The sequence below is a fragment of the Neodiprion fabricii genome, chromosome 1 (assembly GCF_021155785.1).
Source record: "Neodiprion fabricii isolate iyNeoFabr1 chromosome 1, iyNeoFabr1.1, whole genome shotgun sequence".
NCBI lineage: Eukaryota > Metazoa > Arthropoda > Insecta > Hymenoptera > Diprionidae > Neodiprion > Neodiprion fabricii.
The window spans coordinates 26545626-26617159 of NC_060239.1; the positions used below are offsets into that span (position 1 = coordinate 26545626).

Below are 71534 nucleotides of genomic sequence, written 5' to 3' on the forward strand. Positions count from 1 at the left end.
TTAAAGCGCAATTGGTTTTCCAGTGTCGGTGTTTCTAGAAATGGATTCCCTCTCGCTGATCGAGCGTTTTATTGCGTTAAACCGTTTCGTCCTGAATTTAGAATTTTGCTTTTATTATCGGAATAAATTACGGCGTAATCCGCGGTCCATATGTGCTTCGCTGAAACGTTTCACGTATTGTTTCACGTAGCGCGAGCTGTTTCAAGTGGAGCTATTCAAATACGAGTATATTTTACCGCGAAGAGATTTGCGATAGCAGAGCAAGACACACGCTGCGTGTTTCGGCTCGCTAATCTCCGTTGCACCATTGAACACGCATTTTTCTTATTATTCGTATCGGCCAGAGGTCGAGTAGAACCACACTATTATTGTCACATTCAAACTGAATAACCGACTCCTTCAATCTTACACACAGCGACTTAAACTTATCTACATTCAGCTGATAAAAAAATCGCGAAATTTGCGTGCCCCAGAACAGTTTGTATAATCAAGACTAATTTGTTGTCACGCACTTCATCGATTATTCACAATGTAGATTTTGCCGATACGCATCGTCATCTCCGCGATTATTTAGTTGCAAGCCGCTAAACTACTCGAAATCCTTCGATCCGCGATAAACTGTGAGTTTCTTTTTGAACGACTACCGTCAGACTCCGATATAGCTAACCACAATACCTTAAAAAAATATTGTGCAAAAAGTGCATTATTGTTACAGCAGAATCTAGTTTGCGGCTCTTCTGTAAGGAGCACCATTATTTTTTATCACCTCCACATCGCCGTGCTCATTTGGCTTTATTCCCGATTCCACCGAAGTTCGGGTGACTCAGGGCTGACCAGAACGAGAATTACTACTGCGCTCGCATCGCACGTACATTTCTACTTTAGGACGGTTAAAATGTGTCTTACAGGTCTCAAGGTGCTTTGAGTGATCGAAAACTAAGCACGGCTATAAGATCAGATAAGGATATAAGCGTTTCTCAACCACTGCTTGACAGTGTACCGAAGGTCGGATCGATCGTTTTTAAAATTTATATCATTATACGTCCAGAGACATCCAGTCCGATAACTCGAAAACGGTGGTAAGATGATTAGTACGGGTTGAACGTGACAGCAGATTTTATTGTAATTAGCGTGCTGCCGTCTGTCGACTCGAGTCTTGAGTATTAGCAGCGCCCCCATGCTTGTCAGTAATTACAATATCGACTGGCTCGAGAATAGCCAGATATTATGACATCGCGATCAGTATCTCGTTACAACGAGCACCAAGGTATTCAAATTTATCCAGACGAGGATGAGGTGTGTTGAAAGGAACAGCAAAAAAAAGAAAAAAAAAAAAAAGAAAAAATGGGAACTCCAGTTATTAAATTGGATTACATACGTCCAGTAGCAATTGTCATTTGGAGATCTTTCACGGCGTTCTAAGCTGAGAAAATATCGATGTGCATGAATGCGAGTTGAATATAATTCCCGGAATCTCACTAGTCACTATTTCAATTTGCCAATTAGATGGCCAGTGAGGTGTGGTGTCACAAAGGTGGTGTCTATGAGATACGTATACGTGTTTAATAATAGACAAAAATCAAAGTGCATCGTGCAGGCGAAAGGCATTCCCCGAAACGGAATCGCTGCTAAAGGCTGACTGCACAGTGGAGTTTACTACTAGCAGATGTTAACCGTTGTAGAAAACTCTGAAAAAGAAACCAGTTTCGGATGGTGGGTACAAGAGATTTTGGAGTAGGTAAGTTAAAGGACGGGAAATCATAATAATCATAACAATTACATGAATGTACATGTTTGAAATAATTTTTTAATCATAATTCAGTAAATACAAAAATGATGCGGAATTTCGAACATTCCGTTGCACAAGATTTCGGAAGCCAGTGCGAAGAAACGTGCAAAAAATGATTTTTTGATCCATCTTATACTCCAGCGTGATGTAGGTAGCTTATAGCTTTAAACGAGGCGTCGTATAGCTCGAAGTTGATCATTGCCCGATGAACGTTGTCTGCGATGCGATGGTATTGTCCAGGTGCAATGTCCATACGTAGTCTAGACCCACGAAGTATACGCCGTTACCCATTGATTTCCCCGAGTCAATTACTTAGTGTAGGGGCCTAGTAGACGACTACTTTATACGGGCGATGATAAACCTTCACCTCTCAATATAGTCTTGGTTTATGGTTTTTTTTTCCTGTGCAGACCAGATGGTACTATACAACGGCATCAAGATCGCTCTTTGAAACAGTCACGATCGATGTTCATCGTATCGCTGGATTGAATTCTTGTGTGTTTGTTCCAGGTTTTATATTTCTCATTGACAAGGATCTCAACGACTTCATTAAACTTCTGTGATTGAAGCCTCAATGAATTTCAAACGTAGGGTTGATGTGTCACTTTTGGTAATCTTAGAAGGATGTGACTATCGTTTTATGCAGTTGTCGCCACATTTATTAAGTCTTATCTGAGGTTAGGGCGAAACAAATAGTACAGAGGTGCTTTTGATGTACGCGAGTACTGATTTTAAAATAACCAAGTGTTACAAGTATAAAAATTATTCCTGTCCACAACTTGCTCAACAACGTATTTTAGTCATGAATTTTGTAATTGTAGAGACTTACAGTAAAATCAGGAATAATACATGAGAATCTTAGAAAAACCCCTGACTACAAATGGCGCCTCGGCCGTATTCGGAGAGAAGCCAAATTGCGCGAAGCTGCATTTTGAAGAACAAAAATAAGAATAATACAGGAATTAATCCGCGACGGTTTTCCCGGCTGGGTAAATACGAATTGCGAGTAGGCTAAGTTGGGAGGAAAGTTTAAAGTAGCTTCGGGGATACGCCTCCGTGTTCGGGGAGTTTAAAAAGCCAGGATCTTGTGTGCAGTCCACGACGTCGAGGAAGAGCGGCACCCCGTCTCGACGTCGACCGGGTGGCGAAACGGGGAGAAGCGAGCATGGAATAAGGGTGCGGAGCAAACGGCGGGCGAGCAGTGCTGCCACCTGCGCGGAGGGCGTGTCGCTAGCTCCGAAGGAGCCTCAGTCCAACGCAGACTTCAGCCCGTGGCACAAGCCGCCTGCCCCGAAGGGTGAAAATCCCCCGAAAGTTCGACGCAAGCTCTTTACGCAACGAAGGAGATCAGGAGGGAAACAAAAACAGAGGGAGAGAGAGAAGGAGGAAGAGGGAGAGGGTCGGGAAGGATGAATGAATGAGGAATCGTGATTCTGTGCCTTAAAATGTCTTCGCTCGAAGAAGTGATTCGGGGTGCATTCAACGAGGAGAGTGAGAGAGGCGCGTGGCGAGCCCCTCGAATCGACTTTCAGAACTCCGTCGGAAGACCCAAAACCGAGACGAGACGAATCTCGAGTAACCATGGCGTCCGGCAGATGTAAACAGAGATCGCAAAGCCCGAGATTCTCCAAATCGAGACTCTGTTGACAATGAGACGATGGACATTCGGATAGCGTTGAAGTCATGAGCGCCCCTCGTCAAAACACGTTTAATACTTATAGCAACCCATGCATATCAAGGTGGACCCGAGCTGATCCCCTCACAACTAATAATCTTCCCAGAAACTGCCAAAATTTTCGCCATGGAGGTTCACACGTTCGCATCGGAACTGCAGCGACGATCCTCTGCGTTTTTATCCTCACCGGCATCATCTCTTCCAGTCTTCTTTCAAGGTGAACGAACGATTCGCGGACGTTTTATTGTGTACGTGAGATTTTAAACGCAAACTCCCTGCACTTGAACTCTCGTCAATCTCGATTCTCCCCCTTTCCCCGTTCTTGTTTCTGTTCGTAGTTTCTTTTTCAACTGCGATAAACCTTCTCGACCCTCGTTCGTTATCTCTTATATACTCTCACTGTTGTTGTTATCGTCGTTGTTATTGTTGTTATTGTTGTTGTTGTAAAAGTATCAGCCGTCTAGAAACCAGTGTGTGAAACCTGTTAGCTGTGCATAGGAGTCTTCGTTATTACATTTTTTGATTTCACTTTGAAGAAATTCCCGGGACCGTCGCTTTGCTGATTTGCAATCCTTTGTTCCCGTCATTGCTTCGGTGTGTCACGTTGCAGCCTCTTAGGCCAAACCATATTTGATACAGTCTGTTTTTCGAATTATAATTGTAAGTTCGTATCGGCTGAGTAAAAGGGTCAAGTGTTCAGATGGCACCTAGAGCCAAAGTGAGTTTGTCCGGTTTTCTTTACCCGTATTTCAAATCTGTGAGTATTTTTTCAGACGAAAGCTTTTTCACTCCGCAAGTTTAAATCTACAGGGATCGTGTACATATGACAAAACCTTAAAACGTTATGCTTGTATAAATAAAAAAACGATAAACGGACGGTATAATAGTGATTGAGGGAAACATTTATAAAATCAACGAATTTTATCGATGTCTTTTAAATATCCTACTACGCTAAAAGAACGCTTTGGTATAAAACGAAAAAATCTGCTATACTAAAAATCCTATATAATCGAATACTAAATATATTAACTACCGATCAACACGATTCACTGATAAAAGTAATAGTAAAATGTAAATTTGTAAATACGTGTAAAAAACCGCAAACAAACTAAATAATATAAATACATTGTGAAACAAATTTATTGAAATGGTGTACAACGTTGTGTGTTTTTTAAATGAGTGCGACAGAAGAAGGATAAAATTTGTCACGATTCACTCAACCATCTTAACGTTGTTTACATCGGGGAACGAAATGTGCAAAGCATTAACATCAAGAACAACATATTGCTAATCAACCACACACATAAGGTAAGCAGCGGTTCATACAATCTATAATCAACCCCAATATTTACCCTTTTGTCTTCTCCTTCTCACATTTATCGTCACAATGAGTTCACGTCTGGTAAAGAGAAGGCTAACGCGCAAACAGACTCGGCTCTTACAGCCGCATCCCAGTGTCTGACGTAACTCAGTTTATTGTAACGACCAGCTTAACTGTTTGTATTTTACATTCGTAACTGTCACTCCGCGTACCTGCTGCATGCCACAAAGTTACCTTGGTGCTAACCAAGCCATCAACTTCAACATACCGGTAGAGTACAACGATATAGTAGTTGGGACAAGTTTTAAACTTTGTTTTGTCGACTTGATTTGAATCGCATGTTTATAATTGCTTTTCACTGGTAACCGCTTGGTTATTGGACATTGTTTCCCACGTTATAATCACCGGCAGTTATGCGTGTCAAGTGGACGCGCACAATTCAATGCTCTATATTTATATTAAACTGTATCACAATTCTCGTTAAGACAGTTCCCGACTGTGAAAAGAGAAACTTTCTTATATCTGTCACTAAATCGAACAAAGAACTCACGGCGATTGACCGGACTAACTCTCTCTCTCTCATTCTCCCGCCCTTCGTTCAACTTTCTTTATCGTCCCTCTTAATCACGACGCTACCAAATCGGATCACTATTGACTGTACCTATCATTCGGCGGTTCGAATACCGATATGCGATACTTAGGACACCTGGCTTTCTTACTTACTTACATACTTACTTACTGGAGAACTTTTTCTACCACAAGGCGATTCCCGAATCAGTATTATCTAATTGTCTCTAACATCGATCGAACGGGATAACGAAAATCGAACAACTGATTCGGCGCAATTTTATACATCCCGTTTGTTATTTTGAATACTGTATGAAGTGGAACTATGGCACCTAACGATAGCGTTGTTTGGTATAGCAGTAACTGATATTCGATTGCTCCGATGAAATATTGTGAGTTTGGAATTCGCCTCACAATCAGAGAAACTCTAGAAAATTGAGTATTTCCTCGTTGTTTGTGGATATCTTCTCATGCCTTGAATTACAATATAGCAAGTACCGATAAATATACCATCCAGAACACGACGAAAGAGAAGTGAAAGTGAGGTTTGGGCATTCGGAAAAACAGGGTATTCCAACAATGAAATGCAATTAGATTGATGGGGAATTCCCACTTGAACGGGAAACAAAGGGGCGTCCAATAACGCGCGATATAGGTACGTATGTGTGAGTGTGCGTGTGTGGATGGATGTGTTAGCGAGACCGCGTGCCGGAGCTGCTTCAAGTTATTGCCTGATATCTTTTAATCTCGTCGCGCAAGTTCGTTTTGCCAATAGTAAGCAAGCCCCGTTTTAACTCAAGTATAATCGAGGAATTCGGTTATTTGCGATCGCAAGCTAAATGGTATGCATACCGGTGCTTCCGCCCTTGCAGGGACCACTCCAGTCAATTTACCAGATCTGAATTTTAACCCTACGAATTATGTTTAGCATGATGCAAAGTCACGCTAGCTGATTGCGCCTCGAACGAGACTGGAATTCAGAACGACCCTCCAACTTCACGGAACTCTCGAGGTTAACTGTAAAACCCGTCCAAGGCGAGAATTCCTTTCTTTTCGTTTCAATCCAGTCTCACCAGCTCTATCTTGCAATAATTGGGCTACATTAATCGAATCAGATGCACGTAATACGTCTCACAAGTTCTTACTCGCGACGTAGCCCCTGCAGGTTGAATCCACGATTCCAAATTGCGTTACTTTGGTCGTGTGCGGTCTTCTCGAGTTCCCTGATCCATCATACCTACGCACTCTAGGGTATGCAGAGGGCATAAAATCTTAAACGGCTACGGAGGAATTCACTTTTCATCATTCGTTTCTTCAACGTACTCCGAGCTTTTTAAAATTTACGATGGAAAGCTGCAGATCGGGCGGGCAGCAGGCATCACCTATATCGTAACTCGACCATCCAGCCGGACTCGTAAACCAAAAAGCATGGAATTTATAGCCACGGTGCAGACGATTCCGTGTTCTAAATCACGGCTTTATTTTGGTAGTGAAAATCAAGAAATTCTACTTCGGATTCACGTGAACGTTCCGCGAATTTTTACAAACAAACTAAAGATCAAAGTAATGCCCAAATTCGATTTGCAGTCTTTTTGTGCTCAACGTGAATTTCTCTATGATATTCGTTTTCATCTCCTCAATTGTGAATGGAATTTTTTAAATCGACTTGACAGTGATCAAGTATCGGTGAAAAATCAACAAGAGTCCACGACGCGGTGCCTTTTGAGATCAAACTGTCCTCGCCTGCAACGTTGCGACTACGAACGACGTCGACGATATTGAATCACGTCAAACAGGAAACGCTATTTTCACAATGAATCTGCTAACCTGACCACACCGTAAACGAAATGCGTAATCCAGTTTTTTATGTGGAAAGAGTGTCTCGAGCAAATCAGAATACAAAAGACGGCAAGGAATTCCAATTCAAAGAGTCCGAAGAAACTCGATACCTAACTTTGTTTGGAACAAAGAAACTGAGAGAATACGGCGAGACTGCCGATTCTTTGAGGAACCAGGTTGTGTTTGCGCATTTAGTTTGTTCACCTCACACTGCGTAGCGCCCCGTCAACCCGGACTGACTTCTTACGTTTCAGGGAGTCAAAGTGTTAATCACTCGCGTCAATTGGCCTCACTGTCTATTGATTCTTCGAACCGTAGGTCCGACGGACCCAGAAGAGGGTGATCCTCTTCTTGAACGCGTCGAAGGCTGACGCAGTTGCAAGTTCTCTACAACCCTACCAATGCGTTGGATCAGAAGGACAATCGAAGAGATCCTCGTGCACCTCTTGATCCGGGGGGAAGCATGGATGTCTGAGGTCGCAGGGTACCTCCAGACCTAATCCTAGACGCGCCGAAAAAGGAACACGCGCCCACGCAGCCACGCAGCCACGCACGCACCCCGGAGGGTGGAGGAGGTGCAGACGGGCAGAGCAGACCGCACGATTCCAGCTACGTCGAGGGTCGATAGACCGACGGCATCGCGCCCGCGCGTCCCGCCGCAGCCTCGAGCGGGACGCAACCCCGTGGCGAACCAAACCTACCCTTAACTCATACACCCTTCGAAAGTCTTGCGCGCTTATCGCACGTCTCGAATTTCGTCGCCAGGTGTGAGTCTCGCCCAAGCTGCAGCCTCGAGTCCGCCGCTCACCTGGCTGCCCATGATAGGTTCGCCTCTCGGATTTCACCATTAAAACACGAGAGGCGATAGAGCAGCCTGAAGGGTAGGGATTTTTATTCGATCAGTAGGAGCATGGGAACCGATCCTAGCTCTCGGGGTGTAGGTACACGTAATCGACGCGAAGGTTGGCCTGCAGGTGACAACCTGTAATTCGACAACCACTGAATCGATTAGGTCAAATCTGATGATGTTATCCTCAGATTTGACGAGCCTCATCAAGCATACCTGACGTGCCCCTGGTCAGATTGTCGTCAGGCATCTCTCACTGAGGCGCGCCTGATCTGACCCTGACTAAACCTGAGACATTGCGAGTACCGCGAGCAGCCACCAGGCGTCATGGAAGTCCTTGGCGTTCGCAACATAAAAGTATCAGATGACTTGTAAAACAGTTGGACATCTACTTACAAAATGGTACGAAATAACGTTTCGCAATTTGATATTTTTATAGATATCTCTCGTATACTCATTTCTAGTAACCGTCGCTTTGCATCTATATAAGATTAAAATATTCGTAACCTTAATTCAAAAACCAATAAATCTGAACAATCGTAGCCCTAGTCTAATCGGGTAGTGCCTCAACCTGCCCTGATAAACGCCTGATGATGTCCTGATCCAGTTCTGAATAACGATTGACCAATTGTTCATTTATCTTTGAATCTCTTGAATTACTGTACTTTTATCACAAAAATCGGACATTGAGCAAGTTTTGAAGAGTACTTGTTAATACTTGATATAGAATTTATCGTTTAAAATCATTTTTCACGTAGATCAAAGTACCTTCGTAATATTTGTGACAATAACTTGATTCGGATTGCACGTAATGAATGTGGCCAAAACTGGTAACTTACATCAGATAACCAAAAAGGGTACATCTACCCCATTCGGATATCTGAATCCAACAGATCGGATAATCTTTCGTTCCAAAGTGACATCTGATCCAAAAATTTTTCGGATAACCGATGACGTGTTGTGTTTTGGGACACAAAGAGGCACCGAATCAATTTTTCATAAAACACGTGTACTTGAAAGTCAAATCATCTTCTCCTTTATCACAAACCATCACATCGGTAAGAATCGGCGATTGTTTCTTTCGATATTTTTTAGTCTCACATACTCGTCTTGAAGCTGCGGGATGCAGACATTCTCCGTCCGGGACGGACTGGCTTCGTCGAGCATGATCGTTTCTATAGACGGATCGATTCGAGCGTCCAACTTCCATGGCTAGCACGGAAGCTGGTGAAGGCGCCGTGGGCGTGTGTAGGCTGATCACCGTTAATTAACCATCGCTACATCGCCGTCGGTTCATCGTGGAGTACACGTTGCGATTCGCCGTCGGGTAGAGCACTGATATCTGCTTCTTGAAGAACAAACAATGCGTGGAACTCGAGACTGTCTTCAGCCAGACCAGATTTGATTGAATCGTGTTTGCTTATTGTACCTCCAGGCATTAGGGGCTGAAGGTCGAATGGATATTCTTGGCTCCATAGAATTGGCCTAATAATTACATCCCGGTTTTACCGCATGTGTTCACCGGTAATGCGAAAAATTTCACTTGTCTTGCTGTAGTTATCAGAGAATCTTAGTAAAGTAGGTATCGCTGCAATAATTTTTTGAATGTTGTGAAAATTTCAAGAAACCGTGGTAATATTAAACTTTTTGGTTTACTTCGTTACATTTCTCGAGTTAAATAAGTCCTTGACTCTTTCACTGATATAAAATTATCGCAATAGTTACAAGAATGTATAAAACGAGTGGCCATAATCAAAAGTTATATTAACACATGATAGATTTTCTGCTCACAGCTAAAAAATCCGATTTCATTATACACCCAGAACTTCATAGCAAAAAATGAAAATGGTTAAGGAGTGTATAACGGTAGACGGCTGAACTCGAAATTTCTAATGGTGAAAGGATTCGAGCTCGCCCGCTTCCCGTATGTTTATTATATCACAGTTTCTGTACCGGAGAGAAACGCGGCTACCAAGAAACATTAGGAGAGTGGAAGAAAATAAGTGTGTCGCTTTAACAATATAAAGTTTCAAGATGCTTCGTAGCGCGGATCCGGCATCCCGGCTTGGTATCTGTACCAGCAGTTGCAAAACAATTTGTTGCAGACTCGGCGCGTCGGGAGCATATTTTATTTCACCCTCTCTTCCTCCCTGTTCGAAGTTTGTTTTCAACCATAGACACGCTGGTCCAGGCAATAGGTCGCTCAGAAACGAAAGATATGCATTTTATAACAAATTCACTAACAAGAAATAAGTTAATTATAATTTGAAATCAATCAGATGAGGTGGCTGGATGAGATTCATCTATGGTATTTTTCTTCGACGATACCGCGGAGTTCCATCGAAAAACTATGTAATAACTACAAAAGTGTTGTTGGTAGAAAAAATTTTTTGTACAAAAGGTGTAGATAATTGAATAATCTATAAGTTTGATAAAAGCTGAGATTCAATAAAATCAAACGGTTAGGGAGGTAAAGCCGAAAAAACCACGAAAATTGGGAAGTTTGTGCATTTCGAACGAATTAACTCGGAAAATATTGATGCTTGAAAAGAAAGTTTCGAACAAAAAAGGTCACTATAGTTTTTTGTGTAAAATCAACCGTTTTCGAGATATCGAATAAAACGCGTTATTCGCGATTGTGGCGCCACTGACACTCGGGGAACCCCGCAAATCTGGAATTATGTTCAGGATACACTCTTTTAACGAATCAAACTATCCCGCAAATGATGTTATAAAATATAGATCGATTCACCTATTCCCTGGACTTCTGGGGATAAACAGAAATTTAAGTGTCTTGTCTCTCTCAGGTTCCTAATACACTGACGAGAACCTACGCGACGAGTGTGCGAAACTCCTTGTAATCTGGCAGCAATTAGCAGCTTCATCCGATTATCGAGCGAATTCCTAATTGCGTTCTCTACGCTTTTCAACCACTCGTGAAACTTTCCAATTATAAACAATAAGGGGAGTGACGAAAGAGTCATAAAAAAATGTTGTAATCGATGCAAAGCGTATGCGAAAACACGACATAAGCGTGTTTTGCTGAGTGGGACTCGAAGGAAATTGAAAAAATTGGGGGTTGTTTTGTCTTTGTTGTATATCATTTGTTCCATCGCGTGTTTGGCAATAGTCGTCTTTACATTACCACCGCATCTGGTGAGACGATGCAGCTTAATGCTAATCCGAAATACAGGCAGGGAATGGCGAAAGAGGGACCGAAATGAATTGGCCAACGAATGAAATACAGTACAAAGAAAATTTCGAAGTCTGTGTGCTCGTACTGCTCACGATGTATAAGTATAAATTTTATTCGTGGCAGGAGTTTCGACTAATTTGGTTCGTGGCTGTAAATTTTAAAGAGGCACTCGAGCTTCCATCGCAGGGTATAAACGGAACTCGAAGAATGCCCAATATTATATACCCCCCGTCGTATATCCACTGGTACGCAAATGTCCGCGGGAATTTTTATCGCGTTATAAATCTTTTCTTCATGAGGATTTGTCAAAAGGACGTATTAATCAAGAGCATGTATCCGGCACCGTTTCTCTCGCTGTACGCGCGTGATAAATGGGAATTTTTTCACCAGCAACGATCGTTTTCGATCGGTGCAAAATAACGAGTTCTGCCGATTGATGTAAAAAGAGACTTCCTGAAAAGCTTGGACACGTGACAGCTGCAGACGCCGCACTTCCGGGTTCAATCGAACTTTATGCTTAGCAGGAAACCAAAGTTGGAATCACGTTATAAGGCGATCCACTGCAAATGTCACGTTGCATTTGCGGCACGATGCGCGTTTTGGATCCTCGACAGCAGCCGGCTTATGCTTGACGACTAATGCTCTCCGACGACGCCACCCGCCGACGCTGGTCTACCACCACTACTCGACGGACACTTGTGGCTTGAAACGTCCCGCAACCCCGCGTCTGAGCGCAAAGGAATTTCCGCCGTGCGATAAAACGCGCCGGGAGAAACACAGAGCAGTGAAAAAAAAAGAAACGAAAGTAAACATTTGCGTTCGGCGTGTACGCGTACGAAAAGCAGTCGCAGACGTTATCCGTGCGCATTGAGTAAACCTTAAGCCAATAAATCACATAGTAAATATTATAAATCGGGTGCAAAACCGATATATATTTTGGTCGAGTGAATTTTCTCTGGTTAAAGTCTCGAGACTAATTGTTTTTCTAGTAATCAGTGTTGGTTGAGTAACCGTATAAGATGAGACGAATGATTAAAGGGTTGATAAAGAATAAAGATCGGTAACGGTATCAGCCGTGACAGGGTGTACAAGATGTTACAGTATGATACGCGTATACTTTTATTTTACATTGTATAAAGTATCAGCTTTTTCAAAGCTTGCCACGACTCCCGAAGTGTTCCGGGTGTTTCTGTAGTTTGTCAATTTTTTTATTTATTTTTTTTTTTATTCTTTCTTACTTTCTTTTCCATTTCACACCCAACTCTCGAGGGTGTTCCGAGACTTTGAAACTGGCGAGAAGAGAAACGAGAAAAGAATGCAAAGAAAAATTCTCACCCTTGTGGAGGAGGGGCGAGACATGTATTTTCATAACTTTCTACGAGGCAGAGTAAAGCCTCTTTATCTTTCAGGCAATATTGATGTACGCGTAATGGCCACATAACGTTCCTTCGCTAAAACGTTATAGTTCCAGTCTCTCTCGGAGAGCAACGCGAGTCTGTTATACATATATATATTGGAGCTTACAGGACGACTTTGAATGCGAAATATATGCGATTCGGAATAATTTTTCAATAACAGTTCGAGGGAGACGGAACTTCCAACCGCAGCGCACAGTCGTACTCTGTAGGAAATAAAAAGTGAAAAAATTTCCCCTCGAGCTTCCAACGTGTAAAAGGGAAATGCAATTTCCTGAGTCGTGCGCGCCCGTTTGTACTCGCTTCACCTTTAGGACTTAATTTTAATTTCTGCCTCGACTCTACTCAGTTTTAAACGGTAATACAAAAGCACATCTTTCAAAATTCCTGGTAATTGAACAAGTAGTCGATTTTCTGACGAACAGAAATAACTTCATCTCTGTTACAAAACTTACTTTCCGTGTGAACGTAACTTTATGAAATAAATATCTGCGGAAAGTAGGTTCTCCGTGATATGAGGTAGAAATTTTCATATTCAAAGCGACGGAGTTAGCTTGCCAGATTAAAGCCACTGTGTCACCTGAAACGTGTTTGCCGGGCACGATGAGCTCTAATTGTTCTATATCACTCACTTTGCATAGGAACTGTCGTAAATTGCTCTAACCTAATGACCGACAACCTAATTACATGTACTGGTAATTAATCCCCTTGGAAAATGTTTCGCGTCACGGCTATATACATCTGTTATACCGAGAGTAAGCTGTAGTGGTAGAATTTCGCTCTCTATTACGGATAAAAATGCTGTGAAGAAGTCCCCCGTTATACACACGGACTATTCCAACTCCTGCATGTATAATTTAATGAGTAGTTATTCGTATAAATTATGTCCAGCTGTTCTGCATTTGATGATCACTCGCACGCTTAACGTGATTCCAGCTGTCTTTTGCCACACGACTTCCGCGTGGCGAAAATTGCCTTTCCACACCGAGGCCCAATCATTCATAAATCCAATTCGTCAAGTTTCGTGATTGTACAGTTGTTTGTAAAATAATGATTCAATTAATAAGGTTAGAGTGAAATCGACCAGGCAGCAAATTTCAACACGATTCCACTCGTCCATTGCTCGCGAAGAACTTGAGTCATTGTTGATTTGTTGATGAAAGTGAGAAAATAAAAACGTTTTTTTTTCAATCGACAAGTATGCATAATACGGAAAAAAAATTTCCTACTCTGAAAGGAAATTGACAACATTGAAAAGTACTTTCTGTATTGGATAAAAGGGGCTTACTTGAGGGATCGCGAGAGGTACCATGTACCAGCCGGAGTGCTCGTTAGCCATTGAGAAAAGATGAAGAACCAGTCAGCGAGGTTTTGTCGATGGGGATTATCGAGTTGTGGATACAAGGCGAAGGATATCGATTTCGCATGCCCGACGGTGTGCAGCCTTAGTTCTTGCAGCTCCGAGCACTGCCTGACACCTCTTAGAAGCTATTCGCGTTACTCGTTACTCGGTGCTCGGGCGGGGTGCCGTACTTGTTTATATTTCCCCTAAGCACGAGGGGCGGCATCGCCGGGCGAACAATCGCCGATTACCTCCCGCACCCCATGACGCCCGGAATCTTCGTTCCCATTCGTTATCTGGACGGGCGTCGAGATGCCCGGAAGTCGGAAAATCTAGCCTCGATCTCCGAGGCTGGTAGCTCAGCCGCGCTTAATTGCAGCTCTATTAGATTCCCGTGAAGGCTACACGGAACTTGTTCCGGGTTAGTGATTCGAAACTCGGTTAGCCGCCATCGTTTCCCCTGGGAAACTAGACACGGGTTGATGCAGAGTGTCCGGACATTCGTTGAAACCCGCTTCCCTCATCGGGACAATTATACAGAAACGTTGAGGGCATGGATGAGAATGCACTGAGAGAAATTTTTAGTTCCGGTTATCGCTCAGCCCTTAACTATTTTTATTTTTTACCACAATCGAAAAATACAGTTCTAGGTACGAAATGATGATTAGTTTTGTAGCTGTTATCAGAAAGTCTAGTATCCGTTACTATTTTTTCTCATTACGATCACTGTTACTATATTTTCTTGCAACTGTTGCAAAAATTTAATGCTTGTGCAACAATAAATTGACGTTAAAGCCTTGTTTAACTAACAAAGTAGAGTAAACCTCAGAAACTGATTTTGCGTTGCAATCACCAAAAAACGATCGACAATAGCGTAATATAGTTAGGCGTACCTCGCTTTTCGTAATTCCAACAATATTCACACAATTTTTTCAACGATACCTGTTTTACTCAATTTTTCTAGTTACTGTAACAAATGAAAATTTTGTCAGTGTGGGAACAATCCGGAAGTGCAAATGTGTCACGTATGTGAACGGAAAATAGGAGAAAAAGGACGATCGAACACGAAAAAGACTGGAGCAAAGTGTCCATTCGGAAATACACTAAATGAATTCTCTTAACACACGTTCGTCGATATCCGTTCAAATATACCGTATTATATAATAATAATGTAAAGCGTTATCAGATTCTCGGCTGTTCGATTTTTCCTTTCAATTTTTCCGAACAATATCACGATAACTGAAAATTATCCGGGTGATTTTCGGATGGATTACTTCACTCCTTGCAAGCTCGTGCATGAAGTTTTAGAAACCGTGACCCTACGTCGCGCAGCTTGAATGCCGATGCACTCGGACGCCGAACCTTACAAACTGCGACCGAAAAGGATTTCAGGACGATTAGCATGGACTGCAGAGAAGTGGTCGTCAGAATCCGCTCCGAACCAGCCCCTGATGCCGCATAGAATTCGCAGCAAGCAGGCCACCGGATGGCACGGAATTTGCTCGGCTATAATCCGGCAGCCTACATTGACGAAAGGATTAGCCGAACGGTACGGAGAGGAGCGAACGGGTTGTAGCTAATTTCGTTGAAAAACCGTCCGGTCTTATTGGGGCGAAATTTGCATTTCATTGCCCAGCGAGGGGCGCTCATTCATCGAGTGATTAGTCGCGAGTGCCGGTTCGAAACGATCTGAAAATTCACGAAAAAAGGGTATTAGCTGTAATAAAAATTCACTCACGTTAGATCAGTCGATGGATTTGTCATGACCGTGCGACAATTATTCCGCTTGTTTCTAACACAATACTCACTTAAACTACAACTATTACAGTGCTATATTCCGTACAGTATGAGACTAATCATCCTAATCCTAATCCTCGGACTCGTACTGCGGCAGCAAATCCATTAACTGTACACTGCGTCATACGCGGATTATTAGTATGCATGTACAATTTCATCCGTTTTGGCTCTCCCACGGAAGTAAGCTAGTGGTCCAAGGCTCGCCGGAGAGGGTGAAGCGTTTCCCGAACTGTTTCAACCTCTGCCAGGCCGAACCGTAACACCGCGGCGGGCACCACGCCCTGTGTGACGTCACCTGTTTCACCCTGACCCAGCGAAGCAGTCGGTATAACCATCGGCTCTTTATACACTGCCGGCTAACCGAGACCTGCAGCTGGGGAAATTTGTGTACAGGCAACGTATTTCACTGGGCATGGATTGTAGGAGGTCACGAAGGAGCCGAGGATTAATTAGCATCCAACGGGACGCGTATCGATGCATGGATATTATCGTAACCTCGACTATACAGGCGTGCAGTGCGGGAGAATGTGTAGAAATAATTTCTTTGACCACCCTTGAAACGCCGATAATCATCCCAAGCAGGGCATTGTGATGTAATAATTAAATTGCGTCAGTCACATAACTATTCGGTAATACGCATTCACGAGTTGAACAATTATATGGGGGAGCCACGTCTCACGACTAATAGCTCGTTATGTAGAAGTTTTTAGCTCAACCCTTATCATAGGGTCACGTTTCATCCGCAAAATTGCAGGTCTGCTAATCGGAGGAAATTTACTTAACATATTAGTTTTGATGTTATCTAATATTAGCACGGAATTCCAAAAGCTGTGTGTACTTACTGAAATCTTGAAGAATGCAGTATGTTGTGATTTAAACCGTTAACTGCGGAAGCTCGAAAGTTATTGCCGCATTTTTTATTGTAGGCACAAATTTGAGACTTACATATTGTTCACAATTAATTTCTATCAATTGTCATTACTTTCGTTAAATTTCTTTATGTGGAGAAAATTAATACGATGTCTGATTTTGTATACACCGAGCGTTATATCGGGTAATATCTCGCGGTGCACGGAGCAGCAGTTAATAATAAGAGATCTTCTCGAATTCCTTGGGAGAGCGTCCGTTACTAGACGCGTGGAAAGATTTCATATCTCGATGGGACACACACGCCGTTAAGAAATGGGTGGGCTCTGGGCCTCGGTTGAGAAATTTGTAATTTCAGTTCATTGTAAACGATCCATAGAAGCGACCAGAATCTGATAGGTACGTGTTCAATTTTATGGGAAAATTGGTTACCTTCGGATAATCGTTCCGAGTTAATTTAGTGTCATGCTCCGATATAACTGGTGGCCATTGATTAGCGAGCGATGATTCCATCGATCATGTTACTCGGTAATTTAGGGTACCTACTTATGTATGAAATCCATATAACTTCTGTCGTTATTTCATGCCTCGCTGTACACTGACGCTGTTCTTCGATCTACACGATTCATGGTTTTTCCCAAATGTAATCCTTATCCGGAGGTTACACACGAATGTAGTCGGCCGAAATCTATCTTGAGTAAATATTTTTAGCTCCAAGTTTCACGTTTCAAACCTTCGCTCAAAATTACACGAAGCCATTAGACTTTCAGCCTGGCAACTACGCGTCACTCGACTCAACATATCGATTCGAATGATTTCTACATCAAAGACCATTTGAACCATCGTACTGAGCATTAACACCAAGCAGAGTTAAAAGTGTAAGGAACAAGTAGTGAAACCACAACTACAACAATATTATAAAGCGTGTGGAAAAAGGGGTGAAAACTGCTCGTTCAAGTAGCGGCAATAATTAGTATAATTACGCCATCAGTTAACGTATTAAAGTTTTTTATTTCGACAAAGTTCAACTGGCGGTGGCTGATAACTTTGCCGTATTCGGGACGGCGTGTAATATGCCCATTCGGGGCAGAGGTTGGTTTCCACCAGCCAGGAACTGATAGCCATACGGTTCACAAATCATACGCAACCGCCAAGTGTCCGTGTTAGAACGGAAGGTTTCCGCCGTCGCAGCTTCCGAGTGTCACACGCAAGTGAAATTAATTTCCGATGTAACACATGCATATATGGTGCATGCCGGCGATAATTCGTTACGACACAGTCCTTTATCGTATCAAGCGAACGTTTACCAACTTTCATCCACCGAGTTAGCCTGGCCGAGATATATTTTTCTTTCAACTCTCATACGGCAAACTTTTGCTGGATATAGGTGTCATACATGGAAACTTTTATTTGTGGATATTTCCCCGTGAAGTCTTACCCGAGTTTAAAGCGGATCCATGGCGGCTTACTCTACTGCTCTAGATTCTCGCAGTTGAGCTAGACCTAGTTTTGTTTCGTGTCAGGATTGGGAGGTATAGCTTCAATCACGGGAATCCTATCGTAACGGGAAATGATGGAAGGCGGATGGTAGCTGGAATAAATTTTATTTATGGATCCTGAGATGCAATTATTTGCAGCTCGCCATTTCTATGATTGAAACACCGCTGCACCCCCGAGTAATTGGATTTTATCATGAAATCTATGACCTTTGCGGTAACGCCAGAGTTATTTCGGTCCTGTAACCGGATAACCGGCGCATCATGATTGTCCGAATTAAGGGAAGTGGGATTAAACTTTGAAGCTTGTAATCCAACGTTGGAGAAAAAATTCAATTGTGATTAAGTGAAGAAAGTTACAGGTCTGATTGGATTATCCAATATTAAGCATCGCGGCACTCGGGATCTCGGCCCGATACGCGGGAAGCGAGGGCAAAGAGATCAAACAGATCTTCGATCAGCTGCGGGGATATCGAATTCGGGTCAGTCAGCTTCAAGTTTTAAAAACTTTAATTGACTAACATTATTCAGGCAGAAAAAAAGAAAAATCGTATTCTAAAAATATGCCAAAATACCGTGAGAGTTCAGATACCATCTTTGCAGACATCACGCGCCGAGTAAAGCACGCGGCGGGCGTTTCGATTAAGCTCGTGGAAAGAATCCTCCCAGTATTTTATGAAATTGCCGGTGATTTGATCCGCGCAACACTTCCTAATGGAACCGAGAAGAATTTCGGTAATCAGGACGATCATCAAGCTCATCGTCGGGTTCTCGCGTTTCACAGACGGAGACGGAGTGTGCAGTTCGGACCGCTGGGAGTGTGTCCAGACGGCACTTACAATCCTACAATTAGAACTCGATGTAACTACAATTGAAAAATGCCAGATTTCAAGCGAGAAAAAGAGATATCAGAGCAAGAAAAACGGTAATTGCAAACCTACAGACGTACCCACATGTTCGGCGCAAATACCGTCTGCACGCAACATAATTAATGTTCTCGTTATTATATGTTTCATCGTACGCTGTGTGCCCGATGCTCGGACAAAGAAGTTTTTTTTCTTTTACTTCAGTCTGAAAATAGTAGCACAACCAGCATGGTTTTACTCTTACGTTTCATTTTCTTCCCCATTACTTCTACTTCTACTTCGTCGTATGCACCCCAGTTTTGCGCGCATCTGAAGGCCACCACCTTCGTGCACACATAGCAGCTTCTACAGCGCTTCCTCGATATCTAGTTGCTGATTAGGTGATATGATTTGCGTCACGTTTGCACGAGGTGTTTATTCATGTTTATATTTAACCAGATGATGAATGGGGTCCGATATTCAGCACGCGACATTAAACACCTCGAATCTACGCGTTAATTTGTTGTGAAATAATTAATACGAGAAACGTTCCAACAAGCAATCCGTTCACTTATCAGTCTTCTCAGACAATTTTCAACTGTCCGACTAAATATCTGATCATAAGCTACAAATTTACGGCAAATTTTCATCATATCTATTCACTTACTACTATAAATATCTTGTTTTTAATCACGGAGTTTCGTAAACGCTCTTCGCTTGAGCAGGATAAGATTTTCTCCATCTGCCGGAAAAATATGCTTCCTCGTCTCTTTCGTCTGGGTCGTACAGGACACCCGCTGTTTTGGGCGTCTGCGATGCACGAACGCCCCGCCACAATCCCGGGTTGAGGAGATACCGAAAGCATAACTTAATCTTTTGGCAAAGTAAAACTGGATTCGGCGCTTTTCCTGTGACGTAACTATAATTTACGTGCGTCGGGTTGGCAAGCCCGTTGACAGTCCAGCGCTGGTCGGTAGCCAAATGTCTCCCCTTTCCCCCCTTCTGCACGTTGTGGAAAAGTGCAAAGGCCCGTTCCGCCTTTTCTTCGCCATCCGTCGCTGCAGTGTGTTTTGCTCTAAATTTCTGATTAATTGCCGGCAAATTAAGTTACGTTAAGCTGAACTTGTCGCACGAAATTCAGATTCCGAAGGGTATAAATTTGGGGCGGAGCAGAGGTGCGAGATATTCGATAATACTTGAAACGCTGTCAGAAACGCTGAGCGAAGAAATTCTCGGAATTAATTAATCTTCATTTCCAGATGAAAGCTTCAGCTGGACAGTTTGCTTCGAGCAAACATATCGTAGTTCCCATTGCAAACTGGTGCAGTGTTTGGATAAAAAATAATGGATGAACTGCAGGGTTTTGCCATCTCTCTCTGTCTCTCTAGCTTCCCCCTAGTCAATTGGATTTCGATGTATAAAGTATAGGAATTCCGCGAAAGTATCGGAGAATATGAATCTGTGATGAATCGACTATGCATAGCCGATGATAATTCGTTCGTTCCGTAATTTTAATTCACCCTTTAGGGATCGATAACTTAATATACCTACCATCAGACAACGTGTGACGCGGTGTGAATTTCGTAGTAATTACCATAGACGGGGAGAATCGCCATTGTGGCCGCTGGCGTGATGAACCGTGTTTCCGGAGGTTCATCGCTCCATTAACATTTCGCTGACATTTACAAACTCCTGCCAATCTTTGGTCTACAACCCTTGCCAGCGCTCGAACGATCAGAGAAAAAGGTTTACCGAGTAACAAAGCCTGTAGAAACGAAGAGCGAAACTAATTATCGGAGAGACGCAAACATCCATCCAAAGAGAGGCGGATGGTTCCTCATCGCAGCTTTAATCTATGAAATGCCAATAACCGCACTTATTTTTTTATCGTTTGAAAACGAGGTAACTTTCGGTCGTGATTTGCTATAGTATTATAAACCGGAACCCAGCTACGCATTATATGTAGCAATGATCAATCAACACCTCCCCGTAATGTAGCGATCGTTTAATCGAAGCATAAGAGCTTCTCGATGCAAATAACCGCCACAGATTAGAGATCTTAATTTGTGTTTCACGTGTTGACCGAGTATCCCGCGTTACGTTGGCGTGATAAGATACATTCTGGAAAATTAATTCCACAGTAGTTAGCGGCCGATGTTGAGTCCCTGATCGCCGCGTTTCTGACTATACATGTATGCTCAAATAGTTCGCGTCTCTTGGCACGGTATTTCGCGTGTCACCGTAAAAAATATCTGATCTTTTTCGGGCCGGTGAAAAGCTTCGCACCGATGTCCCGAACTAGGGAGAAAAAGCCTATTTAATTACGAAATCGATTAAGCTTTCGAGGCTTTCGAGGAGAACATCTCGTTGGAGGTATCTTTAAGGTTCGTTCAAGTCGGGTCAGGTATAGAACTGCAGATCGACGATACGCAGAGGGCGACGGAGGTCGTCGGTAAATAGGATCGCGTTGAGAGCTTGCAACAAATCTTCAACCGCCGGAAGCCAGTTCCTCGAACAACCTGGTTCGGGAATCAGACACGTCATCGGAATCGCCCGCCGAGCGCAACTGCCGATCTTATCTCACGGCGAGCTGATAATCCTGGTAACGCGGTGGTAGTTACCCGGTTTCCGAATCACGGGACTCTGGCAATGCCGGACGAAAAATGGGTTTTCAAACCGGTGCTTGCAGGGAGCGGATACCATCGAGAGAAAAATCTCCGCACCGTCACTGTACGACTAACTTCCTGATTCGCTGCCAAGTTTCGCGCGAATTATGTCGCTCTGCGTGGAGGTGCAGGGGGTCGTGGAAACGGAGGTTTCGGGTGTTTGTCGCGACAGCGTCACTCTTCACGAATTAATTTTTGCAACGCTCGACGATAATTGTTAGAGCTCGGTGCGAGGTCGGGTGGCAAGTCATCCTAATTATAACCCGAAATAAGTATCACGCGCATGAATATACATACGCGATGTCCTTGGAATTAGGATTTGTACCGCGAATTAATTATCATACGCAAACGTACGTTCGGTTGGTACCAAAAACAGCTCGAGAGCCACTGTCTCCTGCAGAAACGCCAATGAACGAAAGTAACGCGATGGAGGTTTGAAGCGAACCCGAGGGAAACACAGAGTCTCTTCAACCATCCGAATCGAGACGTACATCCCATTTTATGCGACTGTAACACGTCTCGGCTCCATCGATGGTAGCGCAGCATTTCATTACACGTACACACGGTGCACCAGCTATCAAACCGACCTAGCTTCACTGGTCCTGTACTCCTACACATTCGCATGTCCGGTCGACACAAATTTACGATCAAGTCAGAAGCTCATGCCCTCGCATATCTCACCCTGCAGCTCCTCAGACCGCTTTCATCCCAGTAGCTGGTATATACTCGAGAGCAAACTGTGGTACCCGATCAAAAAAAACAAAAACATTTGAATATCATCCAAGCGCCGTTTCAGCCGCTGGGTCACCGGCTTTCATGCACCGGAAGCCACGCGAGTAAAACGAGCTCGTGAACTGTGTACTGCCGCTGCTGCTACGTGAGCACAAACGGTGGATGTATCGTGTGTGCTCAGGTTACACAGACCCTCGTATTCCGCGCTATATCCACCGCCGCATACCGAGTCTCGTTCCTTTGCCCTCCCTCGCTGTCGAATCCACCCCCAACTAAACGCACGCTCGAACAGCCCGGCACACTTTTCTCCACCATGCCCGACATAGTCCGGACTGTTTGTGCTAAGGTGAGGCGAAGTAATGGTCCGACAACAGCCGCTCTCTGAGAAGACCATCTTTGACCGTTCGGCTATTCACCATGTTCATGGTAGCCGCAGACCCGAGGCGTTGCGCGAGCTTCTTGGACCTCTCTGTGTGGCGTTTTTAATATGAGAGTATTAATACAATGCCGGGATTTCTTTGATTTTCAAGGCGAAGGAGGTGATGGCCCGTACCACGCGCCCACGACGAAAAATGGCGAACACGACCGACGCTAACACGTCAATGACGCCGTTCTCCGCCTCCTCATCGACGACCTCCTCCTCGACGGAGAGCTACACTTTCAACTACACTGGTCTCGGTGACCTCGGTGGCTACTCCATGGTAGATCTCAACTACACGGAGCTCTGGGTCGACGCTTGGAACACCACGGCGTCCAGCAACCTCACGGAGAGGCTGAACGAGACCGTCATCTCAACCGGGGGATACTGCGACGAGTGGGAAGCCGCCCAGCACAAATTGTTCCAGGTAAATGTAATATCTTCTCGAATTCCACCGTTGCCTCGGTTCTTCTCCTCAACACGCTCAATAACTCCGCTCCTGCATTCGGCACTAGTCAAACGACCATAGATAGAAATGTCTAACGCAAAAGTCCCGCAATGGGGGATCTGTAATTGCTATGGATGTAACCCTAACGGTGCGGATGTTTAAATTAATTCAGTACACAGACTGTACGGAAGATTTTCACGATCAATCAGATTGAATAATGTAAATTTGATCGTTGTCAAATCGGTCAAATGTAACTGGCCCACGCGGCCATGTGCGCTTTACGTCTGGCAAATCATAGAACGATACGTTGAAGTAGGAAATCCTGGCCTCGTCTAAGTACTTGTGTTTTTTTTTCCCCCTTCTTATTCGCAGGCGGCCAACATCTTCTTCGCGGCAGCCTTCCTTGTTCCGAGGTCGTTCAAGGCCTCGGTGTTGGCCTTACGCACCTTCCTCACCGCCGGCTTTATGCTCGCCGCTCTTTGGGCTGGAATCACAATCTGCGCCCTTGACGCAATGCTCTGGTGTCTCGCTCTCGGACTCCTCAACGGGATCCACTCCCTAATTCTTGCTTGTCGTTTTCTGCCACCCGCGCTCAGCCCGGAACTTGCCGAATTGTATCTAAAGCTGTTCAAACCGTACAGGGTCAGTAAAAAGCATTTCCAGGAGCTGGCCAAAGAGGCGAGGATATTGAAACTTGATCCAGGACAAACCTACGCGACCGAAGGTGTCACGCCGGCCGACGAACGCTTGTCGATACTGTTGCGTGGAAAGTGAGTAAAGGCTTACGCTTCTCAAACGAATACATTTCCGGTGTACGATCGCTATCCCAGACACCCGTCAGTTTTTAATGAAATTCTCGTACGATCCCTTTTTCCCCCCTTTTGAAGTCAACGTGACGATTTTGCAGCGTCGTGCATTGATGTTTCTGAAAAACGTCTGAAATCCCGTTTCAGATTAACTGTGACCTGCGACAGTACCCATCTCCACTACGTCAGAGCTTACCAATTCGTTGATTCTCCGGAATGGGAGGCGGCGCACCAGAACTTTGACGACTTGTTCCAGGTTACAGTACGGGCGGAAGAGTCCAGTACGTATATATGCTGGACTCGGATAAAGCTTGTGCGAGTTCTCAGACACAGGCCACTGCTCAAGGTTGTGCTGAACAACCTGATAGGCAAGGACATCACCTCGAAGTTGTACGCTCTTAACGAGCAGTTGGCTGGCGTAGCGGCTGCCAGCGAACACGCCTCGAACAACCCTTACAGAGGAGTTGCCAGGAGTCTTAGCGTTGACGCTGTGAACACCGAGACCGCCGGTCGGGTTCGTTCTTCCACGTGGAAAACCCAGCGAAGGCACAGCAATCCGCGGAGCGATAGTGAGTACCTACTTTCTTATCTCCAAAATGTCTCTAGTTGATCTTACTGTCGACCATCCCACCAGATGTGACTTTAAATTTGGCGCACGGTTGCGAACCTTGTATCTAAACTTGTTTCGGCACAAACGATTGATTGTGTCCTACTGTGAACAGTCGATGGGGGTGCTTGTCTTCCCGCAGGAAGTTCCCCGGCCCGTCACTCTCATCAATACTGGGCACCGGTGGTAGCGAATCATTTCCCACCGACCTCGCCGTTCATCCAGGCGCCGAACGTTGCCTACTCTCTGCTGCCTCAAGGAACCCAGTTTTCACCACCGCCCCGAATTCCTACGGTGTCTCATCCACCGTTGACGAAGCAGCGCAGCGGAGGAACCAGCGGCGACTATAGCTTACTTCCCCAAACGCCGAAGTTGGAGAGGAAACGGTCGAAAAAAGGAGCTCGAGAGGTAAACTTGAGACTTACATGTACGCACATATACATATGTCAAGTTACAGAAGTTTATATGTATATATATATACATACATATATGGATATGGAGTGGAAAACTTTTTCACATTGGCCGAGTTCTATATCCCATCAACTATCACCTCCTCCACCCCGCGCCAGTAATCTGCGCACTTTCGCCTCATGACGGATCATCCCTCGTTCAAACTTGAAGCAAGAAACTTATTTTCGGCGAAACTACTTGAACGATATTCCGCCGACAGCATTATTCATGTCGAATAATTTCTCAACCCTCTTCGAATATGTATCGAAGCTTGGTGATACTTACGCCGCAGCGTTGATGATCCTGGAAAATATTGCCGACCAGATGTAAAAGCACAACTCCTCGGCTCTTCGGAGTGCGCGAAACGGTGTCTACTTCCCCGGCTGGCCCGGCTAGGCCTCCCCAAGTGGTCTTAGGTCGAGTGGTGTTGTTACTTCCCTCCTCTTCGTGAGTGGGCTATAAAGCCTTTTCCCGCCAGGTAGCAGAAAAAAAAGGAATGGAAAGTAGAAGAAATAAAGAGAAAAGTGTAATTAAAAATATTCCCTGGAATGTTAATTTGCGGATAATTTTTGCTCCGCCTGACGACTTTCCTTTTTATAATTTGAACAATAATTTGAAAAAATAGGCTACCTCGTTCAAAGAGGCACATAAAATTAGTTTCAACAGTTATTTTCGTATTTCGGCCACGGGAAATCCGACTTAGGTTGTGGACTCTATCAATTTTAAATAAGACAATCGCAGACGCGATTATGCAAAGTTCGAAATGGGGGGAAAATTGAAAAGCAATACGTTTCTATGCGGGTGAATACATGGTCGTTTCTCTACGAAGCGAGTTTGTCGGAAAGTCGATGCGAATAAAGAACATCCCCCTGTGCTCCGCAGCTCATTAGCGTATTTTCAGCCTTGGCTGATTAAGCCGCGTCTCCGATTCCAGCAGTAGCCGGATAAATTCACTGTAACCTGGTTCAAAGTGTAATATGTACGGTGAGTTGATTTGTCGCTCTTTATTCTTCCCCTTTTGATTTCAGGTCACCTTCGAAACGCCCGTATGACGGTCGCTGGACGACGGGGAAGGTCCTGCGAGTGTTCCGCTCCTCCCGATGTCGCCACAGCGAAACGCGTAACCCCGTCGACGCAGCGCGCGATGATGAACTCGTCAAACAGTGTCCGGGAACCTCGGGCAAACCTTAATTAGTTGATTAATTATCCGACCGAAGAACCGCGCAGCCAGGAAGAGGGAAAGATTATGCCTACGGCTGTCGTGCAGCGTGCGGAGAGGCCTAAAATGATGAAGACCCGCGATTATCATCGTCGTGAAACATAATCAAAAAAAAAGTTATACATATAGACATACTCGTATTACATACAAAATGAAAAATAAAAAAATAAAGTAATAATTTTCGTTAGTGCGCGGTGTTAAAACGACGTTCTAAAATTGCAGTTCGAGGTAAGGAAACAATTTAATCGATTGTTGTTGATTAATCAGCGAGCGATCCGTTGTGGATATACGATATTATTTATGCTCGGATTTAATCCGGGTTTTAAAAATTCTATAGCTGTGAAAGAACCGAAGCCTAACACAAGTGTCGATGTTCAATCGCTGAGAACATCGTAATTATTACTGATATACGATATCGCGGCTTAAATATACTTATGTGCAGACTTCGTTGCAATATTTCGTAAGATAAGGAACCTGTCTACCAAAGTTCAGATGAAAAGGATACAGTGTATTACGAACGAGTAAAATTGTTCCGTTAAGTGATAAATAAAACAAAAAAATAGAAACAATGAAACAATCACACATGCCGTTGTTATGTCAAAACATTGACATTATGTTTTAATCGACGCGAAAACTCGAACGTGAGTATAAAAATTTGGCAACTATTGCAAGCGCAGATAAGATTTTATTTATTTACTCGAATTTAAACCGACGTACCGTGTAAAAAAATTATTCGTCATTTGGCGAACCAGTTATATTGAAATGAGATCAAGTTGAATGAAATTGTTTTCAATTAAATACGCAGAATAAAATCAAACTATCGAAAGAAAAATTATTGAACAAAGCTCTGTACATACATATAAATATGTCAAGTATTATACGTTTACATTCGAATATGATCAATATTGTAATATATTAAGTATTTCTACAGTGCTAAAAAAAAAAAAAAAAAGAAAAAAAAACAGGAAATAAAACGGAAGAATAACGATAACGATAAGTAATACGACCGCTCGCGTGCCAATCGGTGTAAGTCAGTCACGTCTATCTAAAAATTAACAAAACAAGTAATAATAATAATGAAAACGGGTGGATTTAAATTTGCAGACAAGATACTTGAGAAAAGAAATTTAAGGATTGAATTCTTAGCGTCTTGTTCAAAGTGAGCAACCAGACCTACACCGACTCGCCAACAAAGGTTACGTACAAAGCCAGAGAAAAGTAAAAAAAATAATAATAATAACAATAACAAAAATAATAATATCATCATATAAAATCGGTCGAACGAACGCTGCGGAATGTGCTTATAAATATAATAATAATTGTGATATGTTATTTAATGAATAATAATTTGAAAGAAGTAAAATAAAATTAACCTAAACCAAAGGGTAATCCCCCACTCCCCGCGCGAAAATAAAGAGTCGAAAAATTGTAACGCAATACGTGCTTCGTTAAAAAAAAAAAAAAAACCTGCAATAAAGTGCTTCGATGAAAAGTAGTTGATTACTAAAGTAAAAACGTCTAAGTAAAAAAACGAAACGTAAAAAGTAAAAAAAAAAATAAATAAAAATTAGAGTTTAATAAAGACAAACAATAAAATGAAATTAAAAAAATTGAAGTACTTATAGTATAACATGCAGGTATGTACGTACCGTGGAAAAGAGAAGGAATAAAAAAGCAACCGAAAAAAGAGAACCAAGCAGCGGAGAAATGTGGAGGAGAGAGCGGAGAGAGCGACAGGCGACGGAAATGGAAGTTGAAGAGGAAGAAGAACGAGTGCAAGTAAAGTTGGATAGTATCATCTCCCTCGAAATACGAGTACATAATAGGTATATACATATACACGTAGAGCATCATGTGTGTTTGTATGTTTCTATGTTTATATAACCCCGTGTGTTGTGCGAGTGAGTTATATAATATATTACTTGAATACTAGCCGGGAATAAAGCGAAAAGGACAAGATAGGAAGGAAGAAGAAAAAGGTAAAGAAAAGACAAAAAATAACTTGACAAGAATAACGAGGCGCACAAACTGCCCAACGGAAGTAACATCGTAACTACCTGCAGCTATTATGACTAAGCTAGCGACGTCGGAAAACACGAGACGTAACGCCGTTGACGGCGTCAACGTTAAATGCATTATAGATTGTTACTTCGAGAGCGTGGATGAAAAATTCTCAGGATCATAAATAGGAAAATACGCCCTTTCTCCTCCAGACTGGAATTCCGGCTTCAAATTCAGTTCCGGATGCGCTGTAGTTTTTTTTTTTTTTCTCTACTCCAAGTAAGAAACGTAAGTAGACTACATTACCCATGAAACTTGTCGTTTATCAATCGATGGATTTAGATTATTACAGGGGAATCCTGGATCGAGTTGTTCTGGTGTCATTCAGCGTGTTAAAATATCTTATATGATCCATCGGCTGCTCTCTAACAATAACTTCTATTCCAAAGTCCGCTGGTCAGAATCTTCACGTTAGATTTTTTTTTTATGATTTTCACTTCAGCGCGTTGAAGAGAAATTTCCTGAGCCGGGCATTTCTAATGTTAATTTTGTAAACAGAAAAAGGTAGTTGTTCAATTACCGTTGATGTCAATATGTAAACTTTTCACTACGGCGTGAAGTACTCGTACAGATAACTTAGAATTTCTCTCCTTCAAACGGTACGTAAAAACACTTATCCTAGGCACAGTGAAATGAGTGCATTGAATCAGACCTGACAGAAAATATGTCAGCGGAAAAGTTTTTCTTAACTCCCTGCTTTAGTTACGGCAAAATTATTCTCTAGAAAATTAAAAGCAAATGTACCGACGATTTGACCTTCTGCAATTTAAATAAATCATAATCCGATTCCGTTACCTCTCGCTGTGCGATGGTTGAATGAACGTACAAATATCTGTGTTGGGATAATTATGAAGCGGTCGATATTTGGTGATTAAATAACGATCAGAGCAGAGCCCTAAGTGCGATTTTATTCTGGTTGAATCAAGACCGGCCTTATCGTATATACACATATACAATTTTCTACCCTGGCAATCTTGCAGGAGAGGAATTTACCTACTACAGCGATGAAATTGCTTGACTAGCGATTTCTGGTGTATTATACGCCCGCCTTTATGTTTCGTTAATTTATTCGCTGAGTTGGATCGAAGTTGGGTGGTGCAGAGGCACAAGGCTAACGGGAATATGGCGACTACACATACTATAAGGTATGATGTAGGTACCCAGAGCCTTCAGATGTAATCATTCTGGTGAATAATGCGCTGGCGTACCTTTCAAATGCGTTCCATGCCTTATTCGTCGTACTTTTATCACGTTATAATGCAGATGTGTGATTTTCGTAAAGCTTAAACTGCGACCTCGCCAACGATTCTTATTGCACAGCTGCTCGACCGTTGAAATACGGATGAGTCAGTGAGTGATAATGGCATGAAACCATTTGAAGTTGTATCCTCGAGCTGATTTCCAATCCAAGTATTCGATTTCCAGAAAAATTCATCAACGCCTCGACACTCCAGCCTGAGATGTCCCTCTTCTACGTATTCACATCATGTCTCCAGTTTAAATTAATGAGCGTGCTGAAAATCAGAATGCGTAATTTCAAATGTGTTTTTTTTTTTTTTTTTTTTTTTTTTTGGGGGGGGGGGGATTTTTGCAATTTTCCCTTTGTGGAAATTGAAATTCAACGAGCTTGAAGTAGAGAAATTTGAGTCTGATTGTATAATTGGATATAAATTGTACCCTCTTAAGCTTTATGCAATTTTGGTAGACATTTTGCAATCGTGAGCATCCTTGCAGGCAATAAGGTGCAGCTTAAAGCGCGAAAGTGCAAGGTGCAATTACTCGCCTAATACCTATTACCAGATGAATCTCGTTGGAAACCAGAAACGTTGCCTAATAATACAACATCTTTACGATAATTTGACGAATGGCAGTCTTGGAGGGGGTAAAGAAATATCAGGCAACAATGTAATTTCCTCCGTTGTATAATCCTGAGCGTGAGAATTGTGTGCGTGTTATTGGTGTCGTAAAACATATGTTACGCTAAACTGTATTATATTATTATTATTATTATTATTAATAATATTATTGACATTATATTGTTTTTTTAAACAAAGCACGTTGTTTTCATCATCATTGCCATATTTATTATATGTTTGTTGACTATTACGTTAGAAATAAAAAACCAAATCACAAGAATGAAAATCCGGGGTCCAGGTATAAATCCCGACAACCCGTTAATCGAGCGGATGAGTCTTAAACAGCATCTATCAATCGCAACCCATAAATCCCCACCAATTGTTTACTTTGTTCCGACAGCTGCAAGGTTATTACAGCTGTACAAAATGGTTTCTAAATACCCAATCTATATTCTAATGCGATGATTTCCTAGGTGAAATGCAATCAGAAACGACATGAAATAACTGCGTATTTCACTTTGTTCACCTCACCAGGCATCGATCCGAAAGAAAGCTGCGTCGTTATTTCTGCGGCTGAAAAAGGTCAGATATTGTATGTCTCCAGTTAGACTCATTTTTAAAACAATATCCATCTATAGCCGAATGCAATCGAGTTTCGAGAATAAAACCTGCACTCGACTACAGCATTGTGTTTCAATGAGAAGATAAAAAAAAATTTAGGTAGAATATTACCGTCTACAAGAGCAAAGAAGCACCGTTCAGTGACAGAAGTTTAATATTAACATAATAATTTACAATTACAGTATAAACAGTTTTAATCTATTGCCCGCTAACGAGCTCCTCTCAGATGAACTGGGTAGGAGGGCTTGGGATTTGCTGGCATCCATTCCTCGTCCAACTGCGTACCAAGTTCGTCAATGTTGGTCGATATCTGCGGCTGAAGAAGCGGGTAAGTCTCGGTCCCGTTAGTCCTCTCATCGTCTATGCGAGATATCCTGATGTTCAGTTTAGGCTTCGGACCTTTGATCACCTGGAAAATTGAAGATCAATCAGCTCATTGGCGTGCATTGGAAGCTGAGACCGCAAACAACGTCACACGCTGCAAGTGCGCGATAACACGGGTCTGCAAAAAAATATTTTATTTCAGCTGCATGGGACGTTGTTGGTAATACATTATGTTTTCGAGTGTCCTGAATCGAAAAATGACTTCCATTTCCCTCCATCACGTACGGTGTTCTTGCACAATAAAAGGTGTTTGCGTGAAAAAGCAGAACGATAATGAAAAAATCGTAATTCGTTATAAACGAACAAACGCGTGCATGGAACCGCAGTTTTTTCTATACCTTGCCAACAACTTGCGGGAATCAATGCAGTTACCTTAATCCGCACCTTCTTCCTTCCCGTCCGAATTACCCTGTCCTGTTCGTCGTAATATTCATCCTCCCGGAACTCGTCGTATTCCGACTCGTCGTAGACTTCACCTCTCTTGGGGCCTCTCTTGCTGTGAATACCGGAAGTTCCGTGATAGTTTTCCGCCCCTCCGAACCGTCTTGGCAGTTCGATTTCAATCGTGTAAGGCTGTTCGTCGGACGCGTAGTCGATTCCGTTTTCGTAATGCGACGGAGGATACCTAACGACAGGTTTAAGTCTTGTAAATTATACGAGTATCCTGTTCGATTTGCAGTTTATTGCAGCGTGTTCGCAGAGCAAGCTCACTCCCGGCTAATCAAATCACGTCGTTAAAACTTTACGAGAAAATCGGATACGCGGCTGTCGAATGTTTCGCCTTGCACTCGCTGGTCGGTGAGCTGCAGAAATTGTACGATTTCTTTTTTTCTTTCGTCCGACACAAGCTTTTAAAAGCGCCATAGCTGCTTGGCTAGAAAATATAAAACGATCTTTTTCGATTCGCGGCTTTTTTACGCCACATCCCTGCGCGCACTCAAAAAATCGGAATTTCTACAACTGATTTTCGACAACTTTTCTTCACCTATTTTCATCGGGTTTGTTTTTTTATATACCGCAGTCGAGGCTGAAGCTTTCTTCTTACCTGTGATATTTCGGCTTGTAACGGGGATAGTGACGTGGCGGAGGTCTTTTTCTGGGCGGATGCCACTTCGGACGCCGGGGACCAGGATGCCATCTTGATCTGTGGGGAGACCTTGAATGATGGTATTTGTACGGCCTAATAGTCTTGGATTCCAGTGGGGGGAAAATCTCGCCGAGTATGACGAAGACGAATATTAATCCCAACGAATTCTGTGAACATACGGACGAATTTCTTTTTGTACCTACTCTGTCTTGTGAAATTACCTACCGTGCGTTTGCCGCGGCACGACACCGAAGAACTTTACTGTTATTTACTAGGTAAATAAGTAAGATAAATTATAACTTGAGTTTACGGGGCTCTTTCCATGCTTCAGAGTTAAAATCTTGAGACAAGCACGACGCTCTGCTGCGGGGTCAAGAGTCAAATATAATCCCGTTAAACTTTTCAAGACAGTTAATCAGTGACAAATGGCAGCTGTGCCAATTATTGGATCGTTTTTTTTTTCGATTTTAATTTCCCCACTTTTTTGGAGTGTCACGCTTTGCTCGAGTTTGAAATTGAACTCTAACGGGGAAAGTGTTTTTGTGAATTGAACATTGAAGAACAGAGGCTATCGTAATGTTTGAATTTTCCGCCAGCTACGGCCTCGTTTAAAACTATAAATTGCAAGTGGGTCACACCAGCTGCGCAGTTTAATGTATGTACTATACGTGAAAAGTTTTTCACGGAATCGTGAAATGTAAAAAATGAAGTGATCAATTTCTGCGTGTACACCTCTGTTATTCTTACACGAATAACCGTTTGGTTTTACGACTCTCGTACATGTAGGTGTAAATGCGTTTTTCTCGGCTCTCTATTCTCGTGCAAAGAGCTCGAGCTGCTTATGTAGTGGATATAATCGCAAACGCATAATTATAGAGTTTCGTGGGAAATTTAAATAATAAATCGACTGTTGAAGAGATACGAGAAAAATTGTTTGTACATTTTTTCTATTATTGGTGAGTAAAATACGATTTTCCACAATCCTACGATACCGTGAGAAACAGGAGTTTTCAACTCATTGTTCTGGTAATTAGTATTGCTAAGTGAAAAGCTGTCTCTTGCCCTGACGAATCAAATAATAATGTATCGCGTTGAGCAAGACGAGTTCAAATTAAATTTTTCAAACTGGAAATATTAGGTGATACCAACAATTCTACATTTTTTTCGGTAATAATTGTTATAATAACGACGTTAATCACACGTTGAGTTGAATATTGTGATGAAGATTCATTCGAATTAGTGAAATATACTTCGAAAGAGACACTCGTTTTTCGATTCGCCGCAAGGCAAGAAATTTCTCATATTTCCGATGCAATATTTACCCTAGCCTATGAAAGCATTGTCACGCGAGACAGAGTCAATTGGATCAGATAATTAGTAAAATTGGCACTGAAAGCCGAACGACGAACTGTTACTCACACATGCGTTCATGTCTGACGTGCGTGTTCGTCACGCATCAATATAATCGTGGTGACAATTCAGCTCCTTTATGTACCGAGGTTGACGGTACGGTCTCTTTTTCGCATCGTAACTCTTCCGCAAGGATGCTTATTGTTACTGTTATTACTGTAATATCAACACGCCCCAAGAGTATTTACATTTTTAATTAATTGACGCGAGAGCACAAATCACTGACAAAATTATAAACACCGTCGTTTTTTTCAAGTTACAGATTTGCACTTGCGTTTACCTTTTTCACCCTTTATATATATATATATATATATATATATATATATATATATTTTTTTTATACGTTCAAACAATTCTTACTGAATATTATTGTAACAACTCGGCATTTGTAAACGATTTATCAACGATGCAGTTAACGCCGTTTGTGCGATATGATGCGGACTTTACTTCACTTTACAAGAGTTTAATTTTTTTGTTATATTTTCACCATCTTATAATTGGGCCCAACAAAGCATGCGCAATTAAAATATTTTGCCCCAGTTTCTTTGGACCTCGTTAAAACAATTGTAGACCACCTGCAGGCCGTTGAAGATTATAATGATGGTCCATCGCTTGGAAAGCCTTTCTTTATATGATCCCCCACCACGCTGGTCAGCTCGGCTCTACCAGTTGTATACAATGTAACTGTATCATCTTCCGCTTCACTAAAACATGGATATTACATACATTACGGAAAAAAAATACGGCAACGACTTCTTTGAAATGTACAATTTTTGGCCATCGCAATGTTTCGGTTTATTCAGTTTAAGGGAAGACTTCGGTGAAATTTTAATTATCGGCTGAAGATTGTCGAGTAAGAAAATCCTTTCAACAGCTTTTAGATTATGGTAGTAAATGCTTTGTAAAAAAATTTCCGCCATCCGCGATGAAAGCGTATGCGCAGGGAATTTTTGATAGCGGTTCGAAGAATCTCCTGCGAAAGGTTACATACGCACACATTTTCATCGCAGGAGCTTGAAATTTTTTCTCAAAGCATTTGCTACTATAATCTAAGAATCGGTAGAAGGAATTTCTTATACGACTTTTTTCCAACAGTTAATAATTAAAAAACCGTTTTTTGGCCAAACTTTCACCGAAGTATCCCCTTAACGCTGATCTACTAATTCGTGACATATTTTTTCGGTAAAATTAATGCGTCGTTAGATTTTTCTCTCAGATTGAAACAAGCCTATAAATTTAAATGATATGAGAAATCTCTGGTGTAATTAATTTGGAGCAAAAAACATGCGACGGAATTTCAATGAAAAATGAGGTTCGTATATTCCACTGCATTTCTTTTCTGACCGTGCGCAAAATAATTTGGCCGTAATTCTAGACTAAATATTTCTTTCCCAGCTATTGCATATTACATAACACGTTCGTTGTAGGTACGATTATAGTTTTTGGTGAACAAATCACGACGTTAGAACGAATCTGTTTCCATTATAACTACCATTGCCGAAAGTCGACCGAGCACCTCGTAGTAATTTTTTTACGGCATAAACGCGGAGGTATACAGAATAGGGAAAAAATGTAAAGACCAACAACCATCAGATACGGGCAGAATTGCAAAGAGGCTGACATTAGCGAAGAGGAGATAAGACGAGTTTTGTACCCTGGCGCTACCCTTGAATATCCGGGTGACTAGTTCGCAGAGGCGATAAGCGCGAGGCTGACGATAATGATTGTGGGAAGTTGGGCGATCCAAATTGGCAAAGATCAAACGATTGATATGTCGCGGGGTATTTCGCTCTTCGTTGCTCGCCTATTCGCGACCTTACCGCAAGAGTCTGCCCTCAATTTCTTCCGGCTTCGAGCTTCATCTTGTATAAATCGCTATAACGAGGTACCATTGCTCGTGACTTTTAAATCCGAGGTCGACTATCGTTGAGGATGAACCTTGCCAGCCTTTGATTTCACCAATATTCGTGCTCGAACCATGCAGAAAAAAACTGATGCTAGAATATTGGCACAAGGAAAGCCGCGGGGGAGGTTTGCTCGCCGTCGACCTCGAAGCTTTGAAACTTTTCAAGTTTTCAAACTCCGAAGCCTCGGGCGCGCGCGAGCTATCTCAGTCAGATATTGATACGAACTGATAATGGCACGACCGGTAATCGAGTATCGATCTACATCGCGGGACTTCTTTGTACCTTTGTGCCTCCGTGACTAGCGGATGGTACCGCTTTGGTACCCCAGCTCTGGCTCACCGTGCACCGAAATAAACGCATTGTTATGGAAATGAGCGGCCTAGGGTTCATTTGGTTGCGTAACAGATTCGACCCAATTGCGCCGGAAACTTTGGTATATGTGATGCCGTCGTCACGGTGACGACAAGAACGTGCCAAATCGGCCGTGGACTTCTTCCATTCATCCGAGTAGATGTGCGATGCATTCAGCCTCGTCACTTTCGAGTCGCTATCCTTCGTTCCATCCGGCCTCACTCGTGTTTCCAAGCAAAGAGGTAGGAAAATATCCAAGTGCTCGAACACTAGCCACAAACTGAGAGACTCGATGATAAACCATTGCGAGTATACTAATTCGTTCCTTTTTCTAGAATTCACACGTTTCTCGGATCGATCTCGAAAATTGATCTTTGTGGTAAAGCAAAAAAAAAAAAAAAGTCTAAAAGTATTACTAATTTGTCATTTTTCATATAGGTACACATTACAACTCGAAGTGTCGGCAACATTCGATATCGGGTACATGTTGTTCTTTCGGATAGAGGCCTGCCTGTGACGTGTAGGTGAAATTGAGAGCGACAGCAACGTATAAATTAAGCCAAATTGGTACTCCAGCAGGTGGCAAGCAAATGCAAAAGAGGCTAAATTGATGAGGCGTTTAACGAAGCGTGTAAAAAATGATGCGATTGACCGCAGATTGAACGTTATCTCTAAACGTAACGTTGCACAACCGTCTACGACGGAGCTGGCTCCATCTGCATCTGTGGCTTGGATTATCTTTACCTGTCGACCACAGAGGCTGTTCGATCGATTTTCTCCCAGGTAAGGGATATACGAACGCTCTGTTTTCATCAGTATAAATAAAGCCTCGGAGTGTGCCGCGTGACACTGCCAGGAGCGTGGTACTGAATATATGAGAATGTGAAATCCTTGGCGACAATTTACAGCCTCTGTCTCCAGCTGGAAAACTAATTATGTACTGACACCGCACACAACTTAGCTATGCAAATCGTAACCTTTCCCACAGCCGCCTTTCGGGAATTCTACCGGCCAGCCCGAAGTCGCTGCTGGTTGTCAAAATAAGCCTAGCTTTGTTTAAAAATTTTCACTCATCCTCTTTTTATTTATCAAGACGAACAGTTGAGTTCAGATGAATTCTCGGCTAATCTCGTCAGTCGCTTACATAAAAATCAAAGATTATTGCATATTCACTGACTAGATACAATTAATCGCTCAAAGTACTTTTTGGTTCCTATAAGATGTATTCAAGAAATTTTAAAATTTCGGGAACTATACGGTTGGTCAATCTTTTCGGTATAGACGTTGTAGGCATGGCCCGGACTCAGATGTCACTTGCACAATGCAGGTCCGGCGACAAAACGTTTCTAGGCATTGCCGTCGGAAGCACGTCTATTGTGGAAATGTCAGAGTGCCTATCCGGCTTACCCGCCGCTATACAGACTATATAAGGGAGGAATTGAGAGCCAAGCAAACGTTCTGACAGACGGAAATCCAAATCTTTTGGTATCGAAGATCACGATAGTGATTTTTAGTCAATTCCCATGCTAAATACGAGGCCGTCGATTTCGAATCACCGACGAGTGATATAGGCTTAGTGATTTCGATGATAATGACTGACTAACGATGTACGGAACGGTTTAACATGCTGCTAAATATCTTACAAAACCTCGAGGCTCCTCGTGAGTTTTAGAACCGTGTTTTAGCGCAGTTTTGAGAAAATGATTGCACCGTGCTTTCATTTGCTTAACAAATCGGGTTGAAAATCCTGATTGCCGGAAATTCCTGTTTTCACCGAATACCACTTTACGGCTTCCGTTCTTAAAAATGTACACGCCAATAGTTTCGGTACACGGTGTCACACCGGATGAGTTGTATATTCCGTCTTCGATCCAGGTCAGAAAATATCGAGGCTAATGTCCACGTATCGACGTATCTTGCGCATCAAAAACTTGTTACCATTACGTTGCGGATCTCGCGATAACTGCGACGTGCGTCATTTGACTCGCCGTTTCTCATACGTGTAGACAAGTCTTCTTTTTCGCGTGCCCCTTTTTCTCCATCATCTTCTTCTAATGGCATTAGGAAAAAACTGACATTCCTTATCGAAATCCTTACTTTGCCATCTTATGCTCTGTTGGCAAAAAAAATGTGTATATATATTTATATTATATATCTCCGAGTGCGACACGACGACGCGACTTCGTGGCTGCTCGTATGAAACGAGCAAATGCTCGGTCTATAATCATTTCGAGATCTCGAGTAAACTGGGCCGTTCCTTCCACGACCAAGCTGCAATGACCGCCAGAGAAAACAACAGTTGCTAATGTCCAACCAAATGTGTAACAATGACTAGGTTTATGTCGCAGGTGCAACAACAGCAGCCTTGCTTTGACGGCCGTCTGCGAAAAAGATACGTTCCTCGCTTCGGCTGATCCACTCCGTTTAGATTCGCTTCGTGTCGTTCGGGTGTATCCCTCGTTATTTTTCGAAGCCTGCCGCTTTCTGCTCTCCCAAAGGCTTAATCGATGCCCCAAGAATCGCCGGCTTTCCTTTCGCGAAGAACAACCTACTGAGCAGTGAAATTGAACCAAACGGCTACTATTAGGCCGGATTCGTAAAGCGGAAACAAAGCGCATTCGTTTTCATTTCTTCATAGACGATATCCTGGAGTCCCTGTCAGGCCGAAAGTATCGAGAAGTCTATGAACCTTGAATTGTGAAAAAAGTGTTTTCCGGTCTAGTCTGACTCGTCACAGCAGATCCTGATCCTGATTCGGAATATATCTAACATTCGCGTAGTGAATATAATCTGCCTGAATTTCTTGTGCAGAAAAAAATGCTGATTTCGCTTGGTGTCAACTGAAGGTAGTATTTTTGGAAGACTGGAAAATTGTGTTCTGACGAACGTCTCTTGCCAGCAATGTTTGTGCTAACAACAAGCGTGCATAAATACAATCGTTTAATTTTCAGTATTATAAATCAATCGGGAGGCAACGGGTTACGGAATATATTTTTTATTAATAATATAGTACAAATTGACAAATATTCTCACTATGTATAGTTATAAGACAGTGGTCTTAAAGTCAATCTAGTTGATCGCTGGTACTTTAATAAGCATTAATATCCGTGTTGAGACAATTTGACACTAAAACTTACAATTAGTGATACTAAAGAGTGGTGCGTGAGTAGTTTTTTTTTTTTTTTTTTTTTTTTTTACGCGGTTTTCTAAAAGAAAGCACCTAATTATTCCAGTGCTCCAGATATTTGATAACTGTACAGAAACGCTGATTACGATTAAAAAAATTTACATGCACTATCAGGTATCGTAATCGTGGAAGAAAGTCTTCTGTTTAGGTATGGAACGACTCAACGCTAGTCGTCAACTTGCTCTTACAGTCCTTCTAGCACGGATCATTTCATTATTGACTAATTTCAAGCATGGACCACTATTTGTATAATGGCTTCGTGGTACGAACAAACTTGAAGCAAATAGTGTACAAAATTAGACTCACGTTTTTTTGGTCAAGTCGTGTAACTAAAAACCGAAAGCAATTTCTGTTTGTTAAAATTTCTGTTCATACCCACATTATTAGCGGTATTTCTACGCTCGTACTTCCGAGCTAGGTCATGATTATTCGGAACGAAGCTAGCGATGCGAGAACAAGGATGGCACTGATACTCTTAACAATCCCCAATTTGGGACATACATTGCTCAGGTATATCCTTTTTCTTCTTATCCGTGATTAAATCGTATATGTACTACGAGCTCTCGCGATCGATACAATCGATCGGCTTCACCTCGAGCCACCAGTTGTCGGGATAGTGATACTTCTGGAGTTCAATACCCTCGCGTGGTACCGGCAACACGTGACTGCCAAACTGCTTGATCGGTAAAGGCGAGATCGCCAGCTGTGGCGGGAAGCACTGCAAGCTCGGAGAGAGTTCGCAGTCAGGTGGAAGCACTCTTCGCGTCCATCCGACTCGTCTGACCATCTGCGCCTGCGGCAGAGCGCGAAAATTTAAATATAACAATGCCAGGCACAACGGTCGGACCTAAAGCGCGCGGTCGACGAGGGACGCTGAAAGAAGGTTGTTCCTCACCTTGACGTCCTCCTCGAAGACGATTATTTCCACCCGCGGAGCGTCTTCGCCGACTTCCTGTTCCTGGACTCGGTAAATACCGGCGGCGTGAAGATACGTAGCGGCGAGTCCAGCCTGTCTGAAGGCCTTCGAAATGAGCGCGTCGTCTCGTAGGTTGTCAACGAGGCATAGCTCGATTTTACGGGCCCACGGGAGGGCCCGGCCTATCCTCGCCTGACCCCAGAGTCCACCGAAGCATAGAAAGTGAACTATGCCATGTTTCGCCAGCACCAAATGCGCCCTAATTCGAGGAACAAAATGCGATTTCTCGTCAAGGAGTTTCCGCAAATGGGCAACTGCGATGCTTTTGACACACACCAAGAGCAGACTTAAATGGTATAACAATGTAGTATTATTGTGCGTATATTACTCAGCTTTATTTTTATTAATCAGTTCGTTTTCTGTTCTATGCTCAGACGCAAGTGGTTACGTTAAATTGAATACTATCGTACTGTGAAATACGTTAATCGTGAACTCGAGCGAGCGATAACCGTCGGTCATTACTGTCCTGTACCCTCATCCTCTCGTTATCTCGAAGGAAAAGCCTCTTATCTCGTCGCGACAAGTACTTAAACGCAGAGTGTAATTATCCGGTAACTGGCTTTCCCTCCATAGGAAGCGAAGCGTAGTTTACTTTGGTATACCTGTAGGCAAGTTCGTGAAGTTTTTCAGTGAACTCCTCAGGAACGGCGCAAGGTTCCGGCGGCACAACTTGCCGGTCCAGGTTCAGCCAGAATAGAACGCCGAGCATTAGCAACGCGGCGAGAATCCGTAGAGGCGTTATGCGGAATCGCCGACGTGACCAAGGTCCCATATCAGCAACCCTGAAGGTGAAAAAATCAGACTTTACTTTTACAATCCCGCGTCACAAAAGTTTGTAATTCTTATATCATCTGTAAAAGAAAAAATTCATATCGTATAGGTGTACAGTCATGCGCAGGATGTGCCGCAAGCTCTTCTAGCGTTCGGAGATGCCTGTGTCACATCCTTATTCACACACCAGAACCTCTAACGAACGGTGAACTGACGGGAGGCAGTCTGACCACAAAATTATCGTACAATTTACGACATGTTATACCTACTAATAAACAGCGACAGACACGAGCATTATCCAGAGTAATTATTAGAAAGGCGATACTTCGGTGAGGAGGCGGCTACTTCCGGTGAATGAGCGTTTCATTTTAATACGCGTATTGTGAATCAGGAATCAATATTACGGACGAAAGTTGACCGTCATTTCACCACGGGCTCTCACTTTTCGTTAACGGCGCACTGATTCGTCTTGCGGTAAATCGACCAAGAGCAGCATGCGTGACCCGCAAGTGCCTGGAACCTGGATCATAACTATGCTTGGCGGTCAAACACTTGCGTTATTTTCGTCGACCATGTTGAAGCCTTGAACTTATCAGCCGGGCAACGGGACGCAACCAGCCAGCGGTGAACCAGGGACTGTCCATCGTAGACATGTGCTGGATACTTACGCAGGCGCGTACGGGATCAACCCAGGAGCGTACCTAGGCGGTTTCAAGAGAGAGCAAAAAATAAAGGAGAACGAGAATCGAATTTAGTCATGCCAGCGTAACATCTTCTCGCAGATAACAAACGTCGTTCAGTTTGCGAAATTTATTGATACGATGCACCTGTCAGTTGTCGGTAATTAAGTAACTGATGAAAATTGACGTTATCGAGACCTTCCGCTTTTTCTATTCCGAAAAAAAAAGATTACAAAGTTCGTTCTGAAATTCTAAGCCGCTTAAAATATCGAATGTGCTTCTTATGGAGGAAGATTCGACCATTATTGTTTTTTTATTTTTTTTTCTGTTCTGGCACCATGTCTTATTTCGTTGGAATTGCGATTCATATGGATTTATATGACAGATGGCAGAGCGATGCATTCGTGGTATGCACTAGAAATCGTTGAAGATACCGATAAACGGCCTTGGTGTCACTTCGACAATTACACGGAATCTAGTGCGCTCGCTATTCTGTTTTCAGAATGTATAATAATCTACATACTCCTAGAGACTTTGCAATAGGTTTCCCCATATATCGAATCTGTTCAGTCACTGACATTAATATCGCTGCAATTGACCATGGGAAATCAAACCGATCTTATGACCTTATTCAAACGTATGTTGAAGATTTCATTTAATTAGCAAAAAGGTGAACAGTTGATTCACAAGACTGGCTTATTATAAAATTGAAGATTCTCGAGTTTCATTGTTCAAAGGTTTTACTTCTTTTGCACTGAATCTACCACAGCTCTATTAGTTTCATGATATACTCTTGCAGTACAAAGTATCTTTTTCCTAAGTTCAATAATCGGTATCACTTATAATGTGATCAATGCATAGCTGTTCATAAAAATTGTCAATTTTAATCCTCTCCGAGTGAATTAAACACGCAGGCATTAGAAACATCGTTCACTTAACTCCTAATTATGGTATCGAGCCAAACGTGGATGGAGAGTCGCCGCTTCACAGGCAGTGCCGATACGAAACAGCCCGAAGTTACCCGCTGCATGACGACACGTTCGAGTCTTAGCCAAGGAAGATAATAAAACCCCGGTATTCGGTACAATCGAAAATTTTCTGCGATAAGTTCAGCTACACGTCCCAGCTCATAGCATAACAACACGCGATGAGAAATTTCCTGCATTACCGTCTCTACACTAGGTTTTTCAAGGATTCTTCTTCTTTCTAACAATAAGCTTCAATCCACGCATTCCTGATCTGATTGTTCCGGCAAACACGAGCATAAGCCCTCGATATTCACGCCCATATTGGAAATTTCCAGATTGTTGCCCAGCGATTGAGCAGGTTGAGATTCTTTCAATACTATACGAGATCCGCCTGCAACTGAAGTTTCAAACAAGTTCGTAAGACACTTTTTCCCAATCCGTGAATTTGGGGTGAAACATGCTTAACGCACACGATTAAATGTACATGTACCAAGTAGCTTACTGACGCCAGGAGCACCTCAAACCTCGATTCATCGAAACGTATACCTTTAATCTACCATCTCCATCATCGAACTTTAACCAAGCACGGTATGTGTGTTCGATTGGGTAGTATGACGATTATCATCATCGATTACAAAAAAAAAAAAGTATTAGTGATATATCACGATAGTTGTATAGATCTATGTGTATCTCATAAATAAGAAATCAGAATCTTATCTGTCTCATGCATGCTAAGATTAGGTATGCATGTGCGAAGACCTTCGAAGATGAAGTCAGGTATATCGTTATTACAGGTATATGCACACATGTCATTCACGAGTTGAATGATGCAGAAATAATAATCAACTCCCTTGGTCTAACAAGAAGACCAAGTGTTGGTGACAATAAATGATAAATTTCAAGGCAGGTATGAAAGCAATACAGAGAAACTTATTTCAAATATGGTTGCAGCATTGATAAACTCCTTTCGTTGTGCATGGAACAAAGCCGTGAAGGTACTAGACTCTTTCTACTTATGAATAGCGAATGAAAGAAGTTGAAAAATTGAATTGAACGCCAACCTACATTGCTCAAAGTATATAATGGCCAAATTTGATTGTCACGAAAGACAATCGACATCAATTCTCCGATCTCGAGTATGATTTACATAGCGTAATGAGTTGCTATACTGCACCGAATATTTCAGGATAACTTTCGCAATATTACAATCTTACGTATCTATGTGCAATATTGCAGTAAAATTGTAGCAATGCGTTAGATTATTCTCAACAAAGTACTGGAACCGTAACGGTAAAGCAAGTCGCGGTCATTTAATACTTTATGTCAAAAGTACGTAATCGTGATCACAAATTTCCTGCAAGTAAAAACCCGCGGACCATCTTCTTATTTCAACACTGGTAAATCCTTATTTCAGCACGGTAGATTAACCATCCATGAGTCGGATATTTCGCCATAGTCTGTTATTCAGTAGTATAAGTAACAGTTAGTAGTACGCGGAATTATCACATAAGAACAATTCCTTTATGGATAATTAACAGTGCAAGTGTCGCTTGTGATTAAGATTATTGTGCAATGAGCACAAGAATGTCAAGTGAAAATAACTTTGCAGTTTGATCCAAGGTATCAAAACTGGTTACAGTCTGGTATTCAAGATATTAATCAGCGATACACATATACTTGTCATGATTCCACGCGTACGCTACATTCCAGTTGAAGTATTTGTGATACTATAGACTTGACTTCTTGCGTGTGTAAGGCAGTACCGATTGAAACGTGACTGAAAAGTTCTAAATTCAGCTAATACGACCATTCATCGAACACACCCACCCAAAAGTACCCATCAGTAATCACTGGTTATCTTTCTCAGCCACGTGCGGTAGACCGTGGACTCTCTAGGTAATTGGTCGCTTGAATTATCCGATGTGTAAGAGACGTGTAAATATCAAATTGCGACGTATCATAACATGCCTAAGGCTCAAGATGGGATGTCAAGATCGTTGAGGAAATGGGACTGACTTGGTGGAACCAGATCATCTATTTGCTACTTGCCAATTTCACGAAACAAAGGTTCCACATAGGTAGAACACAAGTTTTTAACGAATCACGATAGGTATTCACGGAACTTACTTCTGCCTTTCTGTTATCCGCAACGTTATGACAATTTTTGAGTAGCAAGCGGTCTTTTACATTTTGTTTCTATTTACGAAACGAATTAAATACCGTGAGTCTGTATTAAGATGCAAAATTATGTCAGCATTTCTCAGGCTTGCGTAAATTTGTATAATTACTTGATAAAGAGTCCAACTCTATCACAATGGAATATTGAAAAGCTCAGAACAAATTGAGAATTATCCAAGATGCTAGGATTAAAAAATAATTCTCAATATCAATTTCGGTTGCAATATACAGTTGGTCTAACCGCAATTTCGAACAGTAGCTCGATCAATATGAAAATTAATGACAGATTTGAATATATGTTATTGTTCGAAACCTGCTACCTTTGCTTTGCGATTGGTTTTTTTTATCATCAGATGTACGCGATTTATACATGTGATTCTTAGTATTTGTTTCAAAACGTTGACGTTATCTTCCAAATGTATAAAAACCGTACACTCTCGTGCTGAGCATGTATCACGTGTTCATCGCATTTAGAATCAGATTCGGAAACACGCACGTTATTAATGATTTCGATAGATTAGCAACAGCGCTATTGCCACGTCACCTAATTTTGCCAACCTTCGGTAGCTATAAAATGAGGAAAACACCAAGAGCATGGCAGAAGAAGACCTTAGCTCCCAGTCCACTGTTTCGACCGCTTCTTCTCAACACTGGAAATGATGTGGCTCGCGACGCTCCTCGCAATTGCGATTGCATCGACAAACGCTTTGCCAACTCGAAGCGGTAAGTCATTTGCTTTTGTAATAACATTTCTCTGGATCATTTGATTCGCTGTTATTCGTGTTCAAAGGATTGTGTATTTTACAGTTAGATAAGCGATGAGCTTTGCAAGAAAAAGTCATGAAGAAATTTGCGAGCACCGATAGAAATTTATCAACTTTTTCCCTAACTTATCTATATTGTTACTTACAACGAGAGTAGAGAAATTCGGTGTCGCAAATCGGGTTGTCCTTGTACGTGGTGAAAGGTGAAAGCTCCCCTATTTGACGTGGTTTTTGATTTTTAATACAATGGGCCTTGGTTGCTGAGATATCATGATTTGAAATTCCCGAGTATATCCTTTTTTCGAAATTTCCTCGCAAATCAAGCTTGCCCACTCTCCTCATGAGTGTATAAACATCTTCAGTTGAATTCACGATTAGAACATTCTTGTTGGTTTATCCTCAATTGGAGTATTTTGGAAAGTCCTGTTTTTAATGTTTTGAGATAAGTAAATTAAGATGAGCGCGCCTTGAAAAGCAAACTCATTCAACAATCGATGCTTGTAGGTGGATGCTCCGTGTCCCTGAACGGAGACCTGAACGACCCTCAACCACTGATCCTGGTGCCAAAAGGTCAAGAAGCCAGTTACGTATTGCCCGTAGACACCAGCGGGACGTTGGTCTTCGCAGAAAACGAGGAACTGCGTCTGGCATGCGTGGGAGAGAACAACTATCTAGTGGGTGTGGGCGATGAGGATATTCAGGACATCGAGGCGTACTGCGTCAGCGACAAAACATTCCTGGTAAACTCGGTCGAGTACGAATTCGGAGATTTGGTTTGCAGCTTCGTGCCGTCAAGTACCGTCAGGAGAACGGGGGAAGCCTGCCTGGACAAGTACAGCCAGGTCGAGATCGGATTCGATCTTGGAGACGAGTTCCTGAGAACGATTGAAATCTGCCGCGACGACGACATCTACTTCACCTATTGGACCAAGTTCAATCTGACCAAGGCGATCGGTGGCTACCAGCGCAGCTATCCGAGGCCCAGCTGGTCCCAGGGCGACTTCTGGGGTGACTACAACGTGAACACCCAGTTCACCAGGTCGGTCCAACGGGCAACGGTCTCCTTGATCGTGAACTCCACCGAACTCGGCGCCGCGTACATCAGCAGCTCCACGAACTACTACTTCGCTCGAGGTCACATCACCGCGAAGGCAGACTTCGTCTACGGCTCGGCCCATTGGTCTACTTTCTGGTACGTAAACTGCCACCCGCAATGGCAAACCTTCAACGGAGCGAACTGGATGTACTTGGAGTCGGACGTCAGGAGCTACGCGAGTAACTCTCAGGTGGACCTCGACGTCTACACGGGTGTCCACGGCATCACAACCCTCCGTGACGTCAACGACGTAGAACAACCTATATATTTCTATGCCTCTGGAGACGAACGAGCTCTACCTGTCCCTAAATTCTTCTGGAAAATCATTTACGATCCGCTCACGCAGAAGGGAACTGCATTCGTTGGTGTGAACAACCCGTACATCACCGAAGTGACATCGGACTACTACATCTGCGACGATATAAGCAGCAAGATCACGTGGCTGACTTGGACCGCGGATGATATTGAAAAGGGCATTTCTTACGCCTGCACCATTGACGATCTAAGGGAAGCTGTTCCAACCTTACCGGAACTCACCGTCGTCGACATACTGACGTAGAGTCTAATCAATTCAGTTTCACAATTTATCAGCCCAGAGTTAAACAATTAATTGATCTGCTGATTGTAATGCTGTTAAAATCTTCAGCGGTTATCAAACCAAGTCTGCTGTGATGAACAATTTTAAATGAAAAATAATCGTTCAATATGTGCTGACAGAGAAGTATAACTCCTTTGCAAATTGTAAATATATGTTTTATTTTTCTACTTCTGCCTGACCCTTCCGGAAACCTCAACACCGAAGTGTTTTTAATCTTATACGGTATTTCAGTTTTTGTAATCCACATGACTTCGGTTATCTTTTGCTCCGGGACTTTATACGTCGTTACAAATTCCTTGGGGAGAACCCCATAAGATGTACTAAATACCGGAGCATACCTGAATTGTGAAATCAATTTTTTTTTAGGGACATTTATACATTATGAAAGATAATATTCACCTACAAGCAATTCTTGTAAACTTCAAACCCCGTTCCTTTGCTAGAATAATTTAAATACGAGTCCTATAAGTAAAACAATTAGTGAAGGTGTTAATGAACGGAACAATTTCTGCACAAGGCTTATAGTTCGGATACTACTTACTGAATTAATCCTTCGTTCTGGTTTTGATACATTTTCTCACCAGCGATCCAATTTTATTTCTCTCTATACATACAGTTATTCATGGACTGACGAATGTATCTTTTGAAAACATTAGAAAAATATTTGAAACAGAGAATCATCCTTCCTCGATGACGCACTCTGATTCGCGGTACTCTAGGCTACAGCCTAGATAGCCTACTGGATGAACCGGCGTTTTCGCGGTACCATAGCCACGGTCGATGTAGAAGAACTTGAGCCTTACCCACGGTAGAATAATGCTGCGTTCTTTACTACGGCGTTTGAGCTAATCTCGCGGCTTTCGTTACTGTGGGAACTTATGAATGTTACCTTCACAATTCACTTCAATGGAGTCGTGCGCAGTGTAATCTAATGGTTATAATGTTTTCTATTTTACCCTTTCAAAGATTATGGAATATGGCTCCCTCTTCGTACGTAGTGGTCACGAAATTTTTGAACCATTCCGCTGACTAGTTCTTTGAAATTTTTGTGATGAAAAAATCGAATTCAAAGATCTAATAGGGATTCTAATCAATTGAATTGAATTCGGTAACACAGCCTCTTTTGGATAGGTGCATACTTTCCGTGAAAACATTACCGAATAGTCGTTGATTTTTTTAATTATACCCTGCAGTATCATTTTTCAATGATGGTTGTTGGGAAACAGATTTATGTCACTTTCAGGCTCAAGACATATTAATATTGAGTTAAATTTATGAGGAAAATGCCGTTATAAATAAAATCTGTTGTGTATTTTTGCCTTAAATATCAATTTTCGTCATCTTCCAACGAAGTTTAGATGACCCAATTTTACAGATTCAATTGTAAAAGGATTCAATATTATTTCAGATCCATGAGAAGTTATAAACTGCAAATATTGGATAGTCTGATCTATTGTGAATCGGACGTAGAAAGGCCCGATCGATGGAAATACATATCAAAAATTCCACATTTTCGGCTGAGAAAACACTCATAAAAGTTTCAGCAGAATCCGCAATCCAGACGTTGATATACTCTCCTCGTTGGAGTTGACAGGAAATAGACAAAACTGTGACGATTCGCTTAAAATCTGATAACGGCTGTCAATAAGCCAAGAGTCGAAGCTGTGCGAACCATATGGCAACGAATGTCCTCAAAACCGTATATGCCATGTTCATTGGCAAGAAATCAAATATGAGTCGACGGTTGTCAAATCGGTCGGGGATGGAGATAATTATTTCTCACTCGTGCAATGCAAGAAAAATTTGTTCAAAGAATTCCTGATTTTTATTATTAGTAATGATCAAATATTGTTTAGTGATTTTTTTCCAAAAAGCCAACATGGTAAGTATAACGAATGAGATTCTTCCAAGTGGACATACAAAGAACCGGGCGCGCAACCTGCATTCAAAGCCGGCGGTTCGGCTGCAAATTCGTCAACACAACCCTTCGGTTTAAAAATAAGACGTACCTTAGACGGAGATGTTCGGAGGTAGGCATTGCTGGGTATTGGCATTTGTGCTCATTAGGGTAATTGAGAGGGCTCTGGCGGTAACTCATTCGGCGGGGGTGTCGCCGCGCTCAAGCCTCCGAGAAAAAGTAAATAGGCCGCGGAAGGGAAGTTGGCGCATTCGGCTCAAGACACGTCCAACTCGTCGGGGAGGGTGTTCGAGGCTTTGGTTTTCCAGGCCGAGAAAAAGTGTGAGGAAGCTAAGTATAAGCGCGTTAAAAAGTCATATTCAATTCGGCTTTCGAGCTTATATATTTTCACGTGCTCGGCGCTTTGCAAGACTGTAAATACTTTGACGAGTCTTTATGGAATATCGTTGTGTGTTCATACGTATCGTCGCGTATCGTGGTAAAGTTTTGCTGCAGAAAAATTGAACTACTCGGGAGTCAGGGAACTCGAGGAACGTAGTGGATGTGCAGAGCAGAGTGAGACCTTCGCGCCATAATTCAACCAGCGTTGACAAGAAAGTCGAGCGGTACTCCAGTTACAAACAGTTTTCGAAATTCCAGAATTATCTCCCCAAACTTCTTAGGGGCTGTTTCCAATTTCGACGCGTGAAGCTATCAACTTCAGGGACTACAAATAGAACTTTCAGAGTAGCGTCATTCCTGGCAACGATTTTCGATCTTTGCATCTTCCCGGTGGAGTTGAACAACAACAACACGGTCCCGATTGTAAAATGAAGAAACTTGCAGCGCCACGGAAATTGTTCTGCTTTGTACAGAGAGCGAGCGGAAAGAATTTCTCGATAATTGTTAACCCAATGCGCCTTGAGCACGCAGAATCGCACGATCTAGAGATTCTTGCAGGTTGATCAACATTTTCCTGGTAATCAGTGGTTTTCTCTACAGGTCAAGCGCGATGAATTATTTTTCCGCGGTAATGAACTGCAACAATTTCTCGTCTTCATCGCCTTTGAAAAGCCGACTCTGGCGATCGCTGCGCGTTGCGCGGGATATAGAAAGCTTCGGTAATTGTCGCTAAATAATGCAGAACAACGACGGTAGGATCCTGGAGCGAAGAACGTGCAGGATCTACGACCGCTTCGAACCCGGTCCAGATGACAGCGGTGAACGTAGCGCCCCGGGACACAAAGCCGTTTTGTTCTTAGAGCTGATTAGACAAAGCCGCCCAGCATCTCGGGCAACAAAAACCTACGCAATCGAGATATTCCTCGTCCTTGAATCCTGTCACGAAGGGTTTGTTGACATTAATCATAACTCCATTCCGAACTCCTTCCTTGCCCAGACGTATAAACCGAAGCGCCTGTTTTGGAACACTGTAATTATTTATCTATGAGGTTTCACATCTCAATAACGTAATGGAATGCGAACGGACTTCTATTGCGCAATTATCATATTCTCTATGCGGAGTCCAAGTGAATAAGTTGCATTCTGAGAAAAGTAGGATTCCCATTCGGTTCGGTTATTCACTTTAAGTGTGAGTACATGAGATTTCTCGTTCACTTTTCAATCGCACAGCCCGACTTAAAAGGTGCTAAAAATGCAGAGACGTCTTGTCGGCGAACAGAATCACAGAAGAGAATGTCTGCAGATAGATCGTCCAGATGATCAATGACATTGTTCTCGCAACTGAACACCCCGGTCATAAAACTGGATTCGTTCTAATTTGGGACAAATGAACGAATTCCGACGCCACAGCACGGAGCCGTTCCCGAAGGAGGCAGCGCTGCTCCACGTATGCAGCCTGTGGTCACGGAAGCTGTGCGGCCAAGACTTCCGTCATTTTATGACCTATAAACCTTCAAACTTTGCCTTTGAGGCATTGTGTCCCACGGCCACGGTACCAAGTCGTGCATTGTCACCGTGGCGTTTCAAACGTACGACTATAACTTCGGTCAAAAGTTTTCCATCCCTTCGATTGTGCCGAACGATTTTACAATCTGTAAATGGAGAGAGTGAAAAAAAGGTCGAAAATAACTATGAGAAGCTCGATGAAATTTGGCCGGAATGAAGATTTGACAATTTATGGCTCATTTCACCCACCGCGTGACTAGAATTCTTGTGAAAATCAGCGTTCTAGACCGTTTGACTTACGCTGTTTATAATGCGTCTGATGTTTACTCTCGCTGATTTTCTCAATCTAGAATGACTGATGATCGCAACGATTCCACTTCTTCAAAGTGAAAATATGTCCAAACAATTTCCTTATCACAAACAAAGACATGTTTTCTTTCGTGCCAGAATCCTGACTGAAGGCCTCGAATTTTTCATGAACAGTAAATCGTTGTAAAGACAATTCGGTATCACGAGATCGTCAAGCGGGAAGATATTTTCTAGGTGCTTTTCTACAGTAGCGTGATATTCTATTGACGACATTCTGAACAGAGTATGTCCTGTAGTGCGGAATTTGACGAACTGAGCGTAGGTTGTATTTGTTACATCGATAGTCGATAACTATAGGAACTGAGATAATTCATTAGTGCACTCAAAATGGTCGCGTGCCTACGAAAAGTGAACAAAGCGTCATGTCTCAGGAGCAAGACCGGAAAGAATACTTGAATACACATTTAATTTTTGTTTTCTTATAATTTCATAAGACGCGGAACAAACTTCCAAACATCGAAAGGCAATTGATGACAATGTTTCGACGTTTAGCCCATCCTTAGTGATAATTTTTTCAACGCTACCTACTGTTGCAAGACGTAGTTACGGTAGGCTCGCAGATAGGATTATGAAAATTACGATTGTTGCGATGTTCGGTAAAGATCACCGCGAACTTTCGAGGTTCTTCAATGAACGCTGCATTTGAACTGAATGATCTGAAATTTGCGATACAGAAATACCGACTTGTTGCCAAGAGATTTTGACGAAATCAGAAAGACGCTGGAATCCAATGCATGAAGCTCATCATCTTCGTATCTCCACTGTTCTTAATCCCACAAGGTTTTGAATGCAGTTTCTAACTTCCTTACAGGTCAATGATTCTAATGAGAATCGTACAAATCGATTGAAAGACAAAGAATTTTTTACCCAAACCAAAAAGTAAGGGTAACCCGTTTGGATTTGGATTGATGAAAATTTTGACATGTTAGAAAAGTACTGGGAATAATTCTTTGATGAATTACATCGATGTAATTTTTCGAGGGGAATCGATTGCGCACTTATGGATGAAATTCATTTAATGCTGTAAGACATAAAATACAAATGGATGTAATTATTTTTACAGAAACGCTGATTGACTCCAAACAAGATTTCTGGAAGTACAAAGATGTCACAGCTTTTTGGGCAAACAGTAGATGTGTCTATATATCTATCACCAATAACAGGATTGGACGTAAGAACACATATAATGCAGATGAAGACGCACACAGCACCAGAAGAAGATGGAATAACGGCAACTTTACTGAAATCCCCAATCGAATACATCATACCACTAGAATGCGTATTCAATCAAAGCATAGAAAATGGAATCTTCCCGGAACACTTCAAAGAAAGTATTGTAACACCAGCGTACAAAGCCGGAGGAAAAACAAACATAAAAAACTATAGACCCATCTCACTTATTAGCAGCATAAGTAAAATCTTAGAAAAATGCATAAATCAAAGATAATAGTTTGCTTCGAAAAAAATAACATTCTGTCAAAAAAACAAGCATAGGTGCCAAAAAAAGCCAGGCAGACGAAAGTACAACTGGCGTCCCACAAGGATCAGTACTCGGAGCCATGCTGTATATTGTGTACACAAATGATCTGTGCGAAATGACGATAGAGTCAGAAATGATAGCCTACGCCGACGACACGGCAATAATAACATCAGGTAATGGCTGGAAAAAGGTTTATAGAAAAGCGAACAGAGACATGACAAAAATAAAGAAATGGTTGGACAACCACAAACTTACCCTCAACGGAAATAAAACTAAGTATATGCGATATAGAATCAGTGAAATCAAAGAGACTGAAGACATTGAAAACTAGAAGCTGAAGATACATACCTGCGCAAAATACGAATCAGGACGCGACTGTCAAGAAATCAAAATGGAGGAACACCCCAAATACCGTATTTAACGCAGTGTCCTGATTTAAAGACCTAAAAAGGTGGTTGTCGGCGATTTTTTTTTTTTTTTTTGATAGGGAGGGATAGAACGAAGCTTTTTGAAACTTCAAGTGTATTTGAACACACATTTGAAAGGTACAAGCAAAAATTTTTATCATCCAACTGTCGCAGAACGGCAGCGTTATTAACTGACCCTTTAGCTGAAGAATATATCTTTAGTCAATGGCTGACCATCGAAGGGCCTAACCGCTAGAGTCTGGAATCGGCAGAAAAGATAAGGTGTGCGTATTTCTTATCTGAAATGAAAAACTAAAATCATTATACATCATATCATACATCATACATCATACATTATACATCATACATCACAGTTCGAAACTAAAGTTTGGGTATCCGGATGTCGATGGTTCAGAAAGTGACGTCACGCAAAATTTTTTTTCTTTTGACGTCATCGATCTATAGTAACCAGCTAGCCGAATTCCTCAGTCTGGATACAACCGCGCAGTAGAGTAGATGGATGAGATTCGCGCTCCGCAGATTTCGAGTACCGAGTTCTCTACCTTCTGGATCCTGCGCTCCGGAGCCACTTTTTAGTGCAACTCGAGTTCTAGGACACGCGCTCCGTGGTTCCTGCACTCCAGATCCGCTACATGGTGAAACTCGACTCTCGGAGGACAAGGAAGACGAGGAGAACAAGGTGGACCAGGAGAACGAGGATTTCTGCACAGTGAGTATAACATTTTTATAATATTTAATGGCAATTGTATTTATATTTTACTCGAAATATTTTAAACTTGTCATGTTTATAATAGATTATTTGAATTCGTTTGTGGCAAAAGCCCAAATTAAGTAGCAATAAATGCGCTAATAAAATTTCTATATTTTTTTATAATTTTCTCATAATCTTCTTGGTAAAATGTGTCAATAAAAAAATTATAATAATCCTTACACAATATTTTTGATGTTGTTCTACTACTGAAAATATTTATTAGTATTCGAGGTATAACCCTGGGTGATTCCGGGTGATCAAGGTGGACGAGGACTACAAGGATTTCTGCACAGTGAGTCTAACATTTTTATAATGTCTAAAGGCGATCGTAATTATATTTGATGTAACATTATTTAAACTTGTCATGTTTACAATAAATTATTTCAATTCGTTTTTCGCGTAAGCACAAATTCAGTAGTTATCAATGCGCTAATACAATTTATTATATTATTAATTAATAAATTAATTATATTAATCCTTACACAATATTTTTGAAGTGTTCTTATACTGAAACTTTGTATTACTGTTCAAGGTATACTCGAAGTGGTTATCGGTGGTTGTTGGAGGTGGTTGGCGGTGGTTGAAGGTGGTCGGAGGTGGACGAGGAGGAGGACGAGGAAGACGAGGAGAACAAGGTGGACGAGGAGGACGAGGATTTGTGCTCGGTGAGTAAATCATTTTTATAATATTTGATGGCAATTGTGATTATATTTCATCTGAAATATTTCAAACTTGTCATGTTTACAATAAATTATTTCAATTCATTTTTCGCGCAAGCACATATTCATCAGGATGAAATAAGCTAATAAAATTTATTCCATATTGATTAATTAATTAATTATGTTAATACTTACATAATATTTTAGATGTGTTCTTATACGGAAAATATTTATTACTATTCCAGATATAACCCGAGGTGGTTAGCAATGGTCGTTGGAGATGGTTGGCGGTGGTTGGAGGTGGTCGAGCTGGACGAGGAGGAGGACGAGGAGGACGAGGATTTGTGCTTAGTGAGCTTACCATTTTCATAATATTTGATGCAGTAGAAGTAGGATCAGGAGTAGATGTAGAAATGGGAGTGAAAGTAGGAGTAGTAGTAGGAATAGGACTCGGAGTAGGAATAAGAGTAGAAGTAGGAGTAGTAGGAGTAAAAGTAGTAGTAGTAGAAGTCGGAGTAGGAATAGGAGTAGTCGTAGTGGTAGGAGTGGGAGGAGGAGTCGTAATAGTAAGATGGGGTATGGGTAGGGGTAGGGTAGGGTAGGGTAGGGGTGTAACTTTTGATGCGTTGAACGCAGCGTATTGAGACTGCGCCCAATCGAGTTCTCTCGCAAAATTACGTCCGAATAGTGCATGAAAGAATTTATTCCAGCACTTTTCAAAATTGCGAAAATTTTCGCCAAAAATGCAAATGGGTTGTTACGCCCCGACGTACCGCCTTGACGTACCTTTTTCAAAATTCCATTTCATTTCATTTCTTTGATTTCTGCAGGGTACAGATATTATTCCATCAAAATCTTATATTCTAATAACGGCGAGTTCCACCCGTCCTGGCAAAAGTCACGTAGAGACCTGGTTATAACTGGTACCAAGAACTGAGGTAGAAGACTGCTGAGCTAGTAACAGCGGAGCTCAGCCTAATAATACCTCGCTTTTTAAAGCAAAACTATCTTTGATATTTAACATAAACTATTCATCCATTGTGAACTAAATTATAATAGATTATTTATTAAGATGTATGGATGAATGTGTGAACATTGTATGCGAATATCTCTTGTTCATACTTTTAATATGTCACCGACGAGATTGAGAATCGTCGGAACACCGTCGAAGAGCGTGAAGTAACGCTGACCACGTGGATTCGGGCACCGGGAGGTCGCCCTCGCACCTCATTGGCTAATTACCGTTGTAACTTATTACAACTGCAGCTCCTTGGACCCTCAGGCCCAAGAAGCCGCGTCTTTCGTCTGTTAAGTCGCGAGATGCGTGGACGTCAACCCGTATTAGCCCTTCTTGAGAAATAGTAGCGTTCGGAAAATCTTAGTCATGACCGGCCTAAAGCCTCTTGGTAATCCGTCAGATTTTAGTATTCATATTATCGTGTGATTTGAAAAGGCTCACTATCTTCTACGTTCCATCTTTCCTGTTCTTTACTGAATCTATTTATTTCGAGAATAGACATTTTTATGATATTCCGTTTCCTCAAATTATACCAAATTCTGCCCAGATTCAATCGGATCTGGTAATATTAAGTGCTTATGATAATAACCAGTTACATTATAACCTTTAAATAATAATCGTTAGAATCACCTTTCAATATATATGAAAACCGCGAGTGAATCAAATTGACATTTCCAACCATAGCTTTCGATAGTAGAGTATTATTCTAAATTTACAAAGACTAAGTGCTCGACGTTAATAACGTTCGGATTCATCAACCCTTCCGATCTCGAGGTGAGGCAATGATCCAGAAATTCTACTGACGCAGACCGACACGATCCGACGGCTCTCAATCTGGCCGTATTACATCTAAAGATAAGTCAATCCGAGTGCTGATCTTCAACGTTCAACGAATTCTAATGTTTTCACCTGTCTAAAAAAAATTTGCTATCATAATATCTAGTCAAAAGTAAGACTAGAGTTGGTGGCTAGCTTCACTACCCCAATTAAATCATACGTATTGTTTCCAAGATTTAACCAACAAGAAATAACAATGTAAAATGTAATTAATTTAAGATAATCTAGAAAGAGAGATACAATAATCACGACCAGATAGTTATAACCATCGTTCAGGATAGATGTTCTTGGTATCTAATAATAATATCATTAGAATAGAATAACACACGATTTGCTCAAACACGCAGATGGTCAAATTTAGCGATTCTGCAGCTTCTCTGCATTTGAATATGAATTCGTCCGTCGGCGTGGATTGTCATATAAATAAAAACACTTCATAAATTGTCACATCATTATCAACACTCATTGTTACAAGACCATTACATTTAAATTACCAAATCGTACCAAATATACTTTATCTTTTACCAGTTAAATCATTCGAAGTCATTTCTTTTGAACGACAACCTTTCCCATTTTTATAACTATAAATTAGCCTGGATGATTTGAACAAACCTCACAGACCTGAACGGGACTATAGCAACACGATCCTACGAATTACGTGCTTATCGGAAGGTGGGTCTTGCTTAGATTTAATTTTTGTTCATTGTCGTTACGTGGGAGATTGATTAATCAATCAATCATTACAACCACGGCTTAGTACACCCTCACCCCCATGTAACAGGGTTAGCCTAACCTTTTCTTCATTTTTCGAGCCGAAGGTTTTTGATCTCAGATTCGATTCGAATGAACCGTACGTGACTAATTGGACCCTCAGGGACTCAGGAAACGCAGCGAAAGGAGCGTGGGATCAACAGGAGAGAAGATACGAGGAAAAAAGGACCTGCTGAAAGATGTCGAAAATTGAGGTTCTGGTTTTTTGGCTGTAACTTTTGATGCGTTGATCGCAGCGTATTGAAACTGCGCCCAATCGTTGTTTCTCGCAAAATTACGTCGGAATAGTGCCACAAATAATCAATTCCAGCACTTTTGAAAATCGCGAAAATTTTCGCCAAAAATGGTAAGGGGTTAGCCTTACTTTTTTTTTGGGCGAAAAACTTTTGGTCTCAGATTCGATTTAAATGACCCTTATCTGACCAATTGGACCCTCAGGAACTCAGAAATCGCAGAGAAAAGGGCGTAGGTTTAACAGGAGAAAAATGGCGACCGAAAAAGCACCTGCTGAAAAACGTCGAAAATTGAGGTTCTGGTTTTTTGGCTGTAACTTTTGATGCGTTGATCGCAGCGTATTGAAACTGCGCCCAATCGTTGTTTCTCGCGAAATTACGTCGGAATAGTGCCACAAACAATCAATTCCAGCACTTTTGAAAATCGCGAAAATTTTCGCCAAAAATGATAAGGGGTTAGCCTTACTTTTTTTTTGGGCAAAAAACTTTTGGTCTCAGATTCGATTTAAATGACCCTTATCTGACCAGTTGGACCCTCAGGAACTCAGAAATCGCAGAAAAAAGAGCGTAGGACCAACAGGAGAGGAATGGCGACCGAAAAAGCACCTGCTGAAAAACGTCGAAAATTGAGGTTCTGGTTTTTTGGCTGTAACTTTTGATGCGTTGATCGCAGCGTATTGAAACTGCGCCCAATCGTTGTTTCTCGCAAAATTACGTCGGAATAGTGCCACAAACAATCAATTCCAGCACTTTTGAAAATCGCGAAAATTTTCGCCAAAAATGGTAAGGGGTTAGCCTTACTTTTTTTTTGGGCGAAAAACTTTTGGTCTCAGATTCGATTTAAATGACCCTTATCTGACCAATTGGACCCTCAGGAACTCAGAAATCGCAGAGAAAAGGGCGTAGGTTTAACAGGAGAAAAATGGCGACCGAAAAAGCACCTGCTGAAAAACGTCGAAAATTGAGGTTCTGGTTTTTTGGCTGTAACTTTTGATGCGTTGATCGCAGCGTATTGAAACTGCGCCCAATCGTTGTTTCTCGCGAAATTACGTCGGAATAGTGCCACAAACAATCAATTCCAGCACTTTTGAAAATCGCGAAAATTTTCGCCAAAAATGGTAAGGGGTTAGCCTTACTTTTTTTTTGGGCGAAAAACTTTTGGTCTCAGATTCGATTTAAATGACCCTTATCTGACCAATTGGACCCTCAGGAACTCAGAAATCGCAGAGAAAACAGCGTGGGACCAACAGGAGAGAGATCGTGACCGAAAAAGCACCTGCTGAAAAATGTCGAAAATTGAGGTTCTGGTTTTTTGGCTGTAACTTTTGATGCGTTGATCGCAGCGTATTGGAACTGCGCCCAATCGATTTCTCCCGCAAAATCACGTCGGAATAGTGCCACAAACAATCAATTCCAGCACTTTTGAAAATCGCGAAAATTTTTGCCAAAAATGAAAAGGGGTTAGCCTTACTTTTTTTTTGGGCGAAAAACTTTTGGTCTCAGATTCGATTTAAATGACCCTTATCTGACCAATTGGACCCTCAGGAACTCAGAAATCGCAGAGAAAAGAGCGTAGGACCAACAGGAGAGAAATGGCGACCGAAAAAGCACCTGCTGAAAAACGTCAAAAATTGAGGTTCTGGTTTTTTGGCTGTAACTTTTGATGCATTGATCGCAGCGTATTGAAACTGCGCCCAATCGATTTCTCTCGCAAAATCACGTCGGAATAGTGCCACAAACAATCAATTCCAGCACTTTTGAAAATCGCGAAAATTTTCGCCAAAAATGGAAAGGGGTTAGCCTTACTTTTTTTTTGGGCGAAAAATTTTTGGTCTCAGATTCGATTTAAATGACCCTTATCTGACCAATTGGACCCTCAGGAACTCAGAAATCGCAGAGAAAAGAGCGTAGGACCAACAGGAGAGGAATGGCGACCGAAAAAGCACCTGCTGGAAAACGTCGAAAATTGAGGTTCTGGTTTTTTGGCTGTAACTTTTGATGCGTTGATCGCAGCGTATTGAAACTGCGCCCAATCGATTTCTCTCGCAAAATCACGTCGGAATAGTGCCACAAACAATCAATTCCAGCACTTTTGAAAATCGCGAAAATTTTCGCCAAAAATGGAAAGGGGTTAGCCTTACTTTTTTTTTGGGCGAAAAACTTTTGGTCTCAGATTCGATTTGAATGACCCTTATCTGACCAATTGGACCCTCAGGAACTCAGAAATCGCAGAGAAAAGGGCGTAGGTTTAACAGGAGAAAAATGGCGACCGAAAAAGCACCTGCTGAAAAATGTCGAAAATTGAGGTTCTGGTTTTTTGGCTGTAACTTTTGATGCGTTGATCGCAGCGTATTGAAACTGCGCCCAATCGATGTCTCTCGCAAAATCACGTCGAAATAGTGCCACAAACAATCAATTCCAGCACTTTTGAAAATCGCGAAAATTTTCGCCAAAAATGGAAAGGGGTTAGCCTTACTTTTTTTTTGGGCAAAAAACTTTTGGTCTCAGATTCGATTTAAATGACCCTTATCTGACCAATTGGACCCTCAGGAACTCAGAAATCGCAGATAATAGAGCGTAGGCCCAACAGGAGAGAAATGGCGACCGGAAAAGCACCTGCTGAAAAATGTCGAAAATTGAGGTTCTGGTTTTTTGGCTGTAACTTTTGATGCGTTGATCGCAGCGTATTGAAACTGCGCCCAATCGTTGTTTCTCGCTAAATTACGTCGGAATAGTGCCACAAACAATCAATTCCAGCACTTTTGAAAATCGCGAAAATTTTCGCCAAAAATGGAAAGGGGTTAGCCTTACTTTTTTTTTTGGGCGAAAAACTTTTGGTCTCAGATTCGATTTAAATGACCCTCATCTGACCAATTGGACCCTCAGGAACTCAGAAATCGCAGAGAAAAGGGCGTAGGTTTAACAGGAGAAAAATGGCGACCGAAAAAGCACCTGCTGAAAAACGTCGAAAATTGAGGTTCTGGTTTTTTGGCTGTAACTTTTGATGCGTTGATCGCAGCGTATTGAAACTGCGCCCAATCGTTGTTTCTCGCAAAATTACGTCGGAATAGTGCTACAAATAATCGATTCCAGCACTTTTGAAAATCGCGAAAATTTTCGCCAAGAATGGTAAGGGGTTAGCCTTACTTTTTTTTTGGGCAAAAAACTTTTGGTCTCAGATTCGATTTAAATGACCCTTATCTGACCAATTGGACCCTCAGGAACTCAGAAATCGCAGAGAAAAGAGCGTAGGACCAACAGGAGAGAAATGGCGACCGAAAAAGCACCTGCTGAAAAACGTCAAAAATTGAGGTTCTGGTTTTTTGGCTGTAACTTTTGATGCATTGATCGCAGCGTATTGAAACTGCGCCCAATCGATTTCTCTCGCAAAATCACGTCGGAATAGTGCCACGAACAATCAATTCCAGCACTTTTGAAAATCGCGAAAATTTTCGCCAAAAATGGTAAGGGGTTAGCCTTACTTTTTTTTTGGGCGAAAAACTTTTGGTCTCAGATTCGATTTAAATGACCCTTATCTGACCAATTGGACCCTCAGGAACTCAGAAATCGCAGAGAAAAGGGCGTAGGTTTATCAGGAGAAAAATGGCGACCGAAAAAGCACCTGCTGAAAAACGTCGAAAATTGAGGTTCTGGTTTGTTGGCTGTAACTTTTGATGCGTTGATCGCAGCGTATTGAAACTGCGCCCAATCGTTGTTTCTCGCAAAATTACGTCGGAATAGTGCCACAAACAATCAATTCCAGCACTTTTGAAAATCGCGAAAATTTTCGCCAAAAATGGTAAGGGGTTAGCCTTACTTTTTTTTTGGGCGAAAAACTTTTGGTCTCAGATTCGATTTAAATGACCCTTATCTGACCAATCGGACCCTCAGGAACTCAGAAATCGCTGAGAAAAGGGCGTAGGTTTAACAGGAGAAAAATGGCGACCGAAAAAGCACCTGCTGAAAAACGTCGAAACTTGAGGTTCTGGTTTTTTGGCTGTAACTTTTGATGCGTTGATCGCAGCGTATTGAAACTGCGCCCAATCGTTGTTTCTCGCAAAATTACGTCGGAATAGTGCTACAAATAATCGATTCCAGCACTTTTGAAAATCGCGAAAATGTTCGCCAAAAATGGTAAGGGGTTAGCCTTACTTTTTTTTTGGGCGAAAAACTTTTGGTCTCAGATTCGATTTGAATGACCCTCATCTGACCAATTGGACCCTTAGGAACTCAGAAATCGCAGAGAAGAGAGCGTAGGACCAACAGGAGAGAAATGGCGACCGAAAAAGCACCTGCTGAAAAACGTCGAAAATTGAGGTTCTGGTTTTTTGGCTGTAACTTTTGATGCGTTGATCGCAGCGTATTGAAACTGCGCCCAATCGATTTCTCTCGCAAAATTACGTCGGAATAGTGCCACAAATGATCGATTCCAGCACTTTTGAAAATCGTGAAAATTTTCGCCAAAAATGGAAAGGGGTTAGCCTTACTTTTTTTTTTGGGCGGAAAACTTTTGGTCTCAGATTCGATTTAAATGACCCTTATCTGACCAATTGGACCCTCAGGAACTCAGAAATCGCAGAGAAAAGGGCGTAGGTTTATCAGGAGAAAAATGGCGACCGAAAAAGCACCTGCTGAAAAACGTCGAAAATTGAGGTTCTGGTTTGTTGGCTGTAACTTTTGATGCGTTGATCGCAGCGTATTGAAACTGCGCCCAATCGTTGTTTCTCGCAAAATTACGTCGGAATAGTGCCACAAACAATCAATTCCAGCACTTTTGAAAATCGCGAAAATTTTCGCCAAAAATGGTAAGGGGTTAGCCTTACTTTTTTTTTGGGCGAAAAACTTTTGGTCTCAGATTCGATTTAAATGACCCTTATCTGACCAATCGGACCCTCAGGAACTCAGAAATCGCAGAGAAAAGGGCGTAGGTTTAACAGGAGAAAAATGGCGACCGAAAAAGCACCTGCTGAAAAACGTCGAAAATTGAGGTTCTGGTTTTTTGGCTGTAACTTTTGATGCGTTGATCGCAGCGTATTGAAACTGCGCCCAATCGTTGTTTCTCGCAAAATTACGTCGGAATAGTGCTACAAATAATCGATTCCAGCACTTTTGAAAATCGCGAAAATTTTCGCCAAAAATGGAAAGGGGTTAGCCTTACTTTTTTTTTTGGGCGGAAAACTTTTGGTCTCAGATTCGATTTAAATGACCCTTATCTGACCAATTGGACCCTCAGGAACTCAGAAATCGCAGAGAAAAGGGCGTAGGTTTATCAGGAGAAAAATGGCGACCGAAAAAGCACCTGCTGAAAAACGTCGAAAATTGAGGTTCTGGTTTGTTGGCTGTAACTTTTGATGCGTTGATCGCAGCGTATTGAAACTGCGCCCAATCGTTGTTTCTCGCAAAATTACGTCGGAATAGTGCCACAAACAATCAATTCCAGCACTTTTGAAAATCGCGAAAATTTTCGCCAAAAATGGTAAGGGGTTAGCCTTACTTTTTTTTTGGGCGAAAAACTTTTGGTCTCAGATTCGATTTAAATGACCCTTATCTGACCAATCGGACCCTCAGGAACTCAGAAATCGCTGAGAAAAGGGCGTAGGTTTAACAGGAGAAAAATGGCGACCGAAAAAGCACCTGCTGAAAAACGTCGAAACTTGAGGTTCTGGTTTTTTGGCTGTAACTTTTGATGCGTTGATCGCAGCGTATTGAAACTGCGCCCAATCGTTGTTTCTCGCAAAATTACGTCGGAATAGTGCTACAAATAATCGATTCCAGCACTTTTGAAAATCGCGAAAATGTTCGCCAAAAATGGTAAGGGGTTAGCCTTACTTTTTTTTTGGGCGAAAAACTTTTGGTCTCAGATTCGATATGAATGACCCTCATCTGACCAATTGGACCCTTAGGAACTCAGAAATCGCAGAGAAGAGAGCGTAGGACCAACAGGAGAGAAATGGCGACCGAAAAAGCACCTGCTGAAAAACGTCGAAAATTGAGGTTCTGGTTTTTTGGCTGTAACTTTTGATGCGTTGATCGCAGCGTATTGAAACTGCGCCCAATCGATTTCTCTCGCAAAATTACGTCGGAATAGTGCCACAAATGATCGATTCCAGCACTTTTGAAAATCGTGAAAATTTTCGCCAAAAATGGAAAGGGGTTAGCCTTACTTTTTTTTTTGGGCGAAAAACTTTTGGTCTCAGATTCGATTTAAATGACCCTTATCTGACCAATTGGACCCTCAGGAACTCAGAAATCGCGGAGAAAAGGGCGTAGGTTTAACAGGAGAAAAATGGCGACCGAAAAAGCACCTGCTGAAAAACGTCGAAAATTGAGGTTCTGGTTTTTTGGCTGTAACTTTTGATGCGTTGATCGCAGCGTATTGAAACTGCGCCCAATCGTTGTTTCTCGCGAAATTACGTCGGAATAGTGCCACAAACAATCAATTCCAGCACTTTTGAAAATCGCGAAAATTTTCGCCAAAAATGGTAAGGGGTTAGCCTTACTTTTTTTTTGGGCGAAAAACTTTTGGTCTCAGATTCGATTTAAATGACCCTTATCTGACCAATTGGACCCTCAGGAACTCAGAAATCGCAGAGAAAAGGGCGTAGGTTTAACAGGAGAAAAATGGCGACCGAAAAAGCACCTGCTGAAAAACGTCGAAAATTGAGGTTCTGGTTTTTTGGCTGTAACTTTTGATGCGTTGATCGCAGCGTATTGAAACTGCGCCCAATCGTTGTTTCTCGCAAAATTACGTCGGAATAGTGCTACAAATAATCGATTCCAGCACTTTTGAAAATCGCGAAAATGTTCGCCAAAAATGGTAAGGGGTTAGCCTTACTTTTTTTTTGGGCGAAAAACTTTTGGTCTCAGATTCGATTTAAATGACCCTCATCTGACCAATTGTACCCTCAGGAACTCAGAAATCGCAGAGAAGAGAGCGTAGGACCAACAGGAGAGAAATGGCGACCGAAAAAGCACCTGCTGAAAAACGTCGAAAATTGAGGTTCTGGTTTTTTGGCTGTAACTTTTGATGCGTTGATCGCAGCGTATTGAAACTGCGCCCAATCGTTGTTTCTCGCAAAATTACGTCGGAATAGTGCTACAAATAATCGATTCCAGCACTTTTGAAAATCGCGAAAATTTTCGCCAAGAATGGTAAGGGGTTAGCCTTACTTTTTTTTTGGGCAAAAAACTTTTGGTCTCAGATTCGATTTAAATGACCCTTATCTGACCAATTGGACCCTCAGGAACTCAGAAATCGCAGAGAAAAGAGCGTAGGACCAACAGGAGAGAAATGGCGACCGAAAAAGCACCTGCTGAAAAACGTCAAAAATTGAGGTTCTGGTTTTTTGGCTGTAACTTTTGATGCATTGATCGCAGCGTATTGAAACTGCGCCCAATCGATTTCTCTCGCAAAATCACGTCGGAATAGTGCCACGAACAATCAATTCCAGCACTTTCGAAAATCGCGTGAATTTTCGCCAAAAATGGAAAGGGGTTAGCCTTACTTTTTTTTTGGGCGAAAAACTTTTGGTCTCAGATTCGATTTAAATGACCCTTATCTGACCAATTGGACCCTCAGGAACTCAGAAATCGCAGAGAAAAGGGCGTAGGTTTAACAGGAGAAAAATGGCGACCGAAAAAGCACCTGCTGAAAAACGTCGAAAATTGAGGTTCTGGTTTGTTGGCTGTAACTTTTGATGCGTTGATCGCAGCGTATTGAAACTGCGCCCAATCGTTGTTTCTCGCAAAATTACGTCGGAATAGTGCCACAAACAATCAATTCCAGCACTTTTGTAAATCGCGAAAATTTTCGCCAAAAATGGTAAGGGGTTAGCCTTACTTTTTTTTTGGGCGAAAAACTTTTGGTCTCAGATTCGATTTAAATGACCCTCATCTGACCAATTGGACCCTTAGGAACTCAGAAATCGCAGAGAAGAGAGCGTAGGACCAACAGGAGAGAAATGGCGACCGAAAAAGCACCTGCTGAAAAACGTCGAAAATTGAGGTTCTGGTTTTTTGGCTGTAACTTTTGATGCGTTGATCGCAGCGTATTGAAACTGCGCCCAATCGATTTCTCTCGCAAAATTACGTCGGAATAGTGCCACAAATGATCGATTCCAGCACTTTTGAAAATCGTGAAAATTTTCGCCAAAAATGGAAAGGGGTTAGCCTTACTTTTTTTTTTGGGCGAAAAACTTTTGGTCTCAGATTCGATTTAAATGACCCTTATCTGACCAATTGGACCCTCAGGAACTCAGAAATCGCGGAGAAAAGGGCGTAGGTTTAACAGGAGAAAAATGGCGACCGAAAAAGCACCTGCTGAAAAACGTCGAAAATTGAGGTTCTGGTTTTTTGGCTGTAACTTTTGATGCGTTGATCGCAGCGTATTGAAACTGCGCCCAATCGTTGTTTCTCGCGAAATTACGTCGGAATAGTGCCACAAACAATCAATTCCAGCACTTTTGAAAATCGCGAAAATTTTCGCCAAAAATGGTAAGGGGTTAGCCTTACTTTTTTTTTGGGCGAAAAACTTTTGGTCTCAGATTCGATTTAAATGACCCTTATCTGACCAATTGGACCCTCAGGAACTCAGAAATCGCAGAGAAAAGGGCGTAGGTTTAACAGGAGAAAAATGGCGACCGAAAAAGCACCTGCTGAAAAACGTCGAAAATTGAGGTTCTGGTTTTTTGGCTGTAACTTTTGATGCGTTGATCGCAGCGTATTGAAACTGCGCCCAATCGTTGTTTCTCGCAAAATTACGTCGGAATAGTGCTACAAATAATCGATTCCAGCACTTTTGAAAATCGCGAAAATGTTCGCCAAAAATGGTAAGGGGTTAGCCTTACTTTTTTTTTGGGCGAAAAACTTTTGGTCTCAGATTCGATTTAAATGACCCTCATCTGACCAATTGTACCCTCAGGAACTCAGAAATCGCAGAGAAGAGAGCGTAGGACCAACAGGAGAGAAATGGCGACCGAAAAAGCACCTGCTGAAAAACGTCGAAAATTGAGGTTCTGGTTTTTTGGCTGTAACTTTTGATGCGTTGATCGCAGCGTATTGAAACTGCGCCCAATCGTTGTTTCTCGCAAAATTACGTCGGAATAGTGCTACAAATAATCGATTCCAGCACTTTTGAAAATCGCGAAAATTTTCGCCAAGAATGGTAAGGGGTTAGCCTTACTTTTTTTTTGGGCAAAAAACTTTTGGTCTCAGATTCGATTTAAATGACCCTTATCTGACCAATTGGACCCTCAGGAACTCAGAAATCGCAGAGAAAAGAGCGTAGGACCAACAGGAGAGAAATGGCGACCGAAAAAGCACCTGCTGAAAAACGTCAAAAATTGAGGTTCTGGTTTTTTGGCTGTAACTTTTGATGCATTGATCGCAGCGTATTGAAACTGCGCCCAATCGATTTCTCTCGCAAAATCACGTCGGAATAGTGCCACGAACAATCAATTCCAGCACTTTCGAAAATCGCGTAAATTTTCGCCAAAAATGGAAAGGGGTTAGCCTTACTTTTTTTTTGGGCGAAAAACTTTTGGTCTCAGATTCGATTTAAATGACCCTTATCTGACCAATTGGACCCTCAGGAACTCAGAAATCGCAGAGAAGAGAGCGTAGGACCAACAGGAGAGAAATGGCGACCGAAAAAGCACCTGCTGAAAAACGTCGAAAATTGAGGTTCTGGTTTTTTGGCTGTAACTTTTGATGCGTTGATCGCAGCGTATTGAAACTGCGCCCAATCGTTGTTTCTCGCAAAATTACGTCGGAATAGTGCTACAAATAATCGATTCCAGCACTTTTGAAAATCGCGAAAATTTTCGCCAAAAATGGAAAGGGGTTAGCCTTACTTTTTTTTTTGGGCGGAAAACTTTTGGTCTCAGATTCGATTTAAATGACCCTTATCTGACCAATTGGACCCTCAGGAACTCAGAAATCGCAGAGAAAAGGGCGTAGGTTTATCAGGAGAAAAATGGCGACCGAAAAAGCACCTGCTGAAAAACGTCGAAAATTGAGGTTCTGGTTTGTTGGCTGTAACTTTTGATGCGTTGATCGCAGCGTATTGAAACTGCGCCCAATCGTTGTTTCTCGCAAAATTACGTCGGAATAGTGCCACAAACAATCAATTCCAGCACTTTTGAAAATCGCGAAAATTTTCGCCAAAAATGGTAAGGGGTTAGCCTTACTTTTTTTTTGGGCGAAAAACTTTTGGTCTCAGATTCGATTTAAATGACCCTTATCTGACCAATCGGACCCTCAGGAACTCAGAAATCGCAGAGAAAAGGGCGTAGGTTTAACAGGAGAAAAATGGCGACCGAAAAAGCACCTGCTGAAAAACGTCGAAAATTGAGGTTCTGGTTTTTTGGCTGTAACTTTTGATGCGTTGATCGCAGCGTATTGAAACTGCGCCCAATCGTTGTTTCTCGCAAAATTACGTCGGAATAGTGCTACAAATAATCGATTCCAGCACTTTTGAAAATCGCGAAAATTTTCGCCAAAAATGGAAAGGGGTTAGCCTTACTTTTTTTTTTGGGCGGAAAACTTTTGGTCTCAGATTCGATTTAAATGACCCTTATCTGACCAATTGGACCCTCAGGAACTCAGAAATCGCAGAGAAAAGGGCGTAGGTTTATCAGGAGAAAAATGGCGACCGAAAAAGCACCTGCTGAAAAACGTCGAAAATTGAGGTTCTGGTTTGTTGGCTGTAACTTTTGATGCGTTGATCGCAGCGTATTGAAACTGCGCCCAATCGTTGTTTCTCGCAAAATTACGTCGGAATAGTGCCACAAACAATCAATTCCAGCACTTTTGAAAATCGCGAAAATTTTCGCCAAAAATGGTAAGGGGTTAGCCTTACTTTTTTTTTGGGCGAAAAACTTTTGGTCTCAGATTCGATTTAAATGACCCTTATCTGACCAATCGGACCCTCAGGAACTCAGAAATCGCAGAGAAAAGGGCGTAGGTTTAACAGGAGAAAAATGGCGACCGAAAAAGCACCTGCTGAAAAACGTCGAAAATTGAGGTTCTGGTTTTTTGGCTGTAACTTTTGATGCGTTGATCGCAGCGTATTGAAACTGCGCCCAATCGTTGTTTCTCGCAAAATTACGTCGGAATAGTGCTACAAATAATCGATTCCAGCACTTTTGAAAATCGCGAAAATTTTCGCCAAAAATGGAAAGGGGTTAGCCTTACTTTTTTTTTTGGGCGGAAAACTTTTGGTCTCAGATTCGATTTAAATGACCCTTATCTGACCAATTGGACCCTCAGGAACTCAGAAATCGCAGAGAAAAGGGCGTAGGTTTATCAGGAGAAAAATGGCGACCGAAAAAGCACCTGCTGAAAAACGTCGAAAATTGAGGTTCTGGTTTGTTGGCTGTAACTTTTGATGCGTTGATCGCAGCGTATTGAAACTGCGCCCAATCGTTGTTTCTAGCAAAATTACGTCGGAATAGTGCCACAAACAATCAATTCCAGCACTTTTGAAAATCGCGAAAATTTTCGCCAAAAATGGTAAGGGGTTAGCCTTACTTTTTTTTTGGGCGAAAAACTTTTGGTCTCAGATTCGATTTAAATGACCCTTATCTGACCAATCGGACCCTCAGGAACTCAGAAATCGCTGAGAAAAGGGCGTAGGTTTAACAGGAGAAAAATGGCGACCGAAAAAGCACCTGCTGAAAAACGTCGAAACTTGAGGTTCTGGTTTTTTGGCTGTAACTTTTGATGCGTTGATCGCAGCGTATTGAAACTGCGCCCAATCGTTGTTTCTCGCAAAATTACGTCGGAATAGTGCTACAAATAATCGATTCCAGCACTTTTGAAAATCGCGAAAATGTTCGCCAAAAATGGTAAGGGGTTAGCCTTACTTTTTTTTTGGGCGAAAAACTTTTGGTCTCAGATTCGATTTGAATGACCCTCATCTGACCAATTGGACCCTTAGGAACTCAGAAATCGCAGAGAAGAGAGCGTAGGACCAACAGGAGAGAAATGGCGACCGAAAAAGCACCTGCTGAAAAACGTCGAAAATTGAGGTTCTGGTTTTTTGGCTGTAACTTTTGATGCGTTGATCGCAGCGTATTGAAACTGCGCCCAATCGATTTCTCTCGCAAAATTACGTCGGAATAGTGCCACAAATGATCGATTCCAGCACTTTTGAAAATCGTGAAAATTTTCGCCAAAAATGGAAAGGGGTTAGCCTTACTTTTTTTTTTGGGCGGAAAACTTTTGGTCTCAGATTCGATTTAAATGACCCTTATCTGACCAATTGGACCCTCAGGAACTCAGAAATCGCAGAGAAAAGGGCGTAGGTTTATCAGGAGAAAAATGGCGACCGAAAAAGCACCTGCTGAAAAACGTCGAAAATTGAGGTTCTGGTTTGTTGGCTGTAACTTTTGATGCGTTGATCGCAGCGTATTGAAACTGCGCCCAATCGTTGTTTCTCGCAAAATTACGTCGGAATAGTGCCACAAACAATCAATTCCAGCACTTTTGAAAATCGCGAAAATTTTCGCCAAAAATGGTAAGGGGTTAGCCTTACTTTTTTTTTGGGCGAAAAACTTTTGGTCTCAGATTCGATTTAAATGACCCTTATCTGACCAATCGGACCCTCAGGAACTCAGAAATCGCAGAGAAAAGGGCGTAGGTTTAACAGGAGAAAAATGGCGACCGAAAAAGCACCTGCTGAAAAACGTCGAAAATTGAGGTTCTGGTTTTTTGGCTGTAACTTTTGATGCGTTGATCGCAGCGTATTGAAACTGCGCCCAATCGTTGTTTCTCGCAAAATTACGTCGGAATAGTGCTACAAATAATCGATTCCAGCACTTTTGAAAATCGCGAAAATTTTCGCCAAAAATGGAAAGGGGTTAGCCTTACTTTTTTTTTTGGGCGGAAAACTTTTGGTCTCAGATTCGATTTAAATGACCCTTATCTGACCAATTGGACCCTCAGGAACTCAGAAATCGCAGAGAAAAGGGCGTAGGTTTATCAGGAGAAAAATGGCGACCGAAAAAGCACCTGCTGAAAAACGTCGAAAATTGAGGTTCTGGTTTGTTGGCTGTAACTTTTGATGCGTTGATCGCAGCGTATTGAAACTGCGCCCAATCGTTGTTTCTCGCAAAATTACGTCGGAATAGTGCCACAAACAATCAATTCCAGCACTTTTGAAAATCGCGAAAATTTTCGCCAAAAATGGTAAGGGGTTAGCCTTACTTTTTTTTTGGGCGAAAAACTTTTGGTCTCAGATTCGATTTAAATGACCCTTATCTGACCAATCGGACCCTCAGGAACTCAGAAATCGCTGAGAAAAGGGCGTAGGTTTAACAGGAGAAAAATGGCGACCGAAAAAGCACCTGCTGAAAAACGTCGAAACTTGAGGTTCTGGTTTTTTGGCTGTAACTTTTGATGCGTTGATCGCAGCGTATTGAAACTGCGCCCAATCGTTGTTTCTCGCAAAATTACGTCGGAATAGTGCTACAAATAATCGATTCCAGCACTTTTGAAAATCGCGAAAATGTTCGCCAAAAATGGTAAGGGGTTAGCCTTACTTTTTTTTTGGGCGAAAAACTTTTGGTCTCAGATTCGATTTGAATGACCCTCATCTGACCAATTGGACCCTTAGGAACTCAGAAATCGCAGAGAAGAGAGCGTAGGACCAACAGGAGAGAAATGGCGACCGAAAAAGCACCTGCTGAAAAACGTCGAAAATTGAGGTTCTGGTTTTTTGGCTGTAACTTTTGATGCGTTGATCGCAGCGTATTGAAACTGCGCCCAATCGATTTCTCTCGCAAAATTACGTCGGAATAGTGCCACAAATGATCGATTCCAGCACTTTTGAAAATCGTGAAAATTTTCGCCAAAAATGGAAAGGGGTTAGCCTTACTTTTTTTTTTGGGCGAAAAACTTTTGGTCTCAGATTCGATTTAAATGACCCTTATCTGACCAATTGGACC

General features: G+C 42.0%; 4 protein-coding genes across 10 annotated transcripts; 2 read left to right on the forward strand and 2 right to left on the reverse strand.

Annotated features, from left to right (window-relative positions):
- The first annotated feature begins 2968 nt into the window (after window positions 1-2968).
- Window positions 2969-27835, forward strand: LOC124179329 (blood vessel epicardial substance-like). 3 transcript variants are annotated; one of them, XM_046563560.1, is made up of 7 exons: window positions 2969-3712; window positions 4238-4772; window positions 22925-23239; window positions 23633-24030; window positions 24214-24635; window positions 24789-25081; window positions 26152-27835. In XM_046563560.1, exons 3-7 carry the CDS (start codon window positions 22937-22939, stop codon window positions 26173-26175), a joined length of 1440 nt encoding a protein of 479 aa, XP_046419516.1. In that variant the 5' UTR covers window positions 2969-3712; window positions 4238-4772; window positions 22925-22936; the 3' UTR covers window positions 26176-27835. The 3 variants fall into 3 exon arrangements, with proteins under 3 accessions (XP_046419516.1, XP_046419505.1, XP_046419526.1); XM_046563549.1 differs by having other exon boundaries at window positions 2969-3681; XM_046563570.1 differs by having other exon boundaries at window positions 2969-4772; window positions 24816-25081.
- A 3231-nt stretch (window positions 27836-31066) lies between these two features.
- LOC124179358 lies at window positions 31067-34333 on the reverse strand. Its single transcript, XM_046563632.1, has 4 exons — window positions 33771-34333; window positions 32310-32518; window positions 31637-31889; window positions 31067-31289 (listed from the first exon to the last, which is right to left on the reverse strand). Exons 1-4 carry the CDS (start codon window positions 33780-33782, stop codon window positions 31089-31091), a joined length of 675 nt encoding a protein of 224 aa, XP_046419588.1. The 5' UTR covers window positions 33783-34333; the 3' UTR covers window positions 31067-31088.
- Window positions 34334-39136: 4803 nt separating this feature from the next.
- On the reverse strand, window positions 39137-41624 carry LOC124179335. Of its 5 annotated transcripts, none has more exons than XM_046563617.1 (4): window positions 41510-41624; window positions 40785-40964; window positions 40102-40381; window positions 39137-39999 (listed from the first exon to the last, which is right to left on the reverse strand). In XM_046563617.1, the coding sequence occupies exons 2-4, from the start codon at window positions 40952-40954 to the stop codon at window positions 39760-39762; spliced, it is 690 nt and encodes a 229-aa protein (XP_046419573.1). In that variant the 5' UTR covers window positions 40955-40964; window positions 41510-41624; the 3' UTR covers window positions 39137-39759. The 5 variants fall into 5 exon arrangements, with proteins under 5 accessions (XP_046419573.1, XP_046419563.1, XP_046419555.1 ...); XM_046563607.1 differs by having other exon boundaries at window positions 39137-39993; window positions 41219-41615; XM_046563599.1 differs by having other exon boundaries at window positions 41396-41612.
- A 3741-nt stretch (window positions 41625-45365) lies between these two features.
- On the forward strand, window positions 45366-47606 carry LOC124182664. Its single transcript, XM_046570207.1, has 2 exons — window positions 45366-45502; window positions 46048-47606. The coding sequence occupies exons 1-2, from the start codon at window positions 45436-45438 to the stop codon at window positions 47196-47198; spliced, it is 1218 nt and encodes a 405-aa protein (XP_046426163.1). The 5' UTR covers window positions 45366-45435; the 3' UTR covers window positions 47199-47606.
- Window positions 47607-71534: the final 23928 nt, after the last annotated feature.

Bases quoted from the DNA above. Each gene is read 5' to 3' on its own strand.
- LOC124179329 (XM_046563560.1), top strand. From the start codon at position 22,937: ATGGCCCGTACCACGCGCCCACGACGAAAAATGGCGAACACGACCGAC. The intron at 23,240-23,632 runs GTAAATGTAATA...TCTTATTCGCAG, and splicing joins CCCAGCACAAATTGTTCCAG to GCGGCCAACATCTTCTTCGC. The intron at 24,636-24,788 runs GTGAGTACCTAC...TACTGTGAACAG, and splicing joins CAGCAATCCGCGGAGCGATA to TCGATGGGGGTGCTTGTCTT.
- LOC124179358 (XM_046563632.1), bottom strand. The intron at 31,890-32,309 runs GTAAGAAGAAAG...ACCTGTCGTTAG, and splicing joins TACAAGCCGAAATATCACAG to GTATCCTCCGTCGCATTACG. The intron at 31,290-31,636 runs GTAACTGCATTG...TCAATTTTCCAG, and splicing joins GGAAGAAGGTGCGGATTAAG to GTGATCAAAGGTCCGAAGCC.
- LOC124179335 (XM_046563617.1), bottom strand. From the start codon at position 40,954: ATGGGACCTTGGTCACGTCGGCGATTCCGCATAACGCCTCTACGGATT. The intron at 40,382-40,784 runs GTATACCAAAGT...TCCTCGAATTAG, and splicing joins CTTCACGAACTTGCCTACAG to GGCGCATTTGGTGCTGGCGA. The intron at 40,000-40,101 runs GTGAGGAACAAC...GCTCTGCCGCAG, and splicing joins TCTTCGAGGAGGACGTCAAG to GCGCAGATGGTCAGACGAGT.
- LOC124182664 (XM_046570207.1), top strand. From the start codon at position 45,436: ATGATGTGGCTCGCGACGCTCCTCGCAATTGCGATTGCATCGACAAAC. The intron at 45,503-46,047 runs GTAAGTCATTTG...CGATGCTTGTAG, and splicing joins CGCTTTGCCAACTCGAAGCG to GTGGATGCTCCGTGTCCCTG.